The 72,089-nt window shown below is 34.6% G+C and overlaps 1 protein-coding gene across 6 annotated transcripts; it reads left to right on the plus strand.

Annotated features, from left to right (window-relative positions):
- Nucleotides 1-1,001: 1,001 nt before the first annotated feature.
- On the plus strand, nucleotides 1,002-53,191 carry LOC134855942 (synaptotagmin-B-like). 6 transcript variants are annotated; one of them, XM_063872325.1, is made up of 7 exons: nucleotides 1,002-1,034; nucleotides 1,638-1,710; nucleotides 36,344-37,211; nucleotides 37,812-38,448; nucleotides 51,269-51,470; nucleotides 51,789-52,314; nucleotides 52,734-53,191. In XM_063872325.1, the coding sequence occupies exons 3-7, from the start codon at nucleotides 36,350-36,352 to the stop codon at nucleotides 53,045-53,047; spliced, it is 2,541 nt and encodes an 846-aa protein (XP_063728395.1). In that variant the 5' UTR covers nucleotides 1,002-1,034; nucleotides 1,638-1,710; nucleotides 36,344-36,349; the 3' UTR covers nucleotides 53,048-53,191. The 6 variants fall into 6 exon arrangements, with proteins under 6 accessions (XP_063728395.1, XP_063728394.1, XP_063728393.1 ...); XM_063872324.1 differs by lacking the exons at nucleotides 1,002-1,034; nucleotides 1,638-1,710 and adding an exon at nucleotides 3,168-3,246; XM_063872323.1 differs by lacking the exons at nucleotides 1,002-1,034; nucleotides 1,638-1,710 and adding an exon at nucleotides 3,368-3,518.
- Nucleotides 53,192-72,089: the final 18,898 nt, after the last annotated feature.

The raw sequence follows: 72,089 nt of genomic DNA on the forward strand, positions 1-72,089 counted from the left end.
AAATTTTGAAACGACAAACGAATTGGTTTGATTTTGACCAGTATAACTTTTGCATACTGTTAATCGCAAAAAAAACCTTTTAAATTTTTTTTATAACTTAAGAGATAATTGAAACAATTAAGACCATACTAAAGTCTTTGAAAAATTGTTCACTCAACCGTTTTTTTTTTGCTCCGAGTTTCGAAAAAACTGCGGAATATTTATGCTTGGGTGTTTTTCATTATCGTATCAAATATTATGTGTATCGTTTATCGTTCATTGTGTCATTATCGTTTCAATTATTATGATTATATTTTTCATGATTCAATTTTAGACAGTTTAACTGAACGTTTTTGACAGGAAATTTTGAGGGTTTGAAAATGGCTTATTTGGCCAATTTGGGATGATTAACGCGCAACATATTGTGTTCTTATAATGAGTAGGAGGTGGATTAATGGGTATCAATAAGAACTGAGGCAAGTAGTTTAGTCTTTTCTTATGAGAATAAGAGACCTTGAAGTCATCCATTGTACTCTAAATTAGCGTGTGGGGGGATTGAAGAAAAAAAATTATTTTTAAAAGAATATAATTCATCAGTTTTTTCAGCCAAAATTTTCTAATTGGGCTAAACGTGCATTCAAAACATTGAAGGCTTTGTCAAAAAACGAGCAATTTTGTACAAAACACAAAAGTTAAGTAGCTGTTCTTTTGTCATGTTTGAAGTTAAATACTGGTATGTTTTTAATTTTTATCAAATGCATTTTGGAAATTGACAGAAATATGAATGGCATCATGTGCATAAATCGCAATTTATTTTCTTCATGATCAAAAATTGAATAAATTTCTGTAGCCGCCTTTTGTTTCGCTCAAATATGTACCTTTATTACTGGCATCTTTTCCTGAACAATTTAAGTTTGTTTGATTTTAATTTACGCTTACTTGAAATCAAAAGCAAAAATAATGATAGCTTTTGAATGAAATTTCGCATTGAAACTAACATTTTCATATATTCCCAATTCAATAGAACAAGCACATACTTTTAGTTTTCTGTGAAGGTATGTTGGAAATTAGTCCGAAGAAAATTTTTCATAACTGTTCAAAACAAAAATTTTATATTTTAAAAAACTCAAAAATAAAGATAAATTGTCCAACAAAAAACAGAAAAATTTTATGTCATCGAAATAATTTTCACCAAACTTCCTGTTCTTCGGTCTCGAAATTGGAAAAACTCAGACCCATTTTTTCCGACCTTGAAACATAATTTGACCACTTCGGAGATTTTTTTTGGGACCAAAACATTTTGCAACGAACACGTTTTACGCCATAGTTTCTTCTCATTTCTTCAAAAAAAGAGACCAAATTTTACCACCTCGGAGATTTTTTGTGGGAGTCAAAATATTTTGCAACGAACGCGCCTTACGCTATAGTTTCTTCTCATGTCGGTCAAAAAATTCTAAAATGGGAGCTATCATATTTTATATCAGTTTTTTTTAGTAATTCAAAAAAAACGTGTCATAAATTTGAACCGCACAATTCTGTGCTTTAAGCAAGTGAATTCCAGTTAAAATTTTTAAATATGCTCCAAAATTGAAGAACTTTGTCGGTAGACTCGGTATCAACAGTTGGGCAAATAATCCAACATCTATCGTAAAACTCAGCTTCGATAATAATGCATTTTGACTGTTCATCAACAAATATTACAACGAATTGAAATTGAGCCAACAAATAGAGGTAGGAAATTTCCAAAAAAAAATTTCAACAGATTTTGAAAAAAAAGTGAAAAAAGAACATCGACAAGTTTTTTTGAAGCAAAATTACGAGGCACCACTGTGCACTTGATAGACACAAATTTCGGTGTGGGTAATTCACTGAACCCAGAGACAAGTTTGTAAATGTGTTAGAATGTTGTCGATACGATCAAAAGAAACGCACGAATAAAGATCATCGGTTTGGGTAATCCGATTTTAACCTAATGAATAGTTCAAAACAATATGCTTCTAATGAAAAAATATTTTTCTTTGCTCGTTGAAAATTACAATATAGTTCTCATAAAATGTTCTTTGATAATTGCGGTCATTTTTATGCAATCTTGGTGCGCTTGTGCCCTTAATCACGTGACATCTAAAAATTATTTATCCATGAGTAGCCAAATTTGTCTATAATTTATTTTTCAAGTAGAAAAAAATACTCGAAAAATTTCGGTTTTTTAATTCATTTTAGCGCTTTTTATTCAAAAACGTGAATTATCGAAAATCAAAAGACTTGTTCTTTTTTCAAAAAAGAACATTTCATCATTTTGTCAATTTTTTCTTGAAATATGAAATTGCACAAAATACCTATTTTCTGGGAAAAAATCAGAAGTTTTTCAACAATTTATAATTTTCGGTCGCGGGATGTTTTTTAGTCTTCTGTTTCCTTATTGAATCATATTACGTTAGTCCTTTCGAGTTCAAAGATCAAGATCATAAAATATGATCTCAAAAAGGAACACTACGTGTTGGCGAAGACGACAAAAGTTTATGGAGATAGCATCAACCCAAATCCTCTTGAACTATGTATCCGAATTAGGATGAATGAATAATAAAAAATTCCAAGTCCCGTAAAAACAGTAACAGTTACCATCTGAGACCAATTTATTGCACTATTTTGTATATTTAAAACTACATCATGCTTGAGCAGTTCAAGCATACATCAAAAATATGTTTCGGCGACAAATCCATTTTTACATCTTCACAAATATGGGTTCGTGAAATCGTTTGTCTGCGCTGATTAATTTGTTATGGATAATTTGAATCGGATTATTTGAGCCACGCATAATTAAATTTTGTATCACTTTTCCTGTTACACTGAGCACGTCGATAATCGCATTAATTTTTGTAGATTCATTTTTTGTGGGGTTTTCAATGCAGCAGGATGTCAATCAAACGCAAACGGATTTCCAAAAAGCCTGAAAACCCAGAATAATTTTGCTCACATCAATAGTCGCTTATTTTCTTTTCATTTTATATTTGCCAATGGCGTAAAAAGCGCTCTGAAAGTCGATATCTTTCCACTGACCTCTCCTTATGATTTTAAAAAATATAATTCAAACCTCGAAATATTGACAGAGGCAAGAAAAGAAAATGGCGTGACGCCCCGGTGCAGGTTATTTTGAGCATTCTCTGCGGGTCAGCCCTAGTTAAATTACCCTTTCTACCCTCAGGGTGCGGTTTGCTAACTGCAGAAAAGGGGAGCAGCGATTGTTGAGTTTTTGGCTCGAATAAAAAGGTAATTATCGATTATGATGTCCAGAAATTGGGGAAACCTGCAAGAAAACATTTTGCGTGTGTAGATGCACCTGTCGTGCTTAGTGAACCGAAGATTATTGCACGCAATCGTATACTTTTAATTCAACCTTTTCACATTCATATATTCAACTAGCCTTAATAATGCCTAATCATTTGCATATGAAATCGATATACTCATCGGGCTGGTCAAAACGGCACTGCACTTTGTCTTGAATTTCATGACAAATTATCCATCCACATCTCAGTTGCAAGGTTGGATATTTTCACTATGTTTTCCACCAATAATCATGAAAAATATTTTAAAAATACTTTGAAAAAAGTGGGCATTTTTAGTTTTATGGGCAATTACTTTCGAAACTGCTGTTCTTTTGTTCAAAAAGTGGTCGATAAACAAAATTGGCATACAGATTGGAGAAACATTTGTAGACACATTTCAATGGCAACCGAGTTTTTAGGTAGTTTTCATCAAATTAATAGGGGGATTTTTCAAATAATTTGATTTTCCGGCTTAATGAACAGAAACAATCCGCCTGTTTGGCTTTTTGACTTCAAATGTCCCATTTTTTTATCGGAGCTTGACTTTAACGAGTCTGATTTCAGTTGACTTTCATCCCATCAATCAAGCCCAGTCAATTATTCTAGTTTCAGAATAACGACATCTATAAGCTGCCTCAGGGTTTTTCAGTTGTTTTGTGTCCAAATTTCTCCGTAATTTCTGACTTATTTTCCCCAAATTACCTGCTGGAAAAGTCATAAGCTAATGCATTCTTACGCAATTTGCCCGGTGGGCGCAGAGAACTTCTTGGCAGGTAAGGTCTGCGCTGATCTGCTAGTTGGTCGTTTTTTCGAACTGATTATGTGTGCGAGTGAATTAGTCGACATGTACAGGATTATCCTTCAAAAATTAAGACCCTCTGCTTAGACAATAGGTTCATATTTTATATTACTTTTTTTCACTCGTCTGAAACGCACCTCAAAAACAGGGCTAATCTTTTCGTTATGAAGCTCGAACATGATCCCATTTTATTGAAAATTATATTTCAAAAAATGTATTGATTATATTAGTGGATACAAAAATGATTTTGTCACTAAGGTAAGTTTTTTTTCAGTTATCTCTTTTGTTATGTAACGCAGGCAACTAACACGACAAGTGATCGTTGTTTAACGGGTGTTATGGGAAAAAAAAGCACAAAAAGCTCTTCGTTTTCTCTTTTGTTTCATACAGAGGTCACGTGGGCATGAGAACAGACCAAGTTATTTCCGTTTCTGGGAGGCGCATTTCCGCTTTATTATGCACGCACCTTATACATTACAAATATTGCTGAGCTTCTGTATTTTCAAAGCTAATAGAAAAGAGAACCAAAAAAGCAAGTACATACAGATTTAGTGCATGGGGAGGGGCAGGCTGGGTAGGGAAATCAACCTTGACCCCTCCCCCCTTCCCACCCCCAGGGATTTTTTCAGATACCTCAGGGATTCGGGCCCCTTGTTACCTAAAAGGTTCTCTTTGGAAACTATTTAACGGCATCTATTTGCAGTCTACCGGTCGTAAATGTTTTTAAAGGCGCCTTTGGCGCTAACTTTATAAACTAACTTTGAAGGGAAAGCGCGCCAAGTAAAGCTAAGCGTAATTTTTTTGGCCAAAATCCTCCTAAAACATGTCCAAAACAGCATTTCCGGTTTGTTTTAAAATGTTCACAGCGGCACAGAAAAATTTGGCCAAGTAGGTTCCTTATAATGTTTTGGGATAACTTAGAAAATCCATGTAGTCGATCTAAAATAATTTTGGAAAATCGGACAAATCCCCCTCTCCCCTCCTAAGTAAAGGTCTAAAAGCAGTGACTCCAACACTGCAACATCCAAAGTCACTAGTATCACCTCTAGTACAAGTTTATGACGCCCATTTTGACACTATACTTTTCTATAGGTTTCTTCAGCACCATCAGATACCAATTTTGAGTGAAGTGGGGGTTCCGAAGTATCGCGTTTTTTGGCCAAAACCCTTCAAAAACTGCCAAAAATATGCTTTCAACAGTTAATTTTCAAGGAGGCGCAGTTTTCCTCTGGAAAAATTCCTAGGTGCGCTCCTGTGTAAAACATTGCTGGTTTGAGTTACACTTCTGCTTTATGAATAAACAGCTTTCAGGTTGAATCAAGGTCTGCGAATGGGAAGCGGGTTTTCAATTGAAGAAAGACTAGTCGATATTATCTATGGCAGCCATATTAATGTTTCTCGCACTCTGGAAAAACGTTGCAAGCATTTCTTCAGTTGTGTCAAAAATTGGTAGCGATTCCTTGTCAAACTTTTCAGACAGAGTAGAAAGTGAGCTTTTTTGAAGAGGACGATATAATTTTCCCGATGTTAATCTACCTTCTCATAAACCCGGTTAATTTTTGAATAATTTTTTAAAATTGTAGCAATCAAATTACGAGTTACTTGAAATGAAAGCGATTAGTTATGCAAATCCCAAACCGGAGTGTCACGGATAAAGAAAGATTATGACGGAATAATGTTGTCTAAAATGTCATAATTATCGATAATGGACGCAATTTTAGACCATGAGTTTTCATTAATGATTTATTTTCATAAAAAAACCTTATCTCCTCAAATCCATTATAATATTATCAGCCATTTAAAGCCCATTTTAATTGATTATAACATCTAATTATTTGCTAAGCTTGCAACAACTTCTGCTATACATATTAACTACTTACGTCAATTTGACTGAAAAAAAAACAATAACAAAAAACTAAAACACAACAGGAGACAAAGCTCCTCCCAATTTTCAATTGTCGATACTATGAATGAAGGTAATCAAATTGTTTCATGATGAAAAAAATGACAAAAAAAAACAACCAAAAGGTTTATTTTTGGCACTGTTTTTCGACTTTCAATTTCAATTATCCCAGCTGAAAAGTAATAATCAAAATACCTCTAGTGATATCATACCAAAACTATTGAAGTACTGATTCGAATGACATTCAAAAACACCAATTAAATGTCCCATGTCGACAAAAACCAGTTTGAAAAATTTGCTTCCAATTGCAATTTCGAGCCCGATAAAATAATTATTTTTGTTCCACAAACCCAGATTCATTCAACATTATGATAAAATTGTTATATGATAAACACCCTTGGTTTTTTTGTTTTGCTTTTTGTTTTTGTCTTTGTTATGCTTTTAACTTTGATGCCAAATGTAGTCTATTGTGCCCAAATTTCTCATTTTCTAAGGTTTCGTTCAGTTCCCATAAAAAAAGAAACACTTTGAAACAATTACAAAAATGAAAAAAAAAACTTGTAATAGTTTTTTCTAACTAATGTGTTCGGAACTTTCTGTGTTACTGGCCCAGTATCCGACTATTTTTGTTCCTTTTGTAAATAGAAAATTTTAAAAGTCGATCGACCGAAAGCTGGTGTCGTAAATAGTATCAAAGGGGGACATATTGGGTTGGAAGGGGGACGAAACCCTGAGGAAAAGAAACGTCGCTTCTTTTCGGATATCCCCCCCCCTAAATAAAAAAAAATGAAAATTTTTCTTTCAAAGTTTGACTAATTTTCCTTAAAAACGCAGGGCTGATATCTCGAGCGTTAAATCAAGCTAGAAACTGGCCAAAAAAATTGAACTGATCGACAATTAAAAACTTATTTAGCATCCTTTTAAGGAAATTTATGCTCAGAAAATTGGCAAAAATTGGAGAAAAAAGTCAGTCTGAGGCTCAATTAATGGTTCAATTATGTAAAATGGCTCGTTTTACTAGTCTCATAATAATATATTGAATTTTCTAGGAACAGTGTCTGAATTATATAAAAAAATTAGCATTTCATTTTTTCGTAATTTAGGGGGGTATAACCGAAAAGACTCGAAACGTCCACCCGTTCCCTTACCAAAACACCCCCCCCCCCTGAGTGAAGATCTAACCTAGTGGTGAACAAAACCAATTTTTAAAATAAAGGTAAACCAAAAAATCAGCCTCAATTTGACCGCCGAGGCCGTATGGCCGCTCCTCTGAATTGATTCGGTTTAGACTCATAGGTGCAGTATATATGATTGCAATCGTTGAGTACCCGCACCGAAGTTTCATGGATAAAAGTCGATTATAAGGATTTTTGTTGACTAAATTGTTGTCTATACAATCAATTATCATGGCAAATTTAGACAACGTAATGGATTTTTAATCCATTTTAATCGATTATTTTTGAAAAATAAAAATCCATTAAAATCCATTATAATCGATTATAATTCATTTTTGCTTTCAATATAATGGATTGTTTTTTTTTGTACATGAAATCCATGAGAATTATAATCTCTGCTGGTTTGTCTCTTTCATATGGCGCTCTAGGCGTCATCATATCCAAAGTGAGTTTTATTCTAACACTCATCCGTGAGTTCAGCCACTCATAAATGGCTCAGAAGTATTTAATTAAATATCTATTTAGTCATTGTTATGGTAAAACAAGTACTTTTTATCGAACTTCAGCTTCAGCTGCTTCCTTTGGTATATTCAGCAAAACGTTGAAGCTTCCCGATCGAGGAAACTTACTTTTTCCTTTGTTTCTCATTGATGCATAATTGCCTCGTCTTTCCATACAAAGCATCTAAAATTGTATTTTAGTTGACTACGTTTATCTTTGCAAAAAACTTTTTGTTACCAAGAAAAGTGAAAATTTTGCAGAAAAATTTGAAAGTCGTTTTCAAAATTAACTTAATTTTTTTTTAAATACAGAAACTAAGGAGTCGCCACTTCTGCATGTAAAATTTTTGCTACTTGAAAATTTGACTTTTCTGTGTTAGAAAACGTGGTCGTAGCCGTTGACGCAGATCTTTCCGCAACCCGTGTTTTTGAAAAGGGTTGAAATCTCAGTTTTGAAAAGGTATTTTTCGAGGTATCAAAAATAGGAAAAAATGGAAAATATGAAAAAAATACGAAAAAAAACTAATATTTTCCAAAGTGCCTTTTAAAAATTTAGAAAAAATCATATCACATACATTTTAAGAAATGCTTATCTATCGAACAAAAATGCTTCAAATTAAAAATAAAAAAACTGAAATTCTGGAAAAAACACAGCTTGAGAATCCTACCAGATAAAATAAATTGCTTTTAAAAAGAACAGAACATCAGCCGACAGAAATCAGCACAAAAACTACATAAAAAAATTTAATTGAAAAGGTTAAATACTATCTCAAAAGAAGTAAGAAATAATCTTATTTGGATTTCCAAAAAGTTGATCATGTCAGCAGAATTGAGCATGTCACCAGAATTTGTTAGAAAAATTGTTTAAGGGGAAAAGTCTAGTTCTCGATTACAAGTCACCTGGAACCTGATCTAAACTATATTTTATGATTGGATAAATTAGATATTTTACCACTGTAAAGTATTTAAAATTAACCAATCATGATCCATCTAACTAACAACCCACTTATTTGTAAGAGCTGAAATTATTTGTAATTTCAGCACCAGAGAGATTTGAATTTAACTTAGAAATTAGTTGTCTCTCCAAGAGAACTTCAGCAGCCGCAACAAACCAGTATACCCTAGATCTATTGAGCCTAGCAGAGACTAGTTAAACACCCTGAGACTAGAAAGTATAAGAGTAAGATTAGGATCGGTATTAGACTAAGAAGTTGCACGAATCTATCCGGCCGAAAATAAGATAGCGTGACGAGCAGACGGTGTACCCTATCCGAAATTACTCTATGAGTTAACCACATCGGGCATAACTCACACCTGTTATCGCAAATGAAATAATCATATTGATGAAAAAATATATATATATAGTAATCATATGATTCATAATCATAACAAGAAGTATGAACACAGGGGCAATACCAATAATACCACTCTGTGAAATGAAATTTGAAAAAAGTACTAATCAAATAACAACCACATATTTTTTCTTTTTTAACAAGTTTTCAAATTTTTCACAATCAGTCATAATTCATCTATCGTATTACATGTTGCAGCTCATTAGAAAAAAACTCAAAATACAAATGCACATTCTATTTGCAAGAAAAAGGACTTTATTTCTCCTAGATAGAAATATAGTTTCATATAGTTTAATAAATTTCTCCATTTATTGCTATCCTGTAACTAAGTGTAATATGAAAAGAAAAAGAATGTTATTAAAATACCCGAAAATTTTCAATTCCATGAAAAACTTTTCACCTCAAGCCACAGACATTTGTCGACCCATGCCTCCACGCTACGTAATAAAAACAGTGGCAGGAACTTGATATGCTAAAAAGTAAACCGACGATGAGTTCTGTAAGCAGTCTAGTACCAGATTGCATTAACGTTGTTTAGTGCAAGATAAATAATAATGCTTTTAATTTTAAAAAATTGTCGACTTTCGGCTTGGGTCAAATACTTCCAGGCACAAACCAAGCGTCAGAGCCCTCGAAATCAGTCTAAGCTAAATCAAAATCCTCAGAAAATTGTAGAGTTTTGTAGCGCCACCCAAAAAGTAGTATCCAGTCACTAATTCACTAAAACAAACACAAATACAACTATTTTAATTAGTTATCGGAACAAAAAAAACGGATTGGAAGAAATATGATCATGTAAACACTTCTCTGAAAAATTATTCAGAATTGATGATACAAATACACATTTCCCCTCAAGCGAATAGTTTATAGATACTGAAGCTTATTATGATAACGTCTCCGATGGGAAATATGAGGAATTAACAATCTGAGAATCATTCAATTTGTAAACATAAAGATAACATAAACCTTGACTTGAAATTAGTTTTTCTTCTACATTATTTGATAAAAGCCACCGAAAAAGAAACTTTGCTTATTATTTTGCTAGTTATCACCATCTCAAAAACTGCAAAACACTAACATCATATTGAGACTGTATTAATTACTCTGTGCGGTGAAAAATAGTTGGTGCATTTCTCTGGGAGAAAAAAGTAATTAGTTTTTCTGACTAGCTGTTTTCCCTGCTGAAAGTTTATTTGATAAAAGAAACGATATTATTTTTATTACAAGAAGCTGGAACACTGAGCAATAGATTTTTTTCTTGATATGCGCGTAATTGATTACAATTCCTTAGTTTTTTTAATTTTTTTTTTTGCTACGGTCTATATTTATTTGTCAAAGAGCTGCAAATGAAATGCAAACTACGTCTTAGAATTTGTAACTTAAAAGATTCTAATGTTAAAAAAAAATCAACATCCTCTCTATATTAAAGGATATCCTTGAAGCTTTTAATCGATCATGCACACTTCAATATAATTGGGTTACATTTTGAAACTGAAGTTGTGCTTCGGGTGAAATTCAGGCAAGTCGATTCACTTAGTCTACCGGAAACGAACCTCTACTAAAAAGCTCACGTTACTAGTTGTATTTCCTTTGGTCCATACCTTTAATTCTAAAGATCATTTCAACACCTTTAGACCATAGCTAGCCATGTAAGATTTTCTATCGAGGTTCTTATTTTAATTTCCATAAAAAACCGTAAGCTTTTGATTGATATCGCGGTCTTTTTAATGGTCCGCCTTTGAGGGAACAATTGTCTTTTAAATTTAACAAATTTAACTTGCATTCAGCTTTTGTTCACAAAATCATAAAATTGCGATTCACGTCAGTTTTTCAACAGAATGATTATCGTCACCGCGTTGATTTTGCGACATATTTCCGCGATTCTGTTGGTCTCCAAATTTTTTTTCAAGACACTCCCTCAATTTTAACTTTTAAACAGATACTTGATTCAGCTGTGTTTTACTTCTTTTGATATCCGTTCTCTCTTCATCAATTTATTACACAGGATCTAGTTAGCATCTTTTTGAGAGCAACGCCCCTAAAAAATTCCCAAAACCCATTGAGTGTGAACTAGCACACGCAAAGTTTACTTTTATTCCGTTTTTTGAAAGAAAACGTGTTTACTTAACTTGAATTTTAGGTTACTAGCCAAAAGTGGAATTAATTTTAAGATCAAACCATCTTGTTGACAAAACCATTTCATCTAAATCTCAAAAAAAAATAGCGGCCATTTTTGATGATCGAAATTACTTTTCAACTAAAACCAAATTTAGTTCAACTGTCTAATAAAGTCTTTAGAGCTAGAAAGTGGCGTCCTTGCGTTTTTTGAGGAGTCCAGTTAGGATTTGATGGCTTGTCAAAATTTTCCGCATTTTTTTGGTAAGAAGCCTGGAGCCGCCTTCGACGTTTTCATTCAATAGGTTAGAAGCCTAATAATATCTTACAAAAAGAAAATGTGAAGCCTATATATATGTTTTCCGTTTTTAATTGTGCTTCCTATGGTAGACCATGCCGCGACGAACATTTCGATCATGCCGCGACTATTTTTTCGACCACGCCGCGACTAATTTTTTCACGATGCTGCAATTAATTTTTTGGTTATGTCGCGACTAAATTTTCGACCATACCGCGAATAACTCTTCAACAATGCCGCGATTAATTTTTCAAACATGTAGCTACTAACTTTTCGACCAAACTGCAACTAAATTTTCGACTAAGCCGCGACTAATTTTTCAACCTGGTCGCGATATAATCTTCGATTTTGTGGCTATGTATAATGTTCTTTAAATGCTTAAAACCTCCCTGAAACATCGTTGCAACTGCCTGGTTCTCTCGGGTTGCAAATACAGTTTGTCAGACGAAATAGATTTCGCATACCGTCCCTTTTGTAGCATCACATAAACGTTTCCATGCGCTTCGGCTAATGTTTTTGTAGAAACATCATTTAATGCATATAATTGTATCCGATCCCCTACCATTGCAAAGATAATGTTTGAGGACGAGATCTCACTTGACCACCAGCTTCATGTATAACACAGCCTGGCCGACTTTGGCTCATATGTGGCACCCTGTAAAAGTCTCAGACTCAAAAAAGTGAACTTTGCTCAACAAAATAACCCAGTCTGGGAATTAAGGGAAAAAACGAAACATACTATGCTTAGACAGGCGGGATAGATTCTCACGGATCCTCTGCAAATCTCCGAAACCATATTTTTACCGGCCAATGAAAATATTAGCCTAACATTAATTTTTCTACATTATCTTAAGACAAGGAAAAAGAGTTTCCAGATCTCTTCACTATAATTTCTCTCGTTAAGCGGCCATTAAGCGGCTAAATCTCAAAAAAATAGCGGCCATTTTTGATGATCGAAATTACATTTCAAATAAAACCAGACTTAGTTCAACTGTCTTATAAAGTCTTTCGAACTGAAAAGCGGCGCGTTTGCGTTTTTTGAGGAGTCCCGTTTTTTGAGGACTTGAAAAAACTGAAAAAAAAAAAGATATATAGTTTCCGTTATAAATTGTGCTTCCTTTGGTAGACCATGCCACGCGCGACTAATTTTTCAAACATGACGCGAATAACTTTTCCACGATGCTGCTATTAATTTTTCGGTTATGTCGCGACTAAATTTTCGACCATACCGCGAATAATTTTTCAACAATGCCGCGATTAATTTTTCAAACATGTAGCTATTATTTTTTGGACCATACCGCGACTAACTTTTCGATTATGCCGCAACTAATTTTTCCACTATGCCGCGACTAATTTTCGACCATGCCGCAAAAAAATTTTCGACTATGCCGCGACTAATTTTTCAACTTGGTCCCAAGTTCATCTTCGATTTTGTGGCTATGTATAATGTTTTATAAATGCTTAAAGCCTCCCTGAAACCTCGTTGCAACTGCCTGATTCTCTCGGGTTGCAAATACAGTTTGTCAGACGAAATAGATTTTGTATACCGTCCCTTTTGTAGCATCACATAAACGTTTCCATGCGCTTCGGCTAATGTTTTTGTAGAAACATCATTTAATGCGTATAATTGTAACCGATAATCTACCATTGCAATGAGAATGTTTGAGGACGAGATCTCACTTGACCACGAGCTTCAGAACTAACACAGCCTGGCCGATTTCGGCTCAATTGTGGCACCCCGTCATAATCAGTCATAATGCATCTATCGTATCACATGTTGCAGCTCATTAGAAAAAAAAACAAAATACAAATGCACATTCTATTTGCAAGAAAAAGGACTTTATTTCTCCTCAAATAGAAATATAGTTTCATATAATTTAAAAATATTCTCCATTTATTGCTATCCTGTAACTAAGAGTAATGTGAAAAGAAAAAGAATGCTATTAAAATACCCGAAAATTTTCAATTCCATGACAAATTTTCACCTCAAGCCACAGACATTTGTCGACCCATGCCTCCGGGCTGCGTAATAAAAACAATGGCAGGAACTTCATATGCTAAAAATTAAACCGATGATGAGTTCTGTAAATAGTCTAGTACCAGATTGCATTACCGTTGTATAGTGCAAGATAAAAAAAATTCTTTTAATAATAAAAATTGTCGACTTTTGGCTTGGGTGAAATAGTTCCAGGCACAAACCAAGCGTCAGAGCCCTCAAACTCAGCCTAACCCAAATCAAAAACAACATGTTTTTTTGCAGAAACTAAGTAGTCACCTCTTCTGCATGTAAAGTTTCACTTTACAGAGGACAATAATATTCTGTGTTAGAAAACGTGGGCGTAGCCGTTGAGCAGGAGATCTTTGCGCAACCCGTGTTTTTGATTGAACTCAAAATCTCAATTTTGGGAAGATCGTTTTTCAGGGAACAAAGAATAGGAAACAATTGGAAAAAACCAAAGAAATGAAAAAAAAAAGAAATGCTTTCCAAAGCATCTTATAAAAATTTATAAAAATTCAAATAACATACATTTTTAGAATAGTTCTCTCTATCAAACAACAATGTTTCATATCAAAAATGAAAAACTGAAATTCTGGAAAAAAACACAGCTTGAGAAGCCTACCAGATAAAATAAATGTTTTTGAAAAGAACAGAAAATCAGCCGACAGAAATTAGCGCAAAAACTACATAAATTTGATTGAATAGGTTAAATACTACCTCATAAGAAGTAAGAAATAGTTTCATTTGAACTTCCAAGAAGTTGATCATGTCAGCAGAATTGAGCATGTCACCAGAATTTGTTAGAAAAATTGTTAAAGGGAAAAAGTCTAGTTCTCGATTACAAGTCACCTGTTATCGCAAATGAAATAATCATATTGATGAAAAAATATATAGTAACCATATGATTCATAATCATAACAAGAAGTATGAACACAGGGGCAATACTAAAAATACCACTCTGTGAAATGAAGTTTGAAAAAAGTACTAATCAAATAACAACCACACAATTTTTCTTTTTCAACAAGTTTTTAAATTTTTTACAATCATTCATAATTCATCTATCGTATTACATGTTGCAGCTCATTAGAAAAAAACTCAAAATACAAATGCACATTCTATTTGCAAGAAAAACGACTTTCTTTCTCCTCAGATAGAACTATAGTTTCATATAGTTTAATAAATTTCTCCATATATTGCTATCCTGTAACTAAGAGTAATGTGAAAAGAAAAAGAATGTTATTAAAATACCCGAAAATTTTCAAATCCATGATAAACTTTTCACCTCAAGCCACAGACATTTTTCGACCCATGCCTCCACGCTACGTAATAAAAACAGTGGCAGGAACTTCTTATGCTAAAAAGTAAACCGATGATGGGTTCTGTAAACAGTCTAGTACCAGATTGCATTACCGTTGTTTAGTGCAAGATAAATAAAAATGCTTTTAATAATAAAAAATGTTGACTTTCGGCTTGGGTGAAATAGTTCCAGGCACAAACCAAGCGTCAGAGCCCACGAACTCAGCCTAACCCAAATCAAAAACAACATGTTTTTTTGCAGAAACTAAGTACTCACCTCTTCTGCATGTAAAGTTTCACTTTACAGAGGACAATAATATTCTGTGTTAGAAAACGTGGGCGTAGCCGTTGAGCAGGAGATCTTTTCGCAACCCGTGTTTTTGATTGAACTCAAAATCTCAGTTTTGGGAAGATCGTTTTTCAGGGAACAAAAAATAGGAAACAATTGGAAAATACGAAAGAAATGAAAAAAAAAGAAAATGCTTTCCAAAGCGTCTTATAAAAACTTAGAAAAATTCAAATAACATACATTTTCAGAATACTTCTCTCTATCAAACAAAACTGTTTCATATCGAAAATGAAAAACTAAAATTCTGGAAAAAAAACACAGCTTGAGAAGCCTACCAGATAAAATAAATTGCTTTTGAAAAGAACAGAAAATCAGCCGACAAAATTAGCGCAAAAACTACATAAATTTGATTGAATAGGTTAAATACTACCTCAAAAGAAGTAAGAAATAGTTTTATTTGAATTTCCAAGAAGTTGATCATGTCAGCAGAATTGAGCATATCACCAGAATTTGTTAGAAAATTATTAAAGGGAAAAAGTCTAGTTCTCGATTACAAGTCACCTGTTATCGCAATTGAAATAATCATTTGATGAAAAAATATATAGTAACCATATGATTCATAATCATAACAAGAAGTATGAACACAGGGGCAATACAAAAAAATACAACTCTGTGAAATGAAATTTGAAAAAAGTACTAATCAATTAACAACCACATAATTTTTCTTTTTCAACAAGTTTTCAAATTTTTTACAATCAGTCATAATTCATCTATCGTATTACATGTTGCAGCTCATTAGAAAAAAAATCAAAACACAAATGCACATTCTATTTGCAAAAAAAGACTTAATTTTCCTCAGATAGAAATATAGTTTCATATAGTTTAATAAATTTCTCCATTTTTTGCTATCCTGTAACTAAGAGTAATGTGAAAAGAAAAAGAATGTTATTAAAATACCCAAAAATTTTCAATTCCATGATAAACTTTTTTACCTCAACCCACAGATATTTGTCGACCTATGCCTCCACGCTACGTAATAAAAACAGTGGCAGGAACTTCATATGCTAAAAAGTAAACCGATGATGAGTTCTGTAAACAGTCTAGTACCAGATTGCATTACCGTTGTTTAGTGCAAGGTGAATAATAATGCTTTTAATAATAAAAATTGTCGACTTTTGGCTTGAGCTAAATAGTCTGAGGTAAGACTATCTGGTAAGAAGCCTGGAGCCGCCTTCGACATTTTCATTCAATAGGTTAGAAGCCTAATAATATCTTACAAAAAGAAAATGTGAAGCCTGTATATATGTTTTCCGTTTTTAATTGTGCTTCCTATGGTAGACCATGCCGCGACGAAAATTTCGATCATGCCGCGACTATTTTTTCGACTACGCCGCGACTTATTTTTTCACGATGCTGCAATTTTTTCGGTTATGTCGCGACTAAATTTTCGACCATACCGCGAATAACTCTTCAACAATGCCGCGATTAATTTTTCAAAAATGTAGCTACTAACTTTTTGACCAAACTGCAACTAAATTTTCGACTAAGCTGCGACTAATTTTTCAACCTGGTCGCGAGATAATCTTCGATTTTGTGGCTATGTATAATGTTCTTTAAATGCTTAAAACCTCCCTGAAACCTCTTTGCAACTGCCTGATTCTCTCGGGTTGCAAATACAGTTTGTCAGACGAATTAAATTTCGCATAACGTCCCTTTTGTAGCATCACATAAACGTTTCTATGCGCTTCGGCTAATGTTTTTGTAGAAACATCATTTAATGCATATAATTGTATCCGATCCCCTACCATTGCAAAGATAATGTTTGAGGACGAGATCTCACTTGACCACCAGCTTCATGTATAACACAGCCTGGCCGACTTCGGCTCAAATGTGGCACCCTGTAAAAGTCTCAGACTCAAAAAAGTGAACTTTGCTCAACAAAATAACCCAGTCTGGGAATTATGGGAAAAAAACGAAACATACTATGCTTAGACAGGCGGGATAGATTCTCACGGATCCTCTGCAAATCTCCGAAACCATATTTTTACCGGCCAATGAAAATATTAGCCTAACTTTAATTTTTCTACATTATCTTAAGACAAGGAAAAAGAGTTTCCAGATCTCTTCACTATAATTTCTCTCGTTAAGCGGCCATTAAGCGGCTAAATCTCAAAAAAATAGCGGCCATTTTTGATGATCGAAATTACATTTCAAATAAAACCAGATTTAGTTCAACTGTCTTATAAAGTCTTTCGAACTGAAAAGTGGCGCGTTTGCGTTTTTTGAGGAGTCCCGTTTTTTGAGGACTTGAAAAAACTGAAAAAAAAAGATTTATAGTTTCCGTTATAAATTGTGCTTCCTTTGGTAGACCATGCCACGCGCGACTAATTTTTCGACCATGCCGCAAATAATTTTTCGACTATGCCGCGACTAATTTTTCAACTTGGTCCCAAGTTCATCTTCGATTTTGTGGCTAGGTATAATGTTTTATAAATGCTTAAAGCCTCCCTGAAACCTCGTTGCAACTGCCTGATTCTCTCCGGTTGCAAATACAGTTTGTCAGACGAAATAGATTTTGTATACCGTCCCTTTTGTAGCATCACATAAACGTTTCCATGCGCTTCGGCTAATGATTTTGTAGAAACATCATTTAATGCATATAATTGTAACCGATAATCTACCATTGCAATGAGAATGCTTGAGGACGAGATCTCACTTGACCACGAGCTTCAGAACTAACACAGCCTGGCCCATTTCGGCTCAATTGTGGCACCCCGTAGAAGTCTCAGACGCAAAAAAGTGAACTTTGCTCAACAAAATAACTCAGTCTGAGAATGAAGGGGAAAAAAGAAACATACTATGCTTAGACAGGCTGGATAGATTCTCACGTATCCTCTGCAAAACTCCGAAACCATATTTTTACCGGCCAGTGACAATATTAGCCTAACTTTAATTTTTCTACATTATCTTAAGACAAGGAAAAAGAGTTTCCAGACCTCTTCACTATAAATTCGGTCATTAAGCGCCCGTTTTGCTTTATTAAGAAAAGTCTCCCAAAACTATTATGATAATCACACGGTATCCCTCCATGTTTCTTTCTACCACCCTACTATTTCGTAAGCCGGCTGATCTACGAAAGCGTACCTGGTCTCACCGTTACATGGATTTTTCAAGCGTTCTTGAGATAAACACGTTGACAGGTGATGATCCTAACACAACTCGCGTTTTTTTTCATCTTAACACACCTCGCGATGATCCTAACACACCACCGACGATGTCTAATTGTTAGTGATATCAATTGTCGCCCCAGGAAATTGTTTTGTGTAGTGATCAACCGTCGCCCGGGAAAGTGGTTATCAAAAATCACTTGGGGACAATCTTGGAGTTTACGGGGACGGTGAAAATCATGCGTGACAAAATATATTAGCTGATTTTTAAAAAACGTTTTAATTGAGACCGAGTGAAAACAAATTTGTCATACTGTGAGGATCTGTTCGTTTGAAGTCTGTTTGCAATCAATAACCCACAATCTGTGGATTTCTGATAGCGTAAGAAAACCCAAAATTTTATTCATCTTCTTTTTTTTTACAGTTAACTTGATTATTTGGCTTTTAATTACTTTTTAAATTCAAGTCACTACCTTTGTTAACTCCACTATCGAACAGTAAAAGCGTAAAGGTACCAAAAAACGTGATTGAATTCTAGTTTTAAATTGGAGTTTATTTTTCAGATTTTATAGCGAACTGAAAAAAAAACAACTGTCGAGCCAGTTTTCTCAAATTAAAATTATTTTAGCAAAAAAATGTCAATCAGGATCTGTTCATGAAATGCAAAGGAATTTAAGGTCATTTAAGGTCTAAATTTCTGTTTGCTATGCTTAGATTTTGAGTCGTTAGCATATAAAATGAACAAATTAACGGTCTAAGCCCATGTTGTCCCTATTTGGTTCAGAACTTGAACCATTATTTTTTTGGCCTATATTTTGAATATAAGACGCAAGGATCTTCAAGGCCAAACTATCCCGTTAGTTTCTATCCCGTTTTTTTGTACTAGACTTTTGGTGTGATTTCGTGGCAGCAGACGAGAACATGCTCACTGGAGTTCGTTCCCGCACTGACAAACTTGAGATTGAAATCGATTTAAATGGATTTTTCATCAGATAAAATACTGTATAAAATCGATTTACGATAGCCCAAATGGATACGTAAATCGAGTTAAAATGGATTTATTGGATTTTAACGGAAGAAAAATAGTTTTTTTAGAACGTTCAAACAGTTTTTAGCAAAGCAGTGAAATCCATCAAAATCTCAACAAAATTGATTTTTTTAAAACTATTATTTTTGTTTCGAAACACAAAAAACTTCTCCATAGGAACCGTAGAGTGCAAGAAACACTCCAGGAGAGTTTTTCAACGTTCTAGGCGCAATTATGGTAAACAAAATACACACAAATGGAAAACTCAATTTAGGACAATTCGTTTTGGTGCTAAAAGTTACAGATTAGTTACAATTAAAGTTGCTTTATAGGCGTTGCATGCCTTATAATTATATTTCCTTGATAACCGAGAAAATTTGAATCTTGTTGGCTTAGAAAGTGTATAAAAATAATTTAAAAAAAGGGACAAAGATTTATTTTAATCAAGTTTATTGGTACTCAAAAGCAGTATGAATTTTTTTTTTGCGTCTATGCTACTTTATCTATATAAAATTGAATGTAACCCATTTCTTGTCATTAAGAGTTACCTCAAATATGTGGCAAACTTCATAAATTCATCACTAGGAGAAATTCCAAACTATTTTGTTTTTCATGAACGCGCTTACTGATTTATTGAAGAAAAAAAATTACCTCAGCAGTTCTTAAATTTTGAAAATTAAAACCTTTTAATGGTTGTTTAAAAATAACAAAAAGAACGCCAGGCTCAACCGTGAATTCTAAGAGTAGTTTCTCTGTTTAAATTTAATGAATTATTCAAAACTCTCAATTTAGGATCTGTAACAATGTGAACAAAACTGAAGAGCAGACAAAATATTAATGACTTTGCAATTACCCAAGCAGTGTTGTTATACGAAATTTGCAGCGTCTAAGTCAAACAAAACCGCTCGTATCAGAACAAGACGCCTTGAATGTTCCGATTGTCCTCGAACATGCTTTAAATAGTTTTAACTATAAGTTTAGAAAATTTTTAGATTGGGTTTTCACTCCTCAACAGCCAGCTTCTAATAAAAAGCATTATATGTAAAAAGTGTAAAAAGCCTCTAATAAAAATTGTAATCGTGCAGGAAAAAAACTTAGTTAGTATCAGTATAAAGGGTTTTTGAGCGCAGATTGATTGGCTTTCTTGAAAAAACTGAAAATTTTTTTCCAGCATTATAGAAAATAAAAATCGCTCTTAAATTACTCCAAGATTATAGGTCCAAATTGGCATTTTTCAAACACCCAGAATTTTACCACCAAAAAAGCAGGCAGGGTGACTTTCTATTTTTGAACTCAGGAAGTCAATACATTCAATAATTGTTTAATTGAGAACCATTATTTTGATCGCAAAAACTGGTCTGAATAAAACACCCCAACCACAAATGTTCCGAAATTTTCCTGAAAAGTTCGAACATCAAAAATTTCTACGTCAGAGCAAAAGCTTGATGGTTGTTTCAATTGACTTTAAGCTCACAAAAAATTTCATTGATTAAAAAACTCCGGTGTAAACTTTAAAGAATTGAAAACTGATAGAAAATGTTTCTACCAACAAGCAATTTAAAAAACAAATTGATTTTGTTTCGTATCTTCAAATACATTTCATATCTTCAAAGGCAAATTAGACAATGTTTTTATCAATGCCTCAAATTAATATGAAAAGATTTTCCAAATCGAAAAGTTTAAATATTGAAGATAGTAAAGAAGATCACGCGCATTTTTACTTTGTAAGCTTGACTTTACAAAATTTTATAACTACTGTGATACATTTCTTTTGAGCTCAGATTTGCGATATATTACTGAAGGTATGATCAAAACTCTATCGTCAATTAGTAAGAAACTGAAAAATCAAGTATTCTATTCTGAAGAGTGTTTTACTGTGACTTGGAATACAGTGCTGATTTAAATTATCCGGACAAAACGAACAAAACTTGAATTTTCAAACGCGTTTTTCTCAAATTGGGTTAAGATTAGACAAAAAGTGAAGAGGACAAAAGTTGCTTAGAATTTTACCAAAATTAATATGGTGCCATTTTTTCTCCAAAGTTCTCAACAAAAATTTTACCCAATCTTCAGATTAGAAAACGAAACTAGTATTTTAAATTTTGACTTGTTAAAGTAGTAAAAGTTAAATTAAACACGAACAGTAAACTACTTGATGACATCTTTAAATTGGACAAATTATGAAGAAAAAGTAGCCAATATTTCATCTTGAATTTAACATTTTTATCTATTTAAAAACGAGAAAAACATATAAAAAAAGAGAAAAAAATCTAAGAAAGCTATTCGAAAAAATTACTGAAAAACTTTTCATTAGCCAGGGCGTATTAGAAAACTATGATCGAATTGGTTAACATATTTCCAGAAAAACATTTTAAAATTAAAGATTTTTTTCGTTGGAGCGCCTTTCTTATAGAGCGTGATTATTCTTTTTTTTCCTTTTGATGCATCATTTTTTTTATAGCTGCTGACTCATTTGTGTAGCAAAACTCATCAACAGGTATACTTAAGTCTGTCTGTCTGTCTGTCTGTCTGTCTGTCTGTCTGTCTGTCTGTCTATTCTGAAGATTGTCGACTTTTGGCTTGGGTGAAATAGTTCCAGGCACAAACCAAGCGTCAGAGCCCTCGAACTCAGCCTAACCCAAATCAAAAACAACATGTTTTTTTTGCAGAAACTAAGTAGTCACCTTTTCTGCATGTAAAGTTTCACTTTACAGAGGACAATAATATTCTGTGTTAGAAAACGTGGGCGTAGCCGTTGAGCAGGAGATCTTTTCGCAACCCGTGTTTCTGATTGAACTCAAAATCTCAGTTTTGGGAAGATCGTTTTTCAGGGAACAAAGAAAAGGAAACAATTGGAAAATACGAAAGAAATGAAAAAAAAAGAAATGCTTTCCAAAGCGTCTCATAAAAATTTAGAAAAATTCAAATAACATACATTTTTAGAATAGTTCTCTCTATCAAACAACAATGTTTCATATCAAAAATGAAAAACTGAAATTCTGGAAAAAAACACAGCTTGAGAAGCCTACCAGATAAAATAAATTGCTTTTGAAAAGAACAGAAAATCAGCCGACAGAAATTAGCGCAAAAACTACATAAATTTGATTGAATAGGTTAAATACTACCTCATAAAAAGTAAGAAATAGTTTCATTTGAACTTCCAAGAAGTTGATCATGTCAGCAGAATTGAGCATGTCACCTGAATTTGTTAGAAAAATTGTTAAAGGGAAAAAGTCTAGTTCTCGATTACAAAACACCTGTTATCGCAAATGAAATAATCATATTGATGAAAAAATATATAGTAACCATATGATTCATAATCATAACAAGAAGTATGAACACAGGGGCAATACAAAAAAATACAACTCTGTGAAATGAAATTTGAAAAAGTACTAATCAATTAACAACCACATAATTTTTCTTTTTCAACAAGTTTTTAAATTTTTTACAATCATTCATAATTCATCTATCGTATTACATGTTGCAGCTCATTAGAAAAAAACTCAAAATACAAATGCACATTCTATTTGCAAGAGAAACGACTTTCTTTCTCCTCAGATAGAATTATAGTTTCATATAGTTTAATAAATTTCTCCATTTATTGCTATCCTGTAACTAAGAGTAATGTGAAAAGAAAAAGAATGTTATTAAAATACCCGAAAATTTTCAAATCCATGATAAACTTTTCACCTCAAGCCACAGACATTTGTCGACCCATGCCTCCACGCTACGTAATAAAAACAGTGGCAGGAACTTCTTATGCTAAAAAGTAAACCGATGATGGGTTCTGTAAACAGTCTAGTACCAGATTGCATTACCGTTGTTTAGTGCAAGATAAATAAAAAATGCTTTTAATAATAAAAATTGTCGACTTTTGGCTTGAGTTAAATAGTCTTAGGTAAGGCTATCTGGTAAGAAGCCTGGAGCCTCCTTCGACATTTTCATTCAATAGGTTAGAAGCCTAATAATATCTTACAAAAAGAAAATGTGAAGCCTGTATATATGTTTTCCGTTTTTAATTGTGCTTCCTGTGGTAGACCATGCCGCGACGAAAATTTCGATCATGCCGCGACTATTTTTTCGACTACGCCGCGGCTAATTTTTTCACGATGCTGCAATTAATTTTTCGGTTATGTCGCGACTAAATTTTCGACCATACCGCGAATAACTCTTCAACAATGCCGCGATTAATTTTTCAAAAATGTAGCTACTAACTTTTTGACCAAACTGCAACTAAATTTTCGACTAAGCTGCGACTAATTTTTCAACCTGGTCGCGAGATAATCTTCGATTTTGTGGCTATGTATAATGTTCTTTAAATGCTTAAAACCTCCCTGAAACCTCGTTGCAACTGCCTGATTCTCTCGGATTGCAAATACAGTTTGTCAGACGAATTAGATTTCGCCTAACGTCCCTTTTGTAGCATCACATAAACGTTTCTATGCGCTTCGGCTAATGTTTTTGTAGAAACATCATTTAATGCATATAATTGTATCCGATCCCCTACCATTGCAAAGATAATGTTTGAGGACGAGATCTCACTTGACCACCAGCTTCATGTATAACACAGCCTGGCCGACTTCGGCTCAAATGTGGCACCCTGTAAAAGTCTCAGACTCAAAAAAGTGAACTTTGCTCAACAAAATAACCCAGTCTGGGAATTATGGGAAAAAAAACGAAACATAATATGCTTAGACAGGCGGGATAGATTCTCACGGATCCTCTGCAAATCTCCGAAACCATATTTTTACCGGCCAATGAAAATATTAGCCTAACTTTAATTTTTCTACATTATCTTAAGACAACGAAAAAGAGTTTCCAGATCTCTTCACTATAATTTCTGTCGTTAAGCGGCCATTAAGCGGCTAAATCTCAAAAAAATAGCGGCCATTTTTGATGATCGAAATTACATTTCAAATAAAACCAGATTTAGTTCAACTGTCTTATAAAGTCTTTCGAACTGAAAAGTGGCGCGTTTGCGTTTTTTGAGGAGTCCCGTTTTTTGAGGACTTGAAAAAACTGAAAAAAAAAGATATATAGTTTCCGTTATAAATTGTGCTTCCTTTGGTAGACCATGCCACGCGCGACTAATTTTTCGACCATGCCGCAAATAAATTTTCGACTATGCCGCGACTAATTTTTCAACTTGGTCCCAAGTTCATCTTCGATTTTGTGGCTAGGTATAATGTTTTATAAATGCTTAAAGCCTCCCTGAAATCTCGTTGCAACTGCCTGATTCTCTCCGGTTGCAAATACAGTTTGTCAGACGAAATAGATTTTGTATACCGTCCCTTTTGTAGCATCACATAAACGTTTCCATGCGCTTCGGCTAATGATTTTGTAGAAACATCATTTAATGCATATAATTGTAACCGATAATCTACCATTTCAATGAGAATGCTTGAGGACGAGATCTCACTTGACCACGAGCTTCAGAACTAACACAGCCTGGCCCATTTCGGCTCAATTGTGGCACCCCGTAGAAGTCTCAGACGCAAAAAAGTGAACTTTGCTCAACAAAATAACTCAGTCTGAGAATGAAGGGGAAAAAAGAAACATACTATGCTTAGACAGGCTGGATAGATTCTCACGTATCCTCTGCAAAACTCCGAAACCATATTTTTACCGGCCAGTGACAATATTAGCCTAACTTTAATTTTTCTACATTATCTTAAGACAAGGAAAAAGAGTTTCCAGACCTCTTCACTATAAATTCGGTCATTAAGCGCCCGTTTTGCTTTATTAAGAAAAATCTCCCAAAACTATTATGATAATCACACGGTATCCCTCCATGTTTCTTTCTACCACCCTACTATTTCGTAAGCCGGCTGATCTACGAAAGCGTACCTGGTCTCACCGTTACATGGATTTTTCAAGCTTTCTTGAGATAAACACGTTGACAGGTGATGATCCTAACACAACTCGCGTTTTTTTTCATCTTAACACACCTCGCGATGATCCTAACACACCACCGACGATGTCTAATTGTTAGTGATATCAATTGTCGCCCCAGGAAATTGTTTTGTGTAGTGATCAACCGTCGCCCGGGAAAGTGGTAATCAAAAATCACTTGGGGTTTACGGGGACGGTGAAAATCATGCGTGACAAAATATATTAGCTGATTTTTAAAAAACTTTTTAATTGAGACCGAGTGAAAACAAATTTTTCATACTGTGAGGATCTGTTCTTATGAAGTCTGTTTGCAATCCACAACCCACAATCTGGGGATTTCTGAAGCGTAAGAAAACCCAACATTTTAATCATCTTCTTTTTTTTTACAGTTAACTTGATAATTTGGCTTTTGATTACTTTTTAAATTCAAGTCACTACCTTTGTTAACTCCACTATAGAACAGTAAAAGCGTAAAAGTCACAAAAAACGTGATTGAATTCTAGTTTTAAATTGGAGTTTAGTTTTCAGATTTTATAGCGAACTAAAAAAGACAACTGTCGAGCCAGTTTTCTCAAATTAAAACTATTTTAGCAAAAAAGTGTCAATCAGGATCTGTTCATAAAATGCAAACGGATTTAAATTCATTTCTTTTTTCTTTGAAGTTCGAAAGTTGATATTTTTTCAAATAAACAGGTCAATATTTTTTCCTGTTTACTTGCCTTCATTAACGCTTCTCTAAATTTCTGTTCGCTATGCTTAGATTTTGAGTCGGCAGCATATAAAATGAACAAATTAGCGGTCTAAGCCCATGTTGTCCCTTTTTGGTTCAGAACTTGAACTATTATTTGTTTGGCCTAGATTTTGGATATAAGACGCAAGGATCTTCAAAGCCGAACCTGTAGTTTCTATCCCGTTTTTTTGTACTAGACTTTTGGTTTGATTTCGTGGCAGCAGACGAGAACATGCTCACTGGAGTTTGTTCCCGCACTGACTAACTTGAGATTGAAATCGATTTAAATCGATTTTTCATCAGATAAAATACTGTATAAAAATCGATTTACGATAGCCCATTTGGATACGTAAATCGAATTAAAATGGATTTATTGGATTTTAACGGAACAAAAAAATCCAATAAATTCAAGTCACTACGGCTCCTATGGAGAAATTTTTTGTGTTTCGAAACAAAAATAATAGTTTAAAAAAATTATTTTAGTTTCGGTTTAAAAATTATAATAGTTTAAAATGGATTTCACTGCTTTGCTAAAAACCATGTGAATGTTTCGAAAAAAAAACGTTTTTTAGAAACATTCAAATGGTTTTTAGCAAAGCAGTGAAATCCATCAAAATCTCAACAAAATTGATTTTTTTAAACTATTATTTTTGTTTCGAAACACAAAAAATTTCTCCATAGGAGCCGTAGAGTGCAAGAAACACTCGAGGAGAAATTTTCAACGTTCTAGGCGCCATTATGGTAAGCAAATGACACACCAATGGAAAACTCAATTTAGGACAATTCGTTTTGGTGCTAAAAGTTACAGATTAGATACAATTAAAGTTGCTTTTTAGGCGTTGCATGCTTTATAATTATATTTCCTTGATAACCGAGAAAATTTAAATCTTGTTGGTTTAGAAAGTATATAAAACTCATTTAAAAAGGGGGAAAAGTTTAATTTAATCAAGTTTATTGGTACTCAAAAGCAGTATGAAGTTTTTTTTTGCTTCTTTGCTACTTTATCTATATAAAAATTGTTTATATATTTGGCAAACTTCATAAATTCATCGCTAGGAGCAATTCTAAACTATTTTGTTTTTCATGAACGCGCTTTCTGATTTTTTGAAAAAAAAAACTTTTTACTTCAGCAATTCTTAAATTTTGAAAATTAAAACCTTTTAATATTTGTTTAAAATAACAAAAAGTATGCCAGGCTCAACCGTGAATTCTAAGAGTAGGTTTTTTTGCTTAAATTTAATGAATGATTCAAAACTCTCAATTAAGGATCTGTAAAAATGTGTAAAAAACTGAAGAGCAGACAGAATAATAATGACTTTGCAATTACCCAAACAGTGTTGTTATACGATGTTTGCAGCGTCTAAGTCAAACAAAACCGCTCGTATCAGAACAAGACGCCTTAAATTTTCAGATTGTCTTCGAACTTGCTTTAAAATAGTTTTAACTATAAGTTTAGAAATTTTTTAGATTGGGTTTTCACACCTCAACAGCCAGCCTCTAATAAAAAGTATTATAAGTTAAAAGTGTAAAAAGCCTGGGCTCTTTTCCAGTCCCCCTTTCAAATTCAATTTTGAAAAGTCTATTTAACGTTGTCATAATGTAATGAAATTTGGCGTGATGATTCATACTTTACAGCGTAACATCACGCATTTAGCCGTAATAACACGTAAAACAAACATAAAACTCGGAAACGGGGGAAACTGGAAAAGAGCCAAAAGCCTCTAATAAAAAGTGTAATCGTGCAGAAAAAAAACATATTTAGAATCAATATAAGGGATTTTTGAGCGCAGATTGATTGGCTTCACTGAAAAAACTGAAAAACTTCCTTCCAGCATTATAAAAAATAAAAATCGCTCTTAAATTATTTCAAGATTAGGTCCAAATTGGCAATTTTCAAACATCCAGCAGAATTTTACCACTAAAAAAGCAGGCAGGGTGACTTTCTATTTTTGAACTCAGGAATTCAATACATTCATTAATTTTTTAATTGAGAACCATTATTTTGATCGCCAAAACTGGTCTGAATAAAACCCCCCAACCACAAATATTCCGAAATTTTCCTGAAAAGTTCGAACATCAAAACTTTCTACGTCAGAGCAAAAGCTTGATGGTTGTTTCAATTGACTTTAAGCTCACAAAAAATTTCATTGATTAAAAAACTCCGGTGTAAACTTTAAAGAATTGAAAACTGATAGAAAATGTTTCTACCAACAAGCAATTTAAAAAACAAATTGATTTTGTTTCGTATCTTCAAATGCATTTCGTATCTTCAAATGCAAATTAGACAACATTTTTATCTATGCCTCAAATTAATATGAAAAGATTTTCCAAATCGAGAAGTTTAAACGTTGAAGAAAGTAAAGAAGATCACGCGCATTTTTACTTTGTAGGCTTGACTTTCCAAAATTTTATAACTTCTGTGATACATTTCTTTTGAGCTCAGGGTTGCGATATATTACTGAAGGTATAATCAAAATTCTATCGTCAATTAGTTAAGATTTTTGATATAGTCTAAAAAATCAAATGTACTATTCTGAAGAAGGTTTTACATTGACTTGGAATATATTGAATTTTTCTTGATGTGGACTTTTTTCGACCAATCACAGAAAAAACTACAAGGACCGGCATTTCACGCATAGAATATTTTTTGATGAGTGACTGCCATTTTAGGATAATAAACTGTTTTCTTGTTTTTTTGTTTTGTTTCATCGGATTTTCACTTCACTGAGCGAGCTATGGTTTAATTGTTCTAAAGGCGAGGCAAAAAAAAACAAGCGAAAAAATGATTTTGTTGCAACTGCGTCACTTAATTGACGGCAAGGACTTCTGTATTAGACAACGATTTTTTTGCCCAGACTTCGGTACCTGGATAAAAATTACAGTGGCTCAAGTTTGATATCCCATTATCTTTTTGGTTATGATTTTGAAAACGTACCAACGTGGTGAGAAGGAATGGTCTGAATTTTTCTGTTTTTCAGACTATTTGGCGCCATAGTTTTAAGTTACATGATGAGAGTCGGATGAGAGTAAAATATCAATTTGATTGTGGTATACTATTTGCAGTTTAGTTTTTATATCAGCTCATAAATATCACCATCTCGTTAAATTTATTCCACTGCCACTTAATGGAACAAAATCAACGAGTAACATAGTAAATAATGATTTTTTGTAGTTTTTATTTTGATTTTGATCGGCTATTAACTGGCTGACTTCGTATTCTTCCTTATTGAGAATACACGTGAGAAGCTCTAATATCTTGAAAGTAAATGCGATTAAATTCATTGACTTAACTAAGTTGAAATCAAAGGAAAAACCTTGTCCTGCTAGATCTATATTAATAAACGTCGCTGTTTCAGAGAAGTTTTGGATTTTGAGCGCGATCACTTCTGAAAAATCCAATTCTGAATCAGCGCTAAATCTCTGTCAATTCTGAGTCAACGTAGAAAAATTTGAGGCTCTCAGAAATCTGAGAAAAAACTTTGAAACTCTTTAAAGTAGTCGAACTGGTTTCACGTCTATCTATAGGGTTGAAGTTCATGAAGTATTGTGAATAACCACAGAAAACGCTAGTCAAACGAGAAACACACTCAAATGTTACAGGAAAGCTGCAAATATATAAGAAGCCTACCAAGGGCGGATTCAGGGGGATGGAAGCCTATCAGATACTATTTTGAGATATCCATATTTGTTGACGGACCCTAAAACTTTTCTTAAGGCGCCTTTGGCGCCAATATATACTTATTTTTAAGGGGGGGGGGGAGCGAGCGCCGAAAAAATGCTATTTTTTTTTTGGTCAAACTTTTCCAAAAATTGCCTAAAAAACGCTTTTTTTGCCTGTTTGTTTCAAAAATTTGCCGTGCGGAAAACTGTACAAAAACAGGGTCTTTTTAGTGCTTTGGGAGAGCTCATAATTTCAATTTAGTCGACTTAAAAAAAAGGTCGACGAAATTTTCGAAAATTTTTTGAAAATCCGCCCCCCCCCCCCCCTCGAGAAAATCCTAGATCCGCCACTGAAGCCTTCCATAGCCAAACAGTTGATGTGCATAATATAAGTGGAGTCCCAAAATTTTTGCTGCTGATTTTTTTTATTCATTGGTAATTGAAGTTTTAATGACCATGTTTTGTGAAAAAAATGATAGCTTGTTTGTTCGTGAATATGCACATTACATTTAGTAATAAGTGTTGAAGCAGAGATGACATTGCCAGAGGCGGAACTTGGATTTTCTCGAAGGGGCAGATTTTCAAAAAAATTTCGGAAATTTCGGAAACAACAACAACAACAACAACAACAACAACAACAAGAAAAACAACAACAACAACAACAACAACAACAACAACAACAACAACAACAACAACAACAACAGCAACAACAACAACAACAACAACAACAACAACAACAACAACAACAACAACAACAACAACAGCAACAACAACAACAACAACAACAACAACAACAACAACAACAGCAACAACAAAAATAACAACAACAACAATCCGTTTTAATATCATCCAAAAAATTCACTAAAAAATTGTGTCATAGCAATATCAAAACGAGAACCATGTTTGAAGCGCATTATTAAAACTAATTTTTTCTAACAAAAAATAACGCTCACATTTATACTCCAATATTGCTTTAATTGGTGTAAATCCAATATTGCTTTAATTGGTGTAAATAAACAATTCTGTTAAAAAGTTTGTTATAATTTGTTATAATAAACTGATTACAAAATTATTCATAATTTGGAGTACTATTTTTTGACAAATGGTGGCAGCCATAGTTTCTGCCAGATTAGAAATTTAATTACGAAAGTAAAAATGACTTCTTATGTCATTGCTTATGTTCCCGAAAGCGGCAAATGCTTTTAACTAATCAGCCTGAATGACATTTTGAACCGACGGTTTGATAGAATCAATTAAATGCAAAATCATTTGTCTTTTAGACAAGGCAGTCAAGGTTTCCGCTTTCGAATACAATTTAAGCAAAATCAGCAACCACAACAAAATGTCGAACAAAATTAAACGTTGCCTTAAGAGGAAATTTTTCAGCCGTATTAAAAACGTAATATATCAAAATTTCGAAAAATTCTCCCCAGGCTGAGAAATAACTTTGAACTTTTTTTGTTGTAATTATGTGGCATCAACTGTCAACCAAGCAAATCGATGCAAGCTCGAAAAATCAAATTATTGTTTTATTATGTATATCAGGTAGAAAGTCAAAATAGAAAAATTTTAATTTTAACACTTGTAATGAAATTTTTTATAGATTTTCAGAAAGTATTTGTGATAGAAATTGAGAAGTAGAGCGTAAAATGATCTTATTTTGTGTTTAAGGACATTAGTTTGAAAGAAAACATTTTGATCATTGATTTTTTTTCTAAATTTCAACAAAAGGAAGTGAGAAAAACATGGAATAGCTTGAATCATTCCGTCATATTTTTAAGGATCAAAATAAACTTTTTTGTTGAGTTAAACAGCAAAACTACCATTTTTGAGTAAGTTGGAGCATGCCTCCATTAATTGTGGTCCAATCGTGTCGCCGCTTGCCTCCTTCTTGCCGCTACTTTCTGCCGTTTCCAGATTGCTCACCAATGGATGTTCTATTCTGTCATGAGTCCCCATCATTGTCATCGCCTGGAGTTGTGTAATTTTGCCTTACTCGTGCTGCAAACATCTTCTTGTTCCAATCTAAGTAACATGATTATCTACCGGTATATATTAGCCGAATATTATTCTTAGCACAAAAATCACATCTGGTTTTTTCTACGAACCCAGACTTTTGGTCTGTATGAATTGCATTTGGAAATGGCGTGTAAGGCAATATAGTTTTCGAGAACTTCTTTAATCAAACATGTATTTAAATTGACGGGAATTGTGAAAATCTATCTACGGAGGTTAGCAAACACATATTCGCACCCCATACCGTCGGTAGTGGTTCAAGAAAATCCAATCGCGATTCTTGATTAGGTTGTAACATGCTCAACTTTGTAACATCCTTTCCAAAGTAACTGGTTTCAAATTCTACGAACGTATTATCTGGATCCATTACTTTAGGAGTCATCCCCACGAGATGCCTAGCTAGATAATCCATTAATCCCTTATCTTTCCACTGTATGTGTTCAAGTTTATAGTGAATCGGCAATAATCGATTAACCCACCGCACTAGACGTGTTAATATTGACAGGCAGGACAACTAATTTTTATGATCTGCAATAAACTTTAACGGGGCTCCAATTAAACAGTCCTGGTAAGGAGTCATCGCCCAAACTACAGCCAACAATTCTACCTCAAAAAAGCTTTATTTTAGTTCAGCTTTGTTCAAGAATCTAGATGCATTTGAAATATGTTTCCAACCATCAATTTGCAATTTTCTGTTTTGCGGGATTGCATTTCACTCTAGTTTGCTTAGAAAAACCAAACTGCTCGAATGTTTTTCATCAGATGTTAAAATGGTTTTATTGTAGCAGCTAAATTAGAGATAAATCGAATAAATTGTTTAATCGACCCAAGAGATCAATTTTCGGTAATTTTTTCATGGTGTTTCATCCTGAAAATGGACTAAAACTTTCTTTCGACTGGTACGGTGCCCTTATTCGAAAATCTGAATCTAAGCCAAAGGCAAAGAGTTTACATTTGCTCCACTTCGCAGCAGCATTATTTTCGTTCAGTACCGTCAAAAACTGTTAAATTGCGAGTATGCGTATTTTAAATCTGTGTTGCAAACCAGATAAGATTGGTAGTATTATTGCTGACAACCAACGCCACGTTATCGAATAATCAAATCAAATTGGGCATTTGGTATTGATTTCAAAAAATCTGTTCGTCTGTCAATTTCGAATTGTTCGCATATTTAATCGACCTGTCGCTATTCGAAGTTTAAACCGTGAGCAAATAAAACAGTCTTTAGTACATTTCCCTTATTTGATGATATGTTCATCATTCAACAGACCCTCAATTGTTTCACCAACTTTTGGCAACACAAGCTTATGTTTTACATGTATCGGTCGTAGCGAGTCATGAAAATGCTTAAAATTTCACAATTTTTAAGTAATGGATTTCTTTCAAACAACTCTTTGGAGCGTCTCAGAATACATTTGATGCACTTTTGTTGGTTTGGTGGAAACTGAGTTTTTGTTTCTTTTTCTTCCAACAAATTCATTCATTGATCCGACACTTGTCTTTGACGCACTTCAATTTCTAACAATGGAAAAACTTTATTCCCGATAAAATCTGTTTGAACAGCCGCGGTAATGAACAATTCCGCGGCGTTTGCAACTCATCCCTCAACAATTCAATCAAGGATATTTAGAACATCGGTTGTTGGACTGCCGAAAATTGATCCTAAATTTTCAGTTAGTGCGGGTTGTTCAGAGATATAAACAATACCGGGCTAGCACAGTCGATCTGAAATTCTGTCTGCTTCCTTTTTTCCGATTTTTATACCGTGTAGCTTCCAATTTTCATTACTTGCCATATTGCACACTTTTCTGATTGCAAAAATCCGAAAACGCCATCGGCTCTCTCCTCCTCAAATTTAATAATCGCAATTGTCTTGTACTGATTGAGCTCATATGAAATAACAATTTAATGTACTGCCGTCTTTTTGCACTATTTCGCAAAATGTTCTCTTTCACTGCAATTGCTGCAAATTTTTTTTTTCGTCGGGCAATTTTATTCAGATTCGGTTTCAATCAGTTAACACAATAATGACAATTATCCGTTCTCTGCCTTTTGACTTCAATCACTGGTTCTCTTTGATGTATCCTTTGTGAACTGCCCGCGACATTCTGGAGCTCTGAGATAAATATGTTACTTCCAATTTCAGATAGACCCCTACTCGTCAGCTTATACATCAAATATCGTCTTTCTGAATCGCATCTACGGGATTTAATGTCTCCATGCATAGCTGTTTTCCAATTTCCTAATTTTTCATTTTGAGTGTGAAGATATCACGACCATTAACTCCTACTTCAAGCCAAAATCGCAGCTTCGAGTCAAGTTACTCCGGGAACCAAGCTGTTCCATTCCCTCATTGTCCCGTTTTTTCCACCCACATAGTATGAATCTGCGGTATGAAATGTTTGGCTCTCGTTGAAATGCGTCGGTCGCAATTTCTATAACTCCGCTATTTTATTATCAACAATTTTTGTGTTGGAAACTTTTTGGAAGAACTCAATTGGACCTGATTTTCCAGTGATAAGAATATCTTTGACTTTAGTCTCTTATCAGCTTCATTTCTGATGCTTTCTTTGAACAACCTTTTTTCTTCGTCTGTAAGACTAGTTTCTTCCTCACTCCACGCTCTGATTATTGCGACCTTCCCTCTCTGTTCTTGCCGTCGCATCTCCAGTAAGAGCCAGTTTTTCAAAATCAGGTACATCAATTCCGGTTGTGAAATTTCCTCCAAGGGATCTTTGATATCTTTTCTTTAACTTACTACTAATTGAAACTTCTGCGTCCAATCTTTCCAGGTTACCGTTTTTTTGTGAGGGACCATGACAAAACACATCCAACCCAGTAGGTCAATCCTTCTGAGTGCGCCATGTAGAAGTATCCTCAATGAGTAAGATATAGAAAAAACATCAGAAAATCAAATTTATTTCTAATCGGTCGTAGTAGCCACTGGCGATAAGTTACTACAACGCCTTAAAAGAATACGTAAAAATCCTGCAAATACGTTACATAACAGTCATCGCAGTCCTCAATACAGACAACAATTCATAGCAAGTGATAGTATTTTGCATAAAGGCATACAACTTTGATCGGGATTCATTGTTTATAAATTCCTTGAAACATTCCGCAATTAATCTCACACAACCAGCTAAAGCATGACCCATTTGGTTGTCGTGATTTGCTAAAGCAAATTTTTAAACCTAATTTTCTATTTCTACTAAACATGTTTTGCAACAAGTTGCTGCTTTTTCGTTTTTCAAATGCTAAATTAGTGTCGCCTCACACTAAATTAACTCACATTGAATCTTTTTTTTTGCGAGTGTTTCTTCTTTTCTTCAAAATTTTCATGAGCATAGTTTCAATCTGGTACAGAAACGTTCTAGGTTTAAATGAAAAAATCTAGGTTTCAAGTGAAGACGCTGATATTTGCAAATTACATCTGTTATTACTTCTGTGCGCGAAGATGAATGTTTTTTTTAATCAAGATTTTTGATCGGACATTGAAAATGGGGAGGATTTTGTATTCGAGTGTGGGTTTTGTTTTTTTTTCTTTTTTTTTCTCACGCAAAATCGTGTACCACAACTAACCATCGGAGTGTTTTTTATGATATAAAATATTTTGAACGATTTGAAAATTTTGTCGAAAACCTGTCCCAGTGACGAGAAAAACTGGTTCGAAATTTTCAAGCGATTAGCGCAATCGAGTATCGTTCGTTATATGAAAATTGGATTTTTATTCTCGCAAATTTGGATTTTACCAAAATGAAAATTAGTTTTGAAAGCTTGCTTTAGCGTTTTACTGGCAAATGATTATTTTTATATCAAAAAATTTATTGTACAAAACAAATTGATTTTTTTCTTCACATTTTTTGTTTTTAATTTTTGAAACTAATTGTTGTGTATTATGCCTGATTTTTTTTTGTATATGCATTTGTTTAGTTCGTTCATCGCACCTGCCCAAAAAAAAGATCTTAAATTGAAGAAAAAAAGAAAACAATTTTCTGTAACTTTTATTGAATATGGTCGGAAGATTCTGTGCTTCTGGGCTATCCTTAGTTGTCTTTGTTTTTTTGTAAATTTTTCCAGGTTATAACCAAAAAATTTCAAACAATTTCAAGAGCATTGATTTTTTTCTGTTTGTACTTGATACGAGCTTTCCTACTAAAGTTTGGTTGTCCGAAATACACTTATTTTTATCAAACTTCTTTATTGATGCATCAAAAACAAAAATTGAATGGGATTAGAAGTTTATAAAATGTATAGATTATAATCAAGACTATTAGGTCAAAGTCGTATTAACTGACGCACTTCCTATGTTTTATCTCTGCAAACAATTATTTCCCGTCCCACTCCCAAAACAGGAAATTGAATACAGATTTGAGTTAAAATGATGGGTGAATTTATCAGATTTTTTTCAGAGCAAAAAGCTGTTTAAAACCGAAGATGTCTTTGTTCGTAGAGTTCCAATGAATGAAAGAGATTAGCTTGACGTTTTTACACTCTTGGTGACAGTTTAAGCTGTTTATTTCACCAAAAAAAAGAATGAATAGAAGATTTAGCGAGTTGGGATATTTTCCATTAATATGAATAAAGTAAACATCAAGCAGGTTGCGTGGTATTCATGTAGAGGAGGTGATGGGACGATTTCGTATACAGAGCGGCAATTTTTATTACTTTCTTCAGACAAAAGAAATAAATGTTTCTGTATTTTATGCAGATCAAAGTTACCTGCGCTGTATTTATGGACTTCATTGACTTTGATTTGATGGTTATCAGTGAAAAAATTCCGCCTTGCATTTTATTAAAATTTTTCCGGACATGCTGTTTAGGACACCATGGAGAATTACGGACAGGACGCTGCAAATAAATTGGCGACGTTTTGGAGAGGAATTTCTACGGCTAAGAGCTCATTTCTGCAAACAACAAATAATAACGGCGCGAACAGTAACGTGAACGACCTGTCATCAAGCCCAGGTAACGCTAGAGGGGGAGGAGGGGTGAACCAGCCGCCTTCATCAAGCAATTCATCCCGCTCCAACAGTTTTCTCGCTCCAAACCAAGACAGTGCATCTTTTCAAAGCTCGACTCAAAGCAACGTTAATAATATACGACCTTCATACACTTCTGTTAGCAATACCAACCCCAACTACAACTCCACCGGCAACTCGTCGTCTTACCATCAGCCTACTGAAGATTCCTCACTAAACAGACCTAACAACTTATCATCGAGTACTAACCAAAATGTTAATGACTCATCCTCAACATCGCCATCTTTACTGAGCAGAAGACTTCAGCAAGCTGTTCACGCCAACAGCTCTTCTACAACCATGAACTCCAGGCTAGATTCAGCTTTTGCTAAATTTGTTCAGCAGGCTAAAAATGCGTCAAGTTCATCGCCAACAGTGCCCCCCGTGACAGAGGATAAAACAGGTCCTAGCCGCGGGGCTAACCACCCGTCACTATCACCATCATCATCAGTATCTGTGAACCCAACTGCAAATCTAATCAGGAGAGGAGAGGATTATGGCGCCTGTTCTATTGCAGCTAATACAAATAGCAATCAGGCATCAGCATCAGGCAGCAATAACTTGGCCTGTTATAATCCTGGAAGCAGTAATGTGATGGTGTCTCCTTCTGATTTCAATGGCGACAATCCTCATCATCATAAATCATCTCAGCCCCAAGACCCAACTAGAGGTTGCGTGTCAAAAATATCGACAATAAGTATCAACATTTGTTGCCTTTTCCCATTTTTCACTCTTTATCTCCAGCTTTTCCCTTCTGCCCCGACTTAAGCGGATTTGATATGAGGTGCAAACGGCGACCTTTTAACTATCTTTTAAGGTGCATAGCCTTATCCATAAATCCACAAGATAAATCAGCTTTTAGACGGTTGCAAATCAACAAAAGGCGCATTCAAGTTTATTCAAACAGAATTATTATCTGACAAAAGAGAAAAAGACTGTTATTTTCTACCAGTAGTTACCTGCCAACTATCAACGGTATGATGATTGAATATGCACCTGATACACCCTATAATAATTGAGCACCTCGTAGTTTTTCGCACTCTCTTTGAGCAAAAATAAATATTAATTAATTAATTGGTTGTCAATTTTCAATGTCCGATTTGCGCTCAAATTTAGGCTAATTTAGAAGATGTAAATTGTTTTTTTCCGAAACTTTTAAGTTAAGATTTGGATTACAATTGAATGGCAGTAAGATTAATTCAGAAACTGCTAATTTTTCATTTGGTAATTGTTTTAAGTTAGAGGCGGACTTTTTAAGTGGGTATTTCAGAACAAGCGGACCTGACAGGAGACCACATGCACTCACATGAGCCTAATAGATCCCCAAGGACAGATCAGTTGAACCCAAGCCAGAGTTGTCCATCGACCCCCTTTCCGGATCAGCACACTCAGAAGCCAAACTCGGTGCTGAACGTAGCCTCCTCTCTCTTTACGCGCTCGCCCCGACTGCCTCATTTTCGAAACCTGAGATCAGAAACGATCGCAGTTGATTCGAATAATCCAGACGCCCAACCTATAACACCAATCGTAGTCCAACAAGGTCTGGACTCTATCCCCACACCAACCTCCTCAAAACGAGCTTCGGTCTCCAACTCGCCGAGCCAAGCACGACTCTCGGAAGCCTCGTTGCCTCAGTTAAACCCGTTACCCGAAGAGAACTTACCCGAGGGGTTAAGCCCACCGAATCCATCCGAAGTTGACCTAGAAGCTAGTGCTAACTCCACGACATCGCGAGGCAAAACTGCGATGATGAATGCTCGCTACTTCGCGAAACTGCTGAAGAAGCAGAATACGGAGCCGAATGGGGAGGTGGCGGGCTTCCACAAGGGGTCTATGGCCTCTCTGCCTCCTATGAACGAAGAGGGAAAAGATGGTCGATACAGTTCAAATGCAATCATTTGTGCAAGGTTAGTTTTTCATAATCAAAGTATATTTTAAATAAAACAGCTGGACAGCTTCAAAAACCCATATCCCCTCTCATAATTTTAACACCTTAACTACCCAAATCATATTGTTTTTCTAACAGGGCGTTTGTTGGTATCAAAATATAATAATTCTGAAGAAGTGAATTTTACGATCCAAACCCGGTGATATATTACGAAGGTGGTAATTTTGAGTATACCCGCAGTGACAGAAATTGATAAAAATCGACTTTATACAGAAAAATCTACAGTTTAGCCTAAGTATAAAATTGATTTATCTTCAACCATTTTGCGAACAGTAGTCGATTCTGTACAGGTAGAACCACTTTTTTTCCATCAAAAATAAATGGTCAAAAAAAGCCAAAATAATCGATTTTTCAATTGTGTAATACCTACATATTATATAACCTGTAGATAATCTGCATATAGTCAGTATATAATCTTTATACAATAAAACATGTAGATAATCTGTAGATAATCTGTAGATAATATGTAGATAATCTGTAGATAATCTGCATATAGTCAGTATATAATCTTTATACAATAAAACCTGTAGATAATCCGTAGATAATCTGTAGATAATATGTAGATAATCTGTAGATAATCTGCATATAGTCAGTATATAATCTTTATACATTAAAACTTGTAGATAATCTGTAGATAATATGTAGATAATCTGGATACAAAAAAAAAACAGTTTTAGAGTGATTGGCAATAATTATATAATTAAGATATACAGTATAAAAGTTTTGGAAAACAAAATCAATTATAATCGATTATTATACCCACATAATCAAACTTTTACTATATTAAATTACAACAGATCTAAAATCTGTATATTTTCTATAGATAATCAATTTTTTATCCACTTTTGTCTCTGCGGGTAGTATATGTATTAAATTTGAGAACTATTATTTGAGTTTCAGTCAATCCTACTGCTACTAAGACAGTTTTTAGTAAATCATTACTCTGCCAATTAGCACTATCAAAAGTTCAACTTCACCTTTCTTTTGCCAAAATTTTTGGCGTTTGAATTAAATTAAAACTAATGTGCGAAAAATAACAAAAAGCGATCCAGCTATTGAAATTGAACCTACAAACTATTGTAATATATTACCCCGAAGCCTTCCAAAAGTCTCCAAAACGGCAGTTTCGGTCCACATTTTGTTTCGAAAATGAACTTGGACATACATTTTGTAGCAAAACATTTTCTTTTTCTATTTCTAAGAAGTGACAAAAAATCAATTATATCAAATTAAGAAAGTCTGGCTCGCGAAAATCCACTTTCCGCTCTTTAAAGTTACCGTCATACAAAATTATCATTTTTTGTTATAGAAAACAAGATGAAATTAGACAGAAGTTTTTTTTGTTGTTCCGACCGGTCACCAAATAATTGGTAAAAAACTATGGCAATAATTATTGCGCAATAATTTTTGCGAAACTATGGCAATAATTATTGCGCAAAACCATGTATTTATTGGCAAAATCGGATACCTACACGAGCAGTTGAAGGGCATCGAATTTAGAATTATAAAAAAACCTTTAGTGATGATTCGGATCATAAATACATTCTTCAAACAAGGGTAGCTACTTGCTGTACAAGTAGCACAAAATGTTCCGACCATATTCATAAAAAAAAACAGTTGTTTTCAATTACTTTTCTTCAAATTAGTGTCGTTTTTAATGAGTACGATTGCAAACTATACGATTGCGTTAAAAATTGGTGATTTAGGCTCGATCGACAAAATTTATCTCTAAAAGGAATACGAACTTTTTTTGGCCGAACACGTTAAAAGAAACAACCAAAAAAAATATTTTTTTTTATAGTAAAATCAAATTATTTCTAAAAGTCTTAAAAAACGGTAAGTTTCCATATAACGAGCATTACTCGATCGCGTTACTTAATCGCGTTACTCGCTTGAAACTACACTATATCTAAAAAAAATTTCAAGCCAAATTTTATCGAGAGTTTTAATATATGATTTTTTAAATTTTCTTTAAAAATAAGACTGAAAATTTTTTAATATGATATGTCTTTTGACACTATCCAATGATTATTAGTAGCACCTGATTTTGCGTGGAAATTTAAAAAAAGTTAATTCCTATCTTTAATAGTCATTTCTAAGAGTCATTGTTAGTGCGTTGCGGGACTAGAAAACTATTCACACTAGAAAACTATTCAAAAATTTGGAAAATTATTCACACTTGGCAACATTTGTCCTGAAAAACAAAAAATACAAAAAAATTATTTAAAATTTTTTTTTTTGTACAACCAATTTTAAACTAAAAAAAACTTTTATAGCCAAAGAACCAAATGAAACTTCCAAAATTAGTTTTTTTTTGTAGTAAAATCAAGTTGATTCAATACAAAAACTCAAAAAAAATCAGAAAACGATTGATACTCGGTTACTTAACTTCTTTCGACACATTCTGATAACTTTTTGTGATACCTGATTCGGCGTGGAAAAAATGAATTCGAAACTCCCCAATTTCAACAACAAAAATGGCCAGTTACTGTGCAAGCATGTTCCAATCAAGTTAATTTGAGAAAAGAATTTAAGAAGATTTTTGAATTTATAAAAGAAATTTAAACCGAAAGAAAAATTAATTTTTTTGCAATTCAGCTTCTCAGCACGAGGTTACCTTCTCAGCAAAATTTGACTAGTTTGTTCCGAAATACAAAAAGTGTCGAACTAGTGTTTCTCTACACTGGTACAACTCTTTTATAATTTGTACTTAGAACGCAAATAGCGAGCAACAGGGCTTTAAATGATACCAGACTTGACTTGAAAAAGTCAAAATTGTCTGGATTTAGCAAAAAAAGTTTAAAAAAAACTATCCTAAACTATATTTGCTTTACACTCTTAGAGAAAGATCCCAAAAATATCTCATTCTCGTCAAAAGTTAATCTAAATTTTTAATTTTTGGGACTTATTCAACAGGTTAAATTACCCACCACAAAGCTCCTAGCCTAATTCTATCGCTCATTTTGCAAATTTTAAGATATGGTTGTTTATTTTCTGAGAGATCATTTTGTTTATTTTTTTATTTTACTCTTTTATCAATTCCATGGCCAAAATGACATAATGATCCCAGAACTCTCCGATCACATTTATGGAAAGAACTTTGAAACTGTATTTTTGTTTTTCAAACAAAAGCCTATTTCAAACTAAAGCTGAGTGTGAAGGGGACCTGAAAAATTCTTTAAACGTTGGCATTGATCCTTATTGAGTGTACACTTGTCTTTCTAAAAATTCTTACACAAAACCTAAACTTTATATATTTTGTCAATATTAAAATTTCCAACAGATTTTTTTTCTTTAACGTTAGAAGCACTGCAAAAAACTTCAATCGCTGGGTTTTTATCATTTTTTCTTATGTTTGTTTTCATAGCTTAAATAACCATTTCTGATAACTAATTATACTCCCTCGCTTTACTCGCGCAAAAATTATACTGATCAGTGAAAGCTTCGAATCAGTTTTTCTTGACACTAAAACGTTTTTTGCCCCTCAAAAAGTCACTCAAGAATTTATTTTTTCAAGAAAATTCACTGGCTTGGATTATTTTGGGCTACTAAGACAGCAACAGGTAAATATTGAAATTTTCCATCTCAACTTTTACTTGTTGAGTTTTCCTGCTATTTTAATCAAAATAACAATCGTGAAAAATATTTGCAATATAGATTCAATTCATTGTAAAATTTACAATGAGAACGCCGTGGAATAATTTGCAGCATTTTTTCAGGCGCCTCTGATGCTGCTAGGACTGTATTGGTTTTTAATATCGAAAAATAATCAAAAAACAATCAAAAAAAATAACTTAGTGAAGAAAAAAAATTAGACCAAAATAGCGGAACAAATTCAGCATTATACCTACTCTCGACGGCAAAAATTTTTGTTAAACCAGTTGATAAACTCCTAGAATAAAGTTGTCCAAAAACTCACGGTTGAAGATTTTTAATTAAAATTCTGTGCATCTCTGATTCCAGGTCACAAAATCTGGGTGGTATTTTTGAACAAAATTTAAAATTTTTTTAATTCTAACTTTTATCTGAGTTTTTTTATTATCATTTGAATGCACCGTATCTGAGCGGCTTTACTCAAAATTGAAAATTGTATTCAAATTTTTCTCTTCTGCAATTTCTTGAACGGCGATCGTTATGCACTCTTTTTTCAACACCTTACATAGTAACTTAAACAGTTATTAGATATGTAATTCCTTTACCTAGTATGTTTGCGTTAGTCTTCGTTATTTTTTCTATGCTCTCCTTTTCTCTCCTAAAACAAATAGTTTTCAAAATTCGTTTGAATTTAGACTCAATTGATGCTAAATTAGTTTTGTCTGTTGACGCATAAGCCAAAACCCAGTACTGAAAAAAGAGTTCCTCATAAGCGTTATATGTTTTCATTAGTTGATCTTCACTTAAAATTTTTCTGAACCTGTAATACATACCACAAAACCTCGACAAATTATTTTTCAGTTTTTGCATCATGATCTATAGAGGAAAGCTAAAAGTCAATTTGAACAACTAACAAACGGAACGTTTGGTTTTCTTCGATAGTTATTCCATTCATTTTTAAATCTAATTTTCCACCGCTCTTCTTAGATAGTATAATTGTTTTTGTTTTATCTTCAATTAAGGTCAGTTTGTTTTTTTCTAACCAATATGCTGTTTTTCCTAACGCTTTGTAGTGTCTACGATTAACACACTGTTTCTAGCTGTTAATTTTTCGTCTGCATATAAAATTATATTTCTTACCTTTTTTCATCTAGCTCAATACCATTTATATAAATGATGAAAAGAAGAGGACCAGTTATGGATCCGCGTAGTACTTCAAAGTTCCCATTTTGATTTTGAAATCGTTTTGTTGTCGATTTTTAACTAGGATCTCAGAAGGTCCAAAGTAGGTTCCCAAAAACCATATGTGTAATATTTTTTAGTAAATGAGGTCAACTGTCAACGGTATCAAACGGTTTTTTAACGTTAATGAATGTGCACTGTGTCTTCGTGATCTAGAATTCCAATCTTGACTCACTTCTTCTATTATGGTTATCAAAGCATCATTTGTAATCTTTTTTGATCTGAACCCAAACTGGCAATTTTGTAAGATCTGATACTTGGTGAGATATTGGTTCATTCTGTTATAAATTACCCGCTCAAAAATTTCATGTAAGGTTGGTAAAAAACAAATTGGCTTGTAATTCGATGGCTCTAGATCATTGCCTTCTGTGAGAGATATTTAACTTAAGCAATTTTGAAACTGCGTGGAAAATTTTTTCTGTCCAGACATTTTTGTGAAAGTTTTGTCAAAACTGGGAGCAAAACTGGCTGGACAAATTTTTTCAAGTGATAGTGTAAACCCATATGTATCTAAACTAAACTTGGTTTTTAGCTATTCGATTATTTTGATATTTCATTTTCCGTTATTTCTCTTTTCTGCTGAGTTTTTTTGCCCTCTGACTCTTATTTCTTTGAAGTTTTTTCCTCAGCACCGATTTACAGGAAAGGTACAGACATACTGCAGTTAAATTAAATGTTTTCTTGGAGAAAAATTTCCGAAAAGCCGCTCGTAGAGCGATGATCATATACTGTGTGAACAAGTTGAGTGTCCATTTTTTTTGCATTTTTATGCTCCTTGCTAATTGCAAGGAATCTATCTATCATGCTACCCTGTTTAATGGCGGCGTTTTTGTATCATCTCCTTTTGTATCATCATCTTTCTTCACTGAGTTGTTTATCGATTATTTATGAACTGCAAATATTCCCAATTCCGGTTATAACATTTTCAATTTCCAAAGAGGACAGAATGTAATATGTTTTGTGGGAGGAAAAATGCAGGATGTTTTAATCTTTTACTCTTGCAGCTTACCCATTAAAATGACGGGGAGTGTTCCACAGATTACGCAGAATAGTCCTCAGAGATCATTGGCGGGAAATAATTCCCCAAAGTTGTATGGCGGGCAAATCTTCTCCCCCGAGGTCCGATTTCATAACAAGGCAAAGATCGTAATAACTGACCGGAAAATTGACCGCAAAAATGAATTTAATTTGATCAAGGGTAGGAGGGAATATCTTCAATTTGCGGGCATTCATCCATAGGCTCCAGTAAAGGGCGGACCCAGCCTTTTTCAAAAGACGGAGCGGCCAAATTTTTAGCATATGAGTCCAACTCTAAACACACTATCACTGTGCCAAATAAACAAAGCCATTTTGGTTGAATATTTCCATGAAAAGCTGAAACTCTTCAAAATGATTGTGAGCCTACAGCTAATTGTTCCGTTTTTTGAAGAAAGCGACCGAATCTTGTGTTCGGGCTGTTTTTTTGGCTCTTTTCCAGTTTCCCACCCCCCTCGAAAAATTTCAAATTATAGCTGTTCAAAAATTGTTCACACAGCATTTTGCATGTAAGAAGTGTTGTGAAAATTTGTTCACCTGTTCACGCTGACACGTTTTAAAGCAGTTTATAACATTAAAAGCCATTTTAATTAAGTTTTCATATATTTACATTCCAAAAACAATTACAGGGGGGACTGGAAAAGAGCCGTTTTTTTTCTCCAGACAAATTTTGATTTTTTAACTGCAATTTTCGATGGATTTTTTTAATATCATTCGAAACTTATTGTTAATCAGAGCTCAAAATTTAAAAAAATATATATATACTTCATCTGTGACTATTTTTCATTAAGATCATCAATTTGGGGCAAAAAACGCGCGATATATTTCGTGCTATTAACGCGTCAGCGGAGATTTAATTCGTCTTAGAAATCATTCCAAATTGGTATAAGGAAGCTTATTTGCCATAACTGATTTGTTTCTAGGAGCGATTTGATCCCTTTGTACTTTATTTGGCGTGCGGGGTGATTATTTTCACAAAAATCTCAAATTAAAAAAAATTAGTTGTTTCACATTTATTTTTTTCATGTGATTACTGCTCCGTTGACCTTAAAAGGCAGTCGGAACCTTCATGGCACTGCCCAGATACCAGCAGTCTTGTTACTTTTCTGTGTGCAGAACATATCACTATGCACTTAACAAAATGATTTGCAAAACTTGCAACATTTCTTCGTTGCTCACGGCCTACTCGCAATCCAAACCTTCTCAAATTAAACCCCCTTTACCCCCATCCGTATTTGCCCAAACCCCTCCCCCTACTTTCCTTCTTTTATCCCTACGCCCAGTCACATGTTTAATAAAACTTACCCCCCAACCCCCCCCCCCCCCCCAAGTTACATTTACCCCCCCCCCCCCCCAAGTTACATTTACCCCCCCCCCCCCGTTTGTTTATTATTGAACCGGGACCGAGGGTTAAGCTAAGTAGGGGGGGATGTAAAATGAAAAGAGTAAACTGTTGGGGGGGGGGGGGGTTTAAACTGGGGGTGGGAAAACGGGGGGTGTAAATCATAAACCCCCTCCCCCAAAGTCCACTAATAAATAACCTCTCCATAAGAGGGGTGCGAATGGCGGTTGTGGTAAACTGTCAGGGAGACAAGGGGAGTGTAAACAGGGAGGAAAATGGGGGGGGGGGGGTAAGCAGGGGGGGGGGGGGTAAACAGGGAGGAAGTGTAAACATAACGGGGTATAGATGACAAAAAATATAAAAAATGAAAAGTGAAACGTAACACTTTATGAAACCTTATACTTAGCAACTGCACTAAACAGGAAATGAGATAAACTTGAAAAAAAGTTATAAATTTTATGACTAACCCCCAGTAAAACCCATTATAATCGATTATAACTGATTATGAGGGATTATATTGGCATAAAAATATTAGGAATATAATCCATTTTTAATGGATTATAATAGATTATAATCGATTATAATGAATTATATTGATTAAAAAAACACTAGAATTATAATTCATTTTGGATGGTTTATAATCGATTATTTTTGTAATTTCATAGATAATGACTATAAATGACAATATAATCGATTATTATCCATGAAACTCCAGTGCGGGTTGCCTTGATTAAAATATTTTTTGTTTTTCAGACTTTTCAAGCAATTGACTGGATATTTGTGCTCGGGGTGGTTTCTTTCTCCAGATCGATTCCGATTTTTAACTAGCCTTTTTTGACAATTTTTATTGTTGTCCAATGATCAAGTTAAAAAAATATATTTCACCTGTAATTTTTTTGTGAAGTTATGGAGGTTTAAAAATTGGCAATTTGGCCCATTTGGGACAATTTGAAGCGTATACATAGACGTTATGAAGGGGGCCGATCGTTTAGCAGACCAATCTTTTAGCATAAAAAGTGAAAAATGAGTCTTTTACCAGACCAACGTAATAAAGTGATGGATGATTGATTGACAGACTCAAAAAGACGCTCAGTCTGGGTACAAGCTTCCCCAATTAAGACAACTACCTCACGACCTGTCAACAAAACTATCAACTTCAAAAACAAAACAATCCAACTTAGCGGCAAAATAAAGATTTACGCGCACAATAACACTCGCGTTGAATTGAAGCGGAGCGGAGCAAGCGATCGCTAATCGCCAATGCCGCGTTTGAAGTTAGCTATCACACTTTATAATTGTTCTGAGTCTGCTAAAAACGAAATTTCAGGGCGTCGCCTTGAATCGAGTAGTCTTGTTTATTTGATTAAATCAAAACAAAGTTACCATATAACTATAAATAATGACCAATTGAAAAAAACTGAAGCTTTGCTATTTTATCTAAAGAAATTAAAATTGTTTAATAGGTAATTTTTGAAAATCTTTTTGGGCAGCCTATAATTTGACTTCTCACCCGTTGCACCTGTTGCATCCTAATTAGTTGGAGTTTTATTTCCAAATTGAGCTGGGAAAAACTAATTGGTCCAATAAATTAACAACTTAAATCCATCGAAAAAATTTAAGCCAACTGTGTAATCAAATGACTTCATCTTAAATTGTTTTTTTTTCTAAAACTGAAGAACAAAAATGAACATGAAAATCCAGCGCTTCAACTAAGTAAATTCAGTTTGTTAAGTAAACCTATTTTCCGTATCTAAAAGATCCGTTCAACATGATTTGAGTCAGTTTCTATGCCATGAAAGTAGCTATTAACATTATAAAAAAGGTAGAAAAAGATGAAACATCAAAGCTGTTACATAATAAATCTTTCTTTCAGGCCGCACAAAATCACACTGCTCGAAAAACCTCACAGGACCTAAAATTCTCTTTTTCAGGTGTGTCTCACGTAAATTATTTGAACTGAAGTATTAATTCTTGAATTAACGTAGTTAAGACTCTTATCTAGGTCATGATGACTGTTTTGTTTTTTTTGGGAAGAATCTCAAAATATTTTCAGACTCACAATTATTTTATTGCCGTTTGAGTTTTGCTTTCAATTACTTTACTTTGTTCCATTGCAAATTCCACAGCGAATTTTGAAGGTCACGAAAAACGTAATTGTCATTTAATTTAAAAAGGTAATTTACTTATCAGACTTCCCAATCGATTGAAAATGTAACCTACTGATTCAGTGTTTTTACATTAGTTAAATTTATCAAAAAAGTTTCCAGCATTAATTGTTTTAGAAGTTCAAAAAGCTTGAAGTCATATTTTTCTCGAACTTTGAAAGTTGAAGTTTTTTTCAAAAAACATGACGGTACTTCTTTCTGTTTACTCAAGTTTATTTACTATTTTTCAACTGTATTTTGGCACTGTTTTCATCTGTAGCTCGACTCAGACGTTAAAATATAGTGGTCTTGAAAAACTGATGACGATTCAAAAGTAAAAAACAAAAGTAAATTATTGTTCTGAGAAAAAATTTATTTAAAACATGCACTGTTACAAAAAAAACAAAAGAAAAACTGTTTACTTGAAGTTACCTATGATTTGATCAATATATACGAGATGATGACTTCTTAAGGTAAGATTAACCGTTTTGCGTAACCTAGCACTTATAGATTAACTGTTGCGATCTGTTCTCAAAGTGGGTAGCAACTATGTGCTAGGTATGTCTTCTTTAACTCAATATTGACAATCATAAAAAACTTACATGAAGTAGAACGTGTGCAAATTTTCAAGCTTTATTTGACGTTATTTCATAGAATTGGCTCGGTGTAGAGAAAAACTTGACAGTGATATTTCATTTAAAAAAAAACACTTTCAACCGTGATTTGAATTACGGCAAAAAACATTTTCTGTAACTTAAAATGAATAAGACAACCGAATAATCACACCACTCAAGGCAATCGACATAAATGTAAGGAAAGATGTTTTTTTTTGTGTGTGAATGTGGTCGGAACATTCTATTCTTGTTAAATTTTGTCAGTGAGACTCACAGCCTTATAATAACAGCCAATTTTGATTTTTTTCTTGTGAAACTTTTTTCAAGAAACACTATGAGCGCATAATTTCGAAGAAACAGCATTTTTTATCAGCTTTATTCATCTCGCTAAAATAAGTCGTCCGAAAAAAATATTCTACCAAAAAAGTTTTTTAAATTTTTTTGTTCTGAAAATTTAAAGTGGGAAGATCTATATATGGGTTAACTTAGTTTTTTATTTTCCGCGAAAAACAGGTACCTCAATTAACCATTGAAATGCGCAAGGGATAGATCAACAAATTATATCTCTTTCAGCCGCTTTTCGATCGACATTATAAAACTTTCAAACAATTGACCCTGTGTCGATAAAAGCTGATATAAAAATTTTGGAGTTAGAGTTTACCTTCGAGTGGAGCGAGCAGGTTCATTATAATAAGAAAAAAAGAGGAATATTTATCAGTTTTTTAGTGCCATTTGCGAATAAAAAATTTTCTGAGCAAAATGGAAAAAAATATAGAAATTTTCAAATTTTTTTTATTATTAAATTGTTTTCAGGTCATTTGTAGACAAAAACTGTTGTTTTATTTGTTTTTTTTTACTAAGAAAGTGTCTAACATGCTTAGGTTCTAAGCTTTTGTTCAGACCCTAACCTTCTATGGTACTTACGGAACATGTTCGGAACGTTCTGTACTACTTGCGCAGCAATAAGCTATCCTTGTTTATATTTTGTTGTTCAATTTTGCCCTATTATTTAAACTTTAGCTCCTCTCATGATACCATGCTCAAATAACGATACAGATTTGGAAAATGGAAGCAGAAAAAAATGTTAAGTTTTATGATTGTGGTCAACCAATTTTTTGTATTAATTGCTCAGCATTGGCACGTCCTTGTTGTTCTTTTTTATATATTTTTAGATAATCACATGTTCAAAACATTGGGTGCAACTTAAAAACTTTTTCGTCTTAAAATGGTTGTGAAAAAAAGGTTTCATTTTGGGGACTAAAATATCTATTTTAAAAGAATAATCATGATTAGATACACGTAAAAGTCATTATAAAAATCAAAATACTTGAAAAAAAAAGGAATAAAGGGAGAGAAACATTAACTATTTAAGATATCTTCTAATCTCTAGTTTGTGTATGGTTTGCTCACAAATGAGCGATTTCTTCTGAAAATTGAATATTTTCGTTCCGACTTTTGAAGAAAACGGAATATTTATGCTCATTGTGTTTTTTTTATTCAGTCATTTTTCGCCGATCGAAATGATAGTTTCAACAACAATTTTTATACCCCATTGAAGATATTGACTCTCTGAGTTCAAAACAAAAAAATTTTCACCTCCGATATTTTTTTGTAAAGTTCTGGGGGTTTGAAAATTTCCAAATTGGCCATGTTCTGGATTAAATTATGCGCGCTTTGAAGAGTTTATTCATAATGCTGAGAGTGTAACGCAAATTATTTATGCGTGACAAATTATCCCACACAACAAAATCGTTCCAACTTGAATTGAGGCTAGCTAGCTAATCGGTCGTATTGGATTCGTACGACTCAAATTTTTACACTTTGATATTGTCCAAATTTTATAGAAGTTCAATATTTTCTTTTCTCAAAAACTATTTGATATGAGTTAAGGGACAGTCGGAACATTCAGGGCTGTAACCTGATATACGAGCAGTCTTGTTTTCTCTAATTGACGGTCGCGTTCGTCAATCGAAGGATTAGTTTGCAAGTTGAGTATTCTTTTTCATCTTCTATTGCATTTTCCCGAATTGGTAACTAATCAAGCTTTTATAGCAACATTAAAAATGCTAACTAAAAATTATCAGAGTATGGTTCCTGATACTCATCGCTGTGATTCATAATTCTCTGAAACTTGTTTACTAAAGCAGTTGTTAACATTGTCATGTTTGGTTTATTAGGTCAAAATGTGGCGTTGCTTTTCTTAAAACCTCAAGAAAAATTTTAAACTTTGTAAATTGAGAAGTTTTTTGCGAAATGCATGAACTTTTTAAGAAAATTTTGATCTTTTTTGGCGCCGATTCCATTGTAAAATTCCTAAAAATGTGCGTTAGGGAAAAATTGTGTGTAAGTGTTCAGATTTTCCCGGTCTGAAACAAGTAGCGGATTTATCGGGGTGGGTGGAGTGACACCCTCCCCTTCCCTACCCTCAAGGACTATACCCCCTGACCACCCAGGTTCCCCCTATCTTGCCAAATTACATTTTACTATATCCTTTTTTGCCCATCAGGTATTGCATTTTTTCAGAAGGCGCCTTTCAAAATCTTCTAAAAATCTATCGGAACATTTTTTCATTTTTTCGGAAATTTGCTTGCAAACTCGGAAAATCTATTTAACCGGCCTAATAAAAAAACGAAAAATATCGCCCCCTAGTATGAACACACCGAATTGTGTCCTCCACTTTCTTACATTAGCATAAAAACACGTTTTCGATTTGAGTCGTACAAAAACTTTCTTTGGACAAACTCAAAAAGAAATCAATGGATTGATCCACATAGTACATCCTTGTGTTTTTCCTTCTTTTTCGTACAGATGCAAGAACGAAGTGGTGAAGCAGAATGGGGAGTGGGTGGAGAAAAGACCCCCCAGTGGGTGTGCGACCGGGGGGCAGGCGGGCGCCGGTGGCAACTCAGCTGCGTCCTCCAGCTCCTCCGCGACGAACCAGGTGGAGCAGAAGAAGCCAAGTAGTGCTGGGTTCTTCTCCTCTGCTCTCTCTTCCGTATTCGCAATGGCCGTAAGATGATTTGAAACTTATATTACACTTCAATATCATCTTTTCAAATAAATCATCGGACAACAAGTTCCGGGAAAAATTGAGAAAAAAATAATCAAAAAGAAATGTTTTCTTCAGCGTAACTTTTCTAAAGAAAGTATAAAGCTTGCACTGCACTGAAAATTGCAGAAGCTTCATGAAGTTTTGGCCAAAGAAGTTTATTTTATAACCAACAAAATTGTTCCAAAAAAGTACAACTTTTCTTCATTTTCTATTCATTTGATCTGAAAGACCCATAGAATAATAAAAATTTTGATCTGATGCAACTACTGGTTCTAGGAAGACAGAGGGGGTCTGCCATACGTTGGCAGTATCCACTTCACCCTCTCCTACGACTTCTCGGGCCAGGTTCTCACGGTGGGGGTTATTGAGGCAAAGAGTCTCACTGCCAAAGACCGAGGAGGAACCAGTGACCCCTATGTCAAAGTACTGCTACTGCCCGAGAAAAAGAAACGACAAGAAACCAAGGTTGTGTACAAGAATCTAACTCCAGTCTGGAACGAGAGTCTTACATTCACAGGAGTGCCTCTGGATAAGCTGCAGAAACGAATCCTGCAATTGATGGTTCTGGACTACGACAAGTTCTCGCGCGATGACCCCATAGGAGAAGTTAATGTGCCAATGTGTGAGTTGGATTTCACACAGCCGATAAATATCTGGAAGGATCTGAACCCGATAGCAAAAGAGAAGTACAAGAGAGGGGAGATTCTGCTGTCGCTGTGTTACAACCCAGTGGGTGGCATTATGACCATCATCGTGATCAAGTGCAAGGAGCTGAAGCCTATGGACATATCAGGAACTTCTGGTCAGTTTTTTCTTACTGCAATATTATTACCCCTAAATTTTTTTGAAGACGTAAAATTTTTTTCTGAAAAGACGCGCGCCCCGAAAAAGTGCATTTTTGGTCAAAATTTTCCAAAAACTTCCTAAAAATTCTTTTTTGCCTATTTTTTATCTAAAATATTGGCGCAGAAAATTTCGTAAGAAAAACGTTTTTTTTAGTGATTTGGGAGAGCTAAAAAAACAATTTGATCAAACTAAACAACAGTTCGAAAAAATTTTCCATTTTTTTTGAAAATCCGCACCCCCCCCCTTGCATGTTAGAAAAAAGCTCTTATCTTGTTCTCTTGGCCTGTTTGGTTTTTAATATTTGGTTCCAAACTAAATGCATAAAAAGCTGAATTTGTACTTTAGCAGATGAAATTATGTCGCTTTGTTTTTTAGACCCCTACGTGAAAGTGTACCAACTCTACCAGGGTAAGCGAGTGTGCAAGCACAAGACCCAATGTCGAATGCAGTCTCTAAACCCCACATTCGACGAGACATTCTCGTTCACAGTGCCGACTACCAAATTAGAAGACACTCAACTGGCAGTGGTAGTCATGGACAAAGACATGATTAAGTGGAACGAAAAAATCGGAAGTGTCATTCTTGGCCGAAGATCCGGCCAGAAAGAAATGCAACACTGGCAAGACATGCTTAAGTCTCGAAGGAAGCCAGTAGCGATGTGGCATTACTTGCGAGCTGACTTGGATTAAAAAAGAGATAAAGGATATAACCATCACCTTCCTAAAAGTGCTACCATACAAAAACATGACAATTTAAATAATTTAATGTACCAATCAAATTGATATATATATATATTTAGTTTTGTAACAAAACCAGTTTCATTTCCTATTTTATTGAACTCATTCTTAATCAATCATATGATTTGGAATTAAACATTTAGTATCGTTTTGTTGTACCTTCACCATTGAAACTTCAGTATTGAAATATAGGAGTCACGACATAAACTCCCTTGAATTCCATAGAACGCCTTATTTTAGAAATTGAAAAAAATGGGCTTAGCACAAAGTTAACTTGTATTTAATAACACCTCTTTGAAAATTCATGCTAATAATACTGAAAATTTGAAAGCTTGGATTGAACCTGACAGCTATCAATTTTTTTCATAACTTTTTTTCAATCCATGAAAAAAAATTATAAATACTTTTTTATTTCCAAACTTGAATGAGTTCGAAAAAATTTGGTTAATCAAGCCCATTATTCAAGAACTAGAAAGATTTCCAGTAAATTGTTAGCTTGCGTCAGTTCGTGGAACAGAAACTTTTTTAGACAGGCAATATAAGTTTCTAACTTCGAATAGTTTCAAATTGTTTTCATAGCTTGAGTTAGTTCGCAGTGGTTCTTTAGTTGCAAGGCTAAAAAGTTGCTTGGCTAATTTAAATTGGTTCGCAAGGAACTAGTTACTTCAAGCGAGCGTGCATTGGTTCCTGTATACTTTTTTTAAAGCTTTTCAAACTATGAAAGTTTGAAATATTTCAATGTGCTTTGAAGCTTGATTCCTTTTGCGATAACTTATAAATATATCAAGACTGCTCGTATCAAGGCGGGGCCCTGAATGTTCCGGCTGCCTTTTAAGCTATATTGAGCAGTAATAACATAAAAATTATATGTAAAATAACAATTTTTTTTTAATTTGAGATTTTTCCAAAAATCATCCCACCACACGACATATTAAGTACAAAGTGATAGATTTCGCTCCTAGTAACAAACCAATTAAGGAAAAAAGCTCCCTTCAACCAATTTGAAACGATTTCTTTGACGGACTAAATGTCCACTTACGCGTTAATAGCTCGCAATTCATCGCGCGTTAAAAGTCCCAAATTTGCCCAAATGGCGATCTTTATACCCCAACAATTTTACGACAAAAATGATTATAGGTGAAATATTTTTTCAAATTCAAGCTCAAAACAACAAAACCTTGCGAATGACCTTTGAAAAAATCCGGTCAAAAATGGCTAGTTAAAAAGTCGAAATTTGTCAGAAGAAAAATAACCTACCCGAGTACAAATATTCTTTTACTTTTGTTACGAAAGTCGGAGCAACAACCAGCTACTCAAGCAATTAAACTGATCGGGCTGGAAGTTGTAACATAGCGGAAACCAATCCGCGATAACTTAAGACCAAACAAAAATGACATTTAAGCCACGAAACTCTGACATAGTTCGAATTAATTTCATAGCTTGACTTGCTCAGTTAAAGTTTTAATGTTTATTAAGCAGAGTACTCCAGCGATAAAACATTCAAACATGCTGTTAGTTTCAAAAATCTGGTAACTTTGAATGAGTTTCAAAAAAAGTCTTCTGGGTAAATTTGCAAGCCTTGAAATTCACATTTCAAACTTTATCGGAAATTTAAATTGGTTTTCAAAATAGTTAAGTTATATCATACAAGTAATTTAAGATTGAAACTTTCAAGTTGTTTTGATAGCCAGTCTCAAAATAGGTCTTAGATGTATTGCAAACAAAGGGGTGTTGTTCTGAAATCGCTGGTTTTAAAATCAAAATTTGTCTTGAATTACTTTAGACAAATATATGGTCTTTCTCATCAACCTTCAAAATTGATTGACATGAGGCGCTCCGCAATGTTTTTTCAAAAACTCTTTCAAACAATCCAAATTCAGAATATTTGAGATGCAGAATATTTTTACTTGCTTAAGTGAGAGTAACTTCAAATCGATTGCACCAGAGTTTGTCAGAAAACTATGCAGAAACTAAAACATTCTCACAAAGTTAGAACACTTGGTCTAAGTCCGAGCTGAAAACACTTTCCAATTTAAAGCAAAATATTTCTTTCAAACAGTTACGGCCTAGCAGTTAACTGCTTCATTTTTTTTCTACCTTCGCAGAAAATGACGGGATATTTCTTCTGCTCAAGTTTTTTCAAAAAATTTTTCAAATTTTGAAAAATAATTGCCTTTTTGCCCCTTTTAACAAAAATTTACCCAACTTTGAAATCAGTTCAAAATAATTCAGGAAACATATTTGGTCCAAATATGGTAATACTAGAGTTGAATCAAAACACTTCACATCGTGTGCGTGTTTGTACGAATGAGTGTGCATGTGGAGTCAAGGACAACAGGCCGACGGGACTTCGAGCCAAACTTTAAACTTCACAAGCAACTCAAAGCAAGTTTGACCCATAATAAGCGTTACTCATGACAAAATGCACCTCTTCGGATATGGCGTTCATAAGTTACCGCAACGGATTTTGGAAAACGCCTCCAAGCAGGCTTTAAATTTAAACCTTTCTTTAGCATTAGTTAGAGGCTTAAAGCTTAAACCTTATAACAAAAAAAATTACTTCGTAGAAAAAAAGAGCATGAAATTAAAAAATTCTTCAAAACAGCCTTCATTTTAATCATATTTCATGAGTTTTTGAGAAAATGTTCGGTTTGAAGTCCTTTACTAACCGATTCAGCTTAAAGTCTTATCGTCTTGAAAGTCCTAACCAGCACCCGTGTAATATGTAACTGTTTTTGTGAGCTAGTTTTTTGAAACCAAAATGAAACCGAACTAAAGTCTTTTCAAATAAACATTTGAAACTAGACAAGTAGAATTACGGAATCAGTTCTGATATTGACAAGCATTTTGGTTTAAATTGTTTTAGATTTTACAGGTGTATTCTAACTTACCTGAGATGAAAAAACTTTGAATTGACACTACGTAAAAACTGAAAGTTTAACTTAACATCCAAAACTTTCGAATCGTTAACTACGCAAAAGTTGTCCATCGTTACTTACTTAAAAACTTCTTAATTTGAACACAAATTTTTGACTATTTCTTCAACTGACTGGACATTTTTCTCGCTCAAAACATAATCAATCTATTTTCATTAAATTTGATCAAATTTTGTTTGAAATTGAAAGACTAAACTCTGAGGAGTAAATTTCTTCCCATTTTTTTGAACAAACAATTTTGATTCAAATCAACAATCAAGTGATATGAAAAAACTGAAATCTGCTGGTGATTACACCAGCTATTAATTAAAATTGTTTATCAAAAGCTTTTGTAAAAGGAGTAATTGAGTAATTACTATCGATCACTGATTTTTGTCGTAGAATTTTGCAAAAAAACCTTATTCCCAAAGTGCTTTGAATGTGACGACAATATAATTCCTTTTTCATACTGGATAACCAAGAATCGCTTTTATTTATGCTAAATCATAGTAGGAAAAAAGTTCTATTAATTTACAAACGCTTTTTCAAAGTATAATTCTGATCAGCCTATTTTGAGTTTTTCAAAAATGAGCAAAACGAGGCCAGCTGTGCACTGGATAAGCGCACATTTTGGTGTTTGCATGTTCCTGGATTCCAGAGACAATTCTTTCAGTATGTTCCAAAATGTAAGTGAAATCTTCAGCACATTAAATTCGTCAGCACAATAGTTTTCTCGCGGATTTCCCAACAATGAGCGAAATTGGCTAGTTGTTCCGGATTCCGCAAATAAAAGCCGGTTCCGAAAATATAAGTGGATTCCACAAACTTAATTGGATCTTAGTTTTGTTTGTTGTACTGAACTGAATCAGACTTACGTGAACCATTAAGAGCTATAGCCAGAGTTATTATCTAGCAAAAGCCAAAATCTTAAGCAAGGATTTATCTATTGTCAGTGGAATCAATCCATCAACAAGTCTTAAGCCACTGTTCAACTGAAAATGTACCCCTTTAATGTTTGGAAGAAAAGAAAATTATTAACAATTAATCCGCATAGCCCTTGACATAATATTTTAGTTCACTTTGTTTTCATTGTTTCATTATTTGAGATTGGAAATTTGTTCAATCTATCAGTAATTAAAACTGGAAAATTGTCCAATTTTTCAGTGTTTGAGATTGGAAAAGTATTCAGTTTTTCAGTATTCGAGTTCTAATTTTTTTTAGTATTTGAAATCGGAAAAGTGTTCATTCTTTCAGTATCTGAAATTTAGCTGCTGAGTTCAAACTGTTGGTAGTAAATCAGATTGAACGGTTGGCCAGTCTTGCTGATGACCTACAACAAAAAGCTTTAATTTAAAAATAAAATTTCAAGACGCGACTTTATATGTTTCTGGAATCTGCAAAGAAAATGCGGATTCAGCTCTAATTTTGGGGATCCCGCTCAGAGTTTGCGGATTCCGCAACAGCTAAATTTCATTATACTTCTAATTAAATATTTATTTGTAAATTCCACAAACTTTTTCGGATTTCGCAAATACTGTTGCGGATTCCGCAAATTCGCTTATTTTGAGCAAGTTTGAGCGGCACAGAGATTTAACTATTTGCTTGTAGAATACAACATCAAAGAAGATCAGAGGAAAGTAACAATGTTGCGGATTCCGCTATTGGACTTTGGCCTGTTGCAGAATTCGCTTGCAATTCACAAAATGCACAGTTCGGCCTCATAACGATGAAAACACTCTTAGAAAAATGACTTTCATGCAATCGCACAATTGTTCGATGTGCACTTTGTCTTAGGGGACACATATTTCAGCGATCTCCGAAGTGAGTTTTGCTGATTATCTGCTAGAGACATGCAGAAACTATAAAAAGCACTGAGTGAGTATACAGCAGAAATAATTGATAACTTATTACTTTGTTTAATGCAAATCTTTGCTTGTTTCTTACAAATTGAATGAAAATCTAGCAAAATGATTAGTGCGGAAAACGACTCCGCCGAATACCGGAGGATGATTTTTTTCTCTACAAATTTTGCAAAGGTCATTTATGGGGGCGGTATTTTCAAAACTGACATTAAAGAACATTTTAACTAGAGGTATGACACCATTTTGTTAAAGTCTGCGGTTTTTGGCGCGCGCTCCACCCTCAAAATTGGCATATGTTGGCGTCAAAGACACCTTCAAGAAAAGTTTTACGGTCAGTTAGCCAAAAATGGATGCCTGAAAGAAGTACATGGGGGCAACTTTTGGGTCGACAGGGGGTCTAATCGCTTAGGGGGGTCCTCCCCTTCCCCCTCAAATCCATTACTGGATCCACCCCTTTTATCAACACATCAAATTTCAGCAGTTTTACAAAGATTTTAGGATCGTGTATCGAAACTTAACTGCGTTCATAAACCCAATTATGTTTTGAAGACTTGGAAGTTTTCATCATAAATGTCTAATCAATCATATCTATTATTATATAGTCGGAAACAGGCATGCACATGTTGATATGGCTCCCATTTTATATTTCGTTGGCATTGTCAAGGACTGACAACGCCAACGGAATATATGATAAGAACCACATCTTACATTGAACAAAATCTCCAGCTGTACAGGCCTGAAATAGATCCACGCATCAAAGGCAGAACAAACCATTAAAAACATGTTTGAACAATATTTACGCAATTGGGGGTTCCTTTTCATATGGATGTATAATAAGACTTCTAAAAATTGTTAAAACGTTTTTTTTTAGTTTCATACTCAGCTTTTATGCAGTTTTTTTCAGCTCAGTAGCTTCGCCGTTTCGAGACAACTGAGAGCGCTGGAGAGGGTATCATTTCCATGTAATAGTTTCAATTAGATCAATCTTGCTAGAAAAAGTCGCAGAACTCACCTTTTAGGCCGACACAAGCTTAAATTTTACTGGCGAGCGTGTGTGATAAATCGCAAATTTTCATCCCAGTCAGAGATCACACAAAGCAGGGTAGTTATTTTTGAACACCCCCTCATCGAGAACTGCAAAAAACCTTTTCGAAAGGGAAGGAGTGGGAAACAAAGGCGATTAGTTAGTTGCATTAAATGAAAAGGCAACTCTTAGTTAAAGATAATTCTTTCCCCTAAATTTGTCTAGAAAGCGAAATGTTTTCCTACGACATAGCATTGAATCTCATCTAAATTTGTAAAACCAAGATTTTAAGTTTGTGATAAAATTAGAAAAAAAATTGAAAAAAAAATTAATTGATACAAATAGAACAAAGATGAATTCAAAGTATATAAGAATAAAGCTTAAGATAATATTTAGATGGCTAGCCTTAAATTTGATTAAACTGGAAATTATCATAAAGTCCATAGCAAAAGTCAGATTTTACACAAAAGTGTTCTGGAAAAATTTACATCACTAAGAAAAAATATTACCAAATTACAACTATAACTCGGCACAATGGTGTGTAAAACAAAAGTTATAGCCCTTTTGGGAAGCAGACTCAAACACTGGATACCGCACATTACCAAATAATCAATCAAAAGAAATACAAAGCGAGAAGAAACGTAGCGGCGGAGTGGGATTTCTGGTTCAGGATTCAGCGTATCTAATGTCTGTTTTATTACAGACCTTTGTCAACTTTTAACTATAAAAATTATATTAAAAACAATCTGCTTTTTTGCACTGTTGTGTATTTCAACCCTACAAAAAATTGATCGAGTTATTGAAGCTTTTGGACAACTTCTTGGAAAGCCTTAGAAAAGGACCAGATGATAACCATATTTTTCGCGGAAACTTTAATCTAGATCATCTGAAACCTCAACTCAGAAACGCCTGTTAAGAGACTCTAAAAGTCTTTTAACATAAAATACCAGAATAACGCAATACCACCACGTCAATCGGTCAGATCGAAAATTGACATGGATTTAGAGTAAACAAATTTTGACTCTTGTGTTAGTAGTATTGTAATCCGCCATGTGTCCTTAGGGGGGGGGGGGGTGGTCTTTTCGACGGTAGGGGTATTTGGAGTCCTACCAAAAGTAGGGTCCAAAAGGACCCATCTTTTTTAAAGACCCAAAGTACCCTGCCCGAAATAAAAAGACCCCTCTCTTAGGACACCCGACAGACAAAATACTTTGGTATTTATTTTCGCGCGGTGGTTAAATTTAATCCCTTCTAAACTTTCCCACCACTAAATAAGTATGGGTATGTCCGGCTGCGGTTTTCTCGCATATTTTTATCTAAAAGCTAATCCTTTTCGTTCATATAAATATGAGTTTACATAAAGTACCATTCATATTTCCTTTTAAAATTTTTTGGTAATTATTGTTCGTTTCTCTTTCTTATTTTATTTTCAAACTTATTTCCAAGTCTCCCTTATTTTCGACTTGCACCATTTTAATTCTTTTAGCCTTACTATTAGCTTACTTTGGGAAACTAAATACGCAATCCTTCGCTCCTGCTTCAAGGGTAAGTTGCAATTACCAGTCTCTTTTGCGCCGGTCTATTTAACTTAAAACAATGTTTGTTGAATGTTTTATATTTACAAATGTACAACCGTAATTCCAAGTGACAAGGCAATTTAGCCGACATTTTCAACTGAAAAATTTTATTGATCAGTTTTATCAAGTTTTCTCCTTTTTTTCTGACTAGAACGAACAGACGCTTCTGTTAGAATGAATGGGTTATTGATAGGCGGAGGGTCTCTTGAACTGCTAGCTGCGTTTTCTTCTTGAAGCTCTTCCTCCGTATAGCTTTCTTGAAGAAAGCCCCAATCTGGGACCCGGAATTCCGGCGATTGCCAGCTTTCGCTGTTTTCGCTGCTATAAGTCGGGGTATTTGTCAACTGTGAGTTTTCCCACTCGCTTTCTTCCGCAATGGCCTCGAAGAACACATTTTCTTCTGTAGACCTGTGTCCAAAGGGCAATGCAGCTATCCCGTCGAATAGTAAGATCATAGGGTGAAAGGGCAATTCGGTTCTGCGCTATGGTTATGTTGGTATGGGCTTTCGATTTTATTGAGTAGTTGTATATACGAAGGGTTTTTCCACTCAGTAATGTTTCCCTGAACCTCTGGTGTGTAAGTTGCTGCTGGGAGTGTTGCACTACTCCTTTTGCACTCCTCTTGCTAGTTGAATCTAAATGAAGAACAAAGATTAGCCCATAAACATATTTTAGCTTTGTAAGCCCATAAAAATTCGCAAGCCCAGTTCTAGTATTAATAACGAAAACGGTTCCCAAATCTGATTATTTTGAAGACTCAATATCTAATAACATTCCAATTTGTTCAATTCCAAAAAGTTTAAATTTTTTAATTCATTCCAAATCATAAAAATTTCAAATCGTGTCATTATCAAAAAATCTTTCCATGTCAAAATTTTAAATTTGTTCACGTCAAAAGTTACAAAAGTGCGTTTGTGGTGAGTATTTGTTTAAAACATTTTAAATGATGAATGGTTCTTCATTTTAAGTTTTTAAATGAAGAATCAGAGCCTTTCAGGGCTAGTTATGTCTAATTAAATTGACAGGGATCAACAAAAGTTATTAATTTGGTCCCAACAAGATCCAAAACCCCAATGAAGGGAACCCTTAATGTAAAGAAATGGAGGGGGCTTGGAGAGGTGCTTTTTTTCAATACTAACCTGCATATTTCAACGAGTAGAGCTTTGGTTTCAAAGCGATGAATTCTGCAATGATTTTTCCCGCCGCCTCGTTCTTTAATTTCAATACAACCTTCTTATTCACATTGCTGAACAAGAAGTGATCGCTTGGGTAGTTGGAAAAATCGAAACTATCGGTCAGTTTTTGCAGATCTGCGTATACGTCTTCGGTTTTTATCGCATAAATAAACGAATCTGTGTCACTGTATAGCAGTTCAAGATTCATGCTTGCTTTCATTTGCCGATAATGAAAGTAAAACATGAATCTTTTCGACAAATCCAAAATACTTGCACCAATTATCATGGGTTTGTCCCACAAAATACTCGTTAGAGCAAAATAAACAGTAGCAATTTCCTCGTCGATTATCTGGAAGCTTTTCATTGTGCTCAAAGCTGTTTTTTGAAGCAATTCTCTTTCGTTTTTAATAATTTCTAGTTTTTTGCGTCCTAGTTTTGATTCCATAGTTTTACCGATTGCTGAATTTACGATGAGCTTGTAAAAGTTCTCTTCAAACTTGTTGCGCGCTGACATTCTCAATTGAGTGTTTAAATCGACAAAGGGCTCCATCTATTTACCTTGACGAAATTTTAAGACCCTAATCAATTTGGTAACTCTTAAGCCTAGTTCTATGTAGAGTTTTAATGTAAGGTAGTGCAGAACGTAGCCTTCCTTTGGATCTAATGTTTGAACCAGTTTTGGTACCTTTGGTAGCGACGTGACCCCCATCTCCCCTAACATCTGTATTTGCTCGTTACTTAGTTTATCCGTGCCGATAACTTCACGTGAGGGGGCTAGCGGGTAGTCTGCAAAGTAATCTTGAAGTTCTTCAGGTATACTGAGATCCACTTCCAAAATGTATCCCCACTCAGATTTATCGTCGGTTTGCAAAATATATTCGAGACTTTCCTCAGTTATTGAGAAATCTTTGATGGGAAGGGGACAGTGTTTCATAATACCCCCGTATAAATTGTTAGCGTCTATATTCAATAGATAGCTAGAGGGCTCTTCAGGATTGTAGTCTTCGAGGTATTTGTTGTTGGCTTTAAAAAAACGGCGTGCATATATCGATGACATCCCTCCCCGTATCATTTTTTGAACCATGTTCAAATGCTCCCTTTCAGTAAGTAACTTGAGGTCTGCATTGCAGACTTTTAAGAATGCATCGCCCGAGAGGTTACTAGCCATGAAGTAGCATGCACAATCTAATCCGTACGTTTCGTAACAGACTTCACGAAAGGCTTCGAATACTGAAGCGAGTAGTAGTACGTTCGTTGCTAGGTATACATCATGGTACTCGCCTAGTGATGCGCATTTCATTCCGGCGAAAACTTTAATGGCATGGTTGTACTGATTTTTCGAAACACTTATTTCCCCTCCCTGTAAAGTGTTGCTCCACATTTTTCTAGGTGGCAGTCGGGTTTCTCGAAACTTTTCAAAACTACTAAAGTATGAAAACGGGTAGAAACCTTTTTGTTTTAGCAATGCTATCTGTTCTGATGAGTAACCAAGTTCTTCAAAGTAATTTTCCAGTTGGAAAAATTTTCTTCCGGCAAGTATTCGACGAGTTTTGAAAGGGGGGACAGCATGAATTTATAGGAGTCTATGAAACGTAGATTTTCATACCCTTTTTTGAGTTTTCCGTTTTTATCGGTGTATGATTTGATATAGACCGACATAGTGAGTGATATATACTTCTCCTCAGTGGAAGGGATCACTGAGTAAGTGTTTTCGGGGTCACTGTTTGAGAGCGCTTTTATAATGAAATGCAGATCATAGTTTGACAAGTTATGCGCTATTACGGGTATATAGTTCGCCGTTTTTCGATTGATATTGCATTCGTTATGCGCCCACCCCAAGAACTTGTTGGTATAATGACAGTGATCAAGTACAACTTGGTCCTTGTCAGCAAATTCTGTTTCACATATCCAACAAGTGTGCGCTTCTTCACGCGTGCAACTTGGTGTGCCAGTGAACGTGTAATACTTTCGTTTTTCGAGGTATATTTGTTTCGCCAAAGATTCGAGCGAGGCGATCAAATCCTTCATAACATTTTCTCCCCCTTCAGTTCAAACTTTAAAACTTCGCGCTTCCCAAATTCAACAACGGCCAGAGCGTAACCGCATGGTTGATGAATCTCTAGTGTTTGGGTGCTAGATTTTTCGGGGTCGGGTTGTGGTCCGTATAAGGGTAGTAGTAGCAATTCGAGGTCAAAGTAAATAACTCTCCTCGGTACATACCAGCGGGCAGTTAAATTTTTGAAACCATGAGTGTCCTTTCCCGGTTTTGGCACAGTGATTACCACTCCCTCGTCTTGGTAGCACATTTCCTGGTGCCTTTGTAGTGTATCGATGGATGAACATGTATGGAAGCATTTGCGGCAAATTTGGTTGCGGTCTCGGTGTAGTTTTCCACGCACATATTCCACAACCCTCATCAAATCAGTGATCAGCACATAGTGATGAGTTTGTCCGTTGCTGAGTAGTAGTAGGTCAACACATAGATCACTTGAGTATTTGCTGGACACTCTCAAAGGTAGCAATTCACCTTCTTTGTACCTAATAAAAACAAACAATTGAGTGCTCGGGTTTCTGGATGAACTTAATGTGTTATACATGATTAAACAAATGTTTTGTCAAAAAAAATCAATGCTCACCGGAATACATTGACTTGACAGTTGTTAAGTTGTTCAAATCGGTCAATATCATATAGTCCCATTGGCATCTCGTACCAGCCTTCAATTTTCACAACATGTTCTTGGGAGAGCTTGTAATTTTTCAGTTTGTTTCGATATTGGTAGCTTTGGGCAGCAGGATATAGAGCAGTTGTGGTCTCTGAATATCGATCATGGTACGCGGCCACAAAGCAGTATAGAAAACACTTCTGATCGTTTCTCGTTTTAATGTTGGTGAAACTCTGTTTCACTGGTTTCAATGAATCGGGAAGGTCAATGTATGAGCCAGCACGGATAGGAGAAAATGCTGCAAAGCTTACAGCCAGTTTTTCAATGCGCTTCACAATCCAACCGCTACCGTGAGAAGCGAACGTGTTGATGGCATTGACCATATGCTCAATCAATTCCAAATATGTCTCTTTCTCGATTCCATTGAAGAAGACATTGATCATCTTAGAATTCAGATATAACATTTTCTTCTCGTGGCGTAACTCCCCGTCACCAGTTTCGTTTGTATCGCTCGAGAACTTTATCATACTCACGTCCACATGCAGTTGAAATTTACAGGGTCCTTCCTGCACTCTTTCGTCTATCAACGCATCAATTTCCTCTTTGTTTCGCATGATTCCATTCATCAGATCCAATTCATCCTCCCTAACGCTCAACTCGTATCGTCTTAACTTTCCCCTAAACGCAGATTCAGTTGGAGCAGATGATGTTCCCACCTCATTTCCGGGAGTCCAAATGGGTAGTTGATGGTTTTTCGACATATGTTGTTGGAACTTCTCAACCGAGAGGAAGATTTTATGACAGTAGATACAAAAACTATCAGTTGAGACGTTGTGAGCTAGCTCGACATGCTCCCTAGCTTCTGCCAGCGAGCTGAAGGATTCTCGACATTCGTCACATTTAGTTGGTGGCGGTGGGGCTGCGAATATCTTATGGATATTTTGTTCATGTTGTCTCAAGTTCCTTGGTGAACTAAAGACTTTCGAGCAGGTCGAACAAATGACTGGTGTCTGTTTTCCACTTGAGTTAGGCATTGTTGGTTCAAGATTGAGTGTTCAGGAAAGAAGAATTCTTTTCAAGAAATTTTCCAAGTTTTACCAAAGCTGATTTTGACAAAGCAAAAGCGAGAAGTGAAAAGTTTTTCAAAAACAAAATTTGGAGCAAGACTCAATTAATTAAACTCAATTACGTGGGTGAGGCATAAAATCAACAGTGGCTTTGAAGTGGTTGTAGTTTTGGGGCTTTATATGGTTTTATGAAATGACTGTCAATTCGATTTTGGGTAAATGACTCAACTGTATTAAACAGTATAAATACTTGTGGTTAGAGTAGCTGACAATTCCATGAAGGGATCAATCCGAGAATGTTATTTTTTTAACCTAAAGTGTGTGAATGTTAACACCCACTGCTATTATCAACTTCCCTGTTTAGTCAACTTGACTAAATATTGAAATTATATTTGAATTTTTTTGCGAAGTTTTTTTTTGTTTCAACCAAAATGGTAACCCACCAATCAAACCAAGCAAGGAAGACCCACCAATCAAGTCAAGTCAAACATACCTGACAAAAATGATAAAGGGTAGTTGAGAATTTTGTTCATTTCTCAAATAAATTAGTATTCTATGACAAATTTCACATATAGTTCATCAAAAGATTGATGCAGGGCCGTTTGGAACAGTAGGCAATAACTAACCGGCAGTGCTATTCATTAGGAACCTCTGAAACGCTCGCCCCACTGTAATGTTGGGTCAAAAATTTGAGATGTTTCATTTTTAGTACATATTCTTGTAGTGAAAAAAAAAATTACAAAAAAAGATTTTTGTCTCCAAATCCAATGAAACCTGGTCCAATCAATTTGTCGTGATTTATTGGACAGGGTTGTAACCCATGTTGAAAAATCGAGAAAAAAACATTTTGAATTTTTTAACCATTTTAACCTGAAAATGAGTATTATTAAACGTGAAATCTGTTATAGACATGTAAATTTATTATATATAATGCTTTATACTGGCTCATACACTCTCTAAAGTCTACTCCTAAGAGTCCTGGCTAACCCCACCAGGCTGTAGATATATTAGAGAGAGAGAAAAAAAAAACAAAATTAGAGAGTGTAAAGAGCCAAAAGTAACTATGGTTGATTAACCGGCAGAATTGCTGGACCCATCCATAAATAGCTTTCTTTTGAAAAAGCTATATCCCAAAAGTGATAATAAAGGGGTTTATGGATCGTCAGTTCTCTCTCTCTCTCTCTCTCTCTTTATCTTTTTCTGTGTTAATATTTATATTTTGAAAACTATTATGAAAAAACATAACAAAATCATTTTTATGTTTTTTGTTTCAACATCATTAGATAAAATCTTAGGAAGAGTATTCAGTTTATTTTTTATGGTTTTTCGAAATGAGCATTAAAAAAAACTGATATAATTAGGTTGGATTTGACAAGAAATTTATCAAAATTTATACTTTTAGACTTTTATGCCGACTTTTTAAAGTTATTTTGATTTTTTTTTCTATTAATTTTTTCTATTGATTGAAATCAATTTCTATTGATTGAAAATCACAAAACAAACTTTAAATTAGAAAAAATCATAAGCAAAACGTAAACAAAGATTCAGCCACAATAATAAAAAAACTTATCAAACTAAATAATAAACCCCCAAACTGGTGCACTCTCGGTGGAAACAAAGTTTTTTTTTGAGTTTTCAGAGATCTCTAAATTGCAGTTTGCGTTTTTTCGGCGCAAAGCAAGCATTGATAGGCGGCGTCTCAGCTACTAAGTTTGGTGCAGTGGGACTTTGACTGCCGGAAGAAGAAGTAGAAGAAGTATGCTGCTGCTGTTGTTGAGTGATTGAAAAAATATCCGGTTTTATTGGAGTTTCGGACGTCTGCTGGTCCTCATCTTTTTTCTCTGTTGAATCTGGTGGTTCAATCGACTCAATGTTCCAGTAGCTTTCTCGCTCTGCTAAATCTCTAATGGATCCTTCCTGATTTTCGTAAAAGGGGATCGATTGGCAATCGTAGTTAAACAGTATTTTTCTCGGTGAACGATCAAGGCAAGTAGGGTCTTGAATATCTGTGCGCTTCAGCGCAGGATACAATTCAGTCACACAGCAACTCTCGTAGACCTGTTTTCTCTTTTGTATGAGGATACCAATTTGATCTAGCAAATAGTTGGGTAACATCATAAGGTTTTTAGTGACCCATTCATCGAATTCTCTGCTTCCTGGATCAAGATCTTTGAAAGGACTTGCTTTTCGATGACGCATTTTCCGTTCCTGTTGAACCACAACGATAGAATTTTGGGTATAAGTTTGGTAAAATATAGCTCTTTCGAGAGAATTAATTGAAATGATTTGCAGTGGAGTTGCAATCGTTGAAAATTTTGTATTGACTGATTTTTTAGAGATTGAATAAAAATAGTGAGTAGATTTAGTTTGACCTACCACTTTTAGTTTTTTATTGCTGGTGGTCTAAGATTTAGCGTTTTGTGAAATTTTAATAAGTTTTCAGGGTTTTTGCAATTAAAGTAGAAATGTGAACGCTTTGAAAATCTATACTTCAAAGAAACAGCATGGCGCCTTTTTATAATACCCTAAGCACAAAAAGACAGAATTTTTACATTTCAAAGAGATAACATGCATGCCGCCAGGGTAAAAACGCTGAGATTTATGAGCTAAAACGGGAATTTGCCAGACAGATGCAAGCTATTGCTATCTCTACTTCAAATAGAGTGCATGACGCCTTTTTTTTATGTCCCCCGGTCGAGGGGCTTTAAAGGTCTCCACTTCAAAGTGAGTACATGTATGCCGACATGTAACATTAAATGAGATTTATGACCTATTCAAGTGCTTTCCAGACAGAAATGACAGATGCAATAAACACGCCTTTATCTTATACAAATCCAATTGCAAAAACTAATTAAATTCTCCCGCTATAGGCTGAAGGGGCGCCATAAAAGTAAATCCACAGATATTTGTTTATCTTCTATCCAATTCATTATTCATTTCACTCTATCATAAAACAGTTGAACCAACAAGTCACTACCGTTACCACCACCACTATGTACTCGTCGCTAGAAAATGATACAGACTTTTACGATGATTTTCAAGATATATCTTCGGGAGAAAAACGCATTGTACGGGTTGGAACGAAAACTTTTGACAAACCAAACGGGTACATATATCACAGTTAAGTGAAATAAAAAAAAATGAAGATGGTATATTTAAATGTTATCAAGCAGTGACCTTAACGACAAGAGAATTTGATTGTTTGGCAGATAATTATTCAAAGATTAAAAAATTGGTTAAAAAACAAACTGGTGAAAAGACTTCATCTTCTTCCTCCTCCTCCTCATCCTCCTCAGCTGTAAATGATAAACATCATAAAAGACGATACACGTCAAAACGATCAGTCCGTCCCGAAAAAGAATGTGCTGAAAGTGGCGATGAAAACGATGCGAATGATGAATACTCGAATAATAAAAAGTGTAGAGTTGCCTGAAACAGAAAAAAAAACGTTCGATTAATTTGATTTCACTGATTTCACAAAGCAATGTATGAGCAGTCGCCTGAATTTTTGAAAAAATTTCGAAAGAATTTTAAAATTTTTACTCTGAACAACGAACCCGACGCCTCACAACTCCCTCTAAACACAAATTTTGCATTTGCAACCCACTCAATTCAGAACGAGTCTTGCGCCCAATTGCTCGACAATGACCATCCCCACATCCATGTTCTCATCGAAGTAACCAAGGATTGTGTTGACGTAGTGAAAAAGATGACCTCAACCACTTTCGTTGTACCTTGTCTACTCTCATCTTTCAAGCATCTAATATTGGGTTGCAGTAAACTTCACCTATCAGGACCCCTGATGGAAAAATTAAAACTTGCTGTCAACTACAACAATTCTGTTAACAACTCAACTGACATTGGTGGTGCTTCTCTACGGAGAAGATTGCCACAAGTTTGCTTTGCTTCACAAACTCGATCCATTCAAACTCAAACTGATTTAATCACTAATGTAACAATTGAACGCTTCAATAATATTTTGAATGGTGATAATGCCGCCAAGTTTTCTAAAATTATTGATGTCATTTTGAGTGGGTATGGTCGTTAAGAGATTGATTCAAATATTTTGTTTGTTATATTTATAATGTTTGTTATAATTTATAGAAATTTAAATTCTGAAAACGGTTTTTAGAGCCTGCGATAACGCAAGAGGCAAGTGTTCTAGCAACCATAAAACATGTTTTTTTTTTAAAAAATATAAATCATTAAAGAAATGCATCAGTATCACAAAGTTATAACATCATATGTTTAGCAAAACGCATCATGTCATGGTCGTTAACCTTGAAACCTATAGCAAATTTAGATGAAATTATAACATGAGCAACATAAATACAATAAAGTCCGCTCAAGACCGAGTTAGCTGATTGGATTGGCTTATTCATCAATATTTGGTTTCCTTCATGGATAGAACGTCTCATATTTTTGTATACATGTGGATAGTTGTGTAGGCTTCGTCCAAGAGGATCTGCAAAAAAGATTTGACCACCAGCTTGAGCAAATAGTAACCAATGAGTTCCTGGCTGGTCTGAGTTTGATGCGTTCACTATCATGAAAGTATTGTCACGTTTCAATATTGTATTAAATGCCAAGTTAGCGGGAAAAATGCCGCAAAATCGATGTTTCAAATGCTTGCATCGGTGAATAAGCTCAGTAATCTGTAAATTGTCCATTTCCTTCACCGAGTCAACTCATTAGAGTGTTTTTAGCTATTTTTATATCGGAACGCACGTAAACTGTTGATGCACGCTCTCCCATGAAAAGTAACTCTACATTTTCCCCCAGCGGTGCATCAAACTTCAGTTCTACTGAAATGGTGCAATTGGTCAATTCAGGATGAATAAAGTCATGTGAAGCCTCCTGAGTAGATGTGAGATCAAATGCCATAATATAATGATTGTGATAATTAGCCAAACTGATTCCATGACTATTGTTGAAAACAAAGTCTAGAACTTCCAGTGTTTTATAGTATATTTTTTTGTTATCAGTCGTTGACACAGGAGTTCCTGCAATGGGTAGACCGTTTCGGTAAACAATGATTTCCTTCAGCTGAAATTTTTGATAATGAAACGGGTTTGTTCGGTTAGTTCCCAGGTATGCTGTATTCGAGCTTATTGCTAAAATCATTCGGCGAACTGGCTCTTTGGCAAAAACGTCTTCTTGTCGCCAGATTTGCACACCAGTTGTGGCCAAAAAAGTTCTGGGTAAAACTTCAATATAATTGTATATTGCGGGTGTTTTCAACAGAGTTTTTTCTATCGACGATAGCACAAAATCGGTTACTGTCATTTTGCGCACATATAGGTTAGCCTCAGTGATTTCAACACGGTAATGTATAATTGTTATGCTCAGACATGATAACAAAGTCATTAGGAGATCGTCTCAGAGAAAGTCTTATTGCAACACCGCTGATAAGATGTTTGTCACATGATAAAAAATCACAAGCAATTTTACCAAATAAACGGAATTCGGTTGATGCAGCTACGATTCGTTTACGTTCAGCGACATCTTCAGCTCGCCCAATAGCACCATCAATACCTGATGGATTATCTTCATAATAATAACCTTGACAAGCAAGCCATGTTTTCTTTGCATCATTACCATGTGAAAATTCGGTCTCAATGAAACTCTTATGGGCAAAATTGGCATTGGTTGTTGAAATTTTTTCTCCATTCAAGGACATTGTGCATTCGGAAAATAAAGATGAAAGTGGATTGTTAACCAATTATGGGGTGTCTCGTTGTGCTGCCTCTGTAGCATGAGTTCGCAGTACATTACTATTATTTTAAACAACGCGAGCTACAATCTCCAAGCGAGTTCGTTGAAGATCGATAAAGTTGTTTCTATCTCCTAAAACTTCAAATTCGAGCATAGGACCATCAGGTGAATAAGATGGACCAATTTTTTGAGTGAACGCATTTTCAAATGTAACGAGTAGAGGAGGATTTTCAAATAAATGTAATGAGCTGTGAGTTGCTTCAGTTGGCAATAAATTAGAAATCATTTCGTAGTTTGGTGAAAAAGTTGGAGCGACTTCTCAGTGGGGTTCGTTTCTTTGGAATGAGAGCTTTTTTTTTCTTTTTCTTGTTGTTGCTGTCTTCCGTTTTCTGTTCATATGGGACTTACTGCGTCCAGCTCCAACTTGTTTTTTTATTGTGTTTTTTACTGTGTTTTTCAAGGCTTGTTTGGGCGTTTTCTTCGTGGTTGCTATGTCTATTAATTTGGGTGCTGCTTGAACAAGTAATTCTTTTCCAATACGTTTTGCTGCTGGTACTATAAATTTCCGAGCTAACGGAAGTGCTACTTGTCCAATACCCATAGCCAGAGCACCAAAGCCACCACCCCGCTGTCTGTAATGTCCTGAGAAGGGAGGCATGGTCGCTTGATTATGATAGTATGCCTCCATAATCTTATTCAGAAAACTTTTGAAATTTTAAAGTCAAAACAACTTTTCCTCATCCTCTTGCAAATGGTACAAGTCTTCCGGTTTCTGTTCGTAGGTTTACTGCAATGCTCTGGATGTTATTCACGAGGAGTTTTTTATAATCTAAGTTGCTAAAAACTTTGCGATGATTTGGTTCAATGCTGCAAACGTAACCGTTTTTCACTCGTCGATTAGTATCAATGACTCTGAGCAACGGTGCTTTGGTGTCACCCACAATCTGATAATGGATTATATTCAAGTAGATAAACATCATTTGGGTTCCAGCAGAG

This window comes from Symsagittifera roscoffensis, unplaced genomic scaffold (assembly GCF_963678635.1).
Source record: "Symsagittifera roscoffensis unplaced genomic scaffold, txSymRosc1.1 SCAFFOLD_204, whole genome shotgun sequence".
NCBI classification, from domain to species: domain Eukaryota; kingdom Metazoa; phylum Xenacoelomorpha; order Acoela; family Convolutidae; genus Symsagittifera; species Symsagittifera roscoffensis.

Coding starts and splice junctions, on each gene's coding strand:
- LOC134855942 (XM_063872325.1), top strand. CDS start 36,350: ATGGAGAATTACGGACAGGACGCTGCAAATAAATTGGCGACGTTTTGG. Junction 37,212..37,811: donor GCCCCAAGACCCAACTAGAG/GTTGCGTGTCAA, acceptor TGGGTATTTCAG/AACAAGCGGACCTGACAGGA. Junction 38,449..51,268: donor AATGCAATCATTTGTGCAAG/GTTAGTTTTTCA, acceptor TTTTTCGTACAG/ATGCAAGAACGAAGTGGTGA.